Genomic DNA, 72,089 nt, shown 5'->3' on the forward strand with positions numbered 1-72,089 from the left:
TTATGCTCCACAAATAAGTGAAACCATATGATAATTGACTCTCTCTGCTTAACTTATTTCACTCAGCATAATCTTTTCCAGTCCCGTCCATGTTGCTACAAAAGTTGGGTATTCGTCCTTTCTGATGGAGGCATAATACTCCATAGTGTATATGGACCACATCTTCCTTATCCATTCATCCACTGAAGGACATCTTGGTTCTTTCCACAGTTTGGCGACCGTGGCCATTGCTGCTATAAACATTGGGGTACAGATGGCCCTTCTTTTCACTACATCTGTATCCTTGGGGTAAAGACCATTCCATGCTCTTGGATTGAAAGAATAAACATTGTTAAAATGTCTATACTGCCTAGAGCAATCTATACTTTTAATGCTATTCCGATCAAAATTCCACTGGTATTCTTCAAAGAGCTGGAGCAAATAATCCTAAAATTTGTATGGAATCAGAAGAGGCCCCGAATCGCTAAGGAAATGTTGAAGAACAAAAATAAAACTGGAGGCATCACGTTACCTGATTTCAAGCTTTACTACAAAGCTGTGATCACCAAGACAGCCTGGTACTTGCATAAAAACAGACACATAGACCAGTGGAACAGAGTAGAGAGCCCAGATATGGACCATCAACTCTATGGTCAATTAATCTTCAACAAAACAGGAAACAATATACAGTGTAAAAAAAGACAGTCTCTTCAATAAATGGTGCTGGGAAAACTGGGCAGCTATATGTAGAAGAATGAAACTCAGCCATTCTCTTACACCATACACAAAGATAAACTCAAAATGGATAAAAGACCTCAATGTGAGACAGGAATCCATCAGAATCCTAGAGGAGAACATAGGCAGTAATCTCTTCGATATCAGCCACAGCAACTTCTTTCAAGATATGTCTCCAAAGGCAAAGGAAACAAAGGCGAAGATGAACTTTTGGGACTTCATCAAAATCAAAAGCTTCTTCATAGCAAAGGAAACAGTCAAGAAAACAAAGAGGCAACCCACGGAACCCAAAGAGAATATATTTGCAAATGACAGTCCAGACAAAAGATTGATATCCAGTCTATAATGAACTCCTCAAACTCAACACACACAAAACAGACAATCATATCAAAAAATGGGCAGAAGATATGGACAGACACTTCTCCAATGAAGACATACAAATGGCTATCAGACACATGAAAAAATGTTCATCATCACTAGCCATCAGGGAGATTCAAATTAAAACTACATTGAGATATCACCTTACACCAGCTAGAATGGCCAAAATTAGCAAGACAGGAAACAACATGTGTTGGAGAGGATGTGGAGAAAGGGGAACCCTCTTCCATTGTTGGTGGGAATGCAAGTTGGTGCAGCCTCTTTGGAGAACAGTGTGGAGATTCCTCAAGAAATTAAAAATAGAACTTCCCTATGACCCTGCCATTGAAGAATCTTTTTCTGTTATATTTCATTTTCTATGAGTATTCTTTTTTTTGCACTAAGCAATAATATCTAAGTCACAGTTCTGCTTTCCAAATTTCACTGGAGAGGATGTTTTCAGAAAAGCTCTGACACTGGTACACTGGAAAATGGGACATAGAGATAAATCACGTTCCTTTCCTACTTGAATCTGTGCCTAACGGAAATCCTGGGCAGCACATATCTTGAATTACGAGGATATGATCTCTCTCAAGAAACTCCCTCTGCTTTTATTTTCTGAGACAGGACTTAAGAAAATTAGTATCAATTCTTCCTTAAATGTTCGGTAAAACTCATCAGGGACTTTACCTGGCCCTGATGTTTTCTTTTTTAGGAGGTTATTACTTACTGATTCAATTGCTTTAAAAAAATATAGTCCTATTCATATTTTCTACTTATCATTGTGTAAATTTTGGCAGTTTTTGTCCTTCAAAGAATTGGTCCTTTTAATTTAAGGTATCTAGTTTGTGAACATGGAGTGTCCATGATATCCCTTTTTTTTTTAATCTTTCTAGTGTCCACTGAATCTGTAGTAACAGCCTCTCTTTCATTTCTGATATCGGCAATTTGTGTCTTAGCCTTCTACTTGGAAAACCTGGTGGAAGTTCAAATTTCCTCACATATGATAGTCTGCTGACTCCAATCTTAGACCCTTGAGGGCAAAGATTTAGAAATATATTTTTGTAGAAATGTTTTGGAGGGCGCCTGGGTGGCTCAGTGGGTTAAGCCGCTGCCTTCGGCTCAGGTCATGATCTCAGGGTCCTGGGATCGAGTCCCGCATCGGGCTCTCTGCTCAGCAGGGAGCCCGCTTCCCTCTCTCTCTCTCTTTCTGCCTGCCTCTCCGACTACTTGTGATTTCTCTCTGTCAAATAAATAAATAAAATCTTAAAAAAAATGTTTTGGAATTATATGGTTTAAATGAAGTATAAATATTAGTACTTAACACATTTTCTGTCCCTTCCTTTTCCTCCCTTTCTTTTCTACTCATTATTTTCCCAGCTCCTTATAATTAGTCTTATTTATGCCTCCTCACTGAAGACACAATTCATTCAATTTCCTAAGATATTCATGGCTGACAATGCTTGTGCTCAAGCTCCTCTAGACCCTCCATTCAGTGGGGTTGGGAATTAGTCACGCTTTCAGAGACTGGTTTTCTTGCCTCCTGTCAGACTTCTTTTGTCATGAAATAATAAAATGTGTTCTGCTATTTTAATATCAATTCCAAGCATCACTGTAAGCAGCAATTTCAATAGCTCAAATACTTTCAAGAGCCTAGTCCACGGTTACCTTTTATGAGTTCAACAAAGGAGAAATAAGTACTTTTAGTGGGGTTTTATATTTATTCATCAATAGTGGGAGTGTAGAGGGGATTATGCTTCCTTTGCTTGTCTATGTGATTTAACCAAAGTCAAGCCACCTACTAGAATTCATGAGTCCCTTCAGGCCCGGGTAATGTGGGCATTATAGGGACAGTGGACTCACTTCTGCAATTTAAACTTAACACAATACCTTTCATTTTACCCATTCTATTTGGCATCTTGTAAATACAGAATTTTTGTTCTTTTGTTTTGTTTTAGGATTTTTCCTCCCCTTCTTTCCAAATTCACACCTGTGTTAAGAGGGAAAATTTCCAGCCTCCACTGCAAAGAGAAAGGCTTTAGATCCATGTATCTGTCCTTTTCCTGTTCTAATGGTCTTTGGTAATTTCTGTAACAAAGTATATTAAATGCTAGTCCCCCTGCCAGCTTTAACTGGCTAGCTCTTGCTCAGAGGCACTGCTGGTCTTCTGTGATACAGTCACAATGTCTATTGTATTTATGGCTTAGGTCATCCCTTCCCTACATTTTCAGTCACTTTACCCATTCCTGCCATTTCAATGGCAGGTGCACTGACTCTCTCTGTCTCCTAGAGGGAGCATACAGGAAAAGCTCTAATCTAAATTATAGGGGCTTAGAAAATAGTGGGCATAATCCCCGGTGGCACATGTCTCTGTTGTGTCTGCTCCAGATTAATGTAAAAACACACTAAAAACCAGTCTTCTCACAGAATCCAAAAGGACAATTGGGGAAATATCTACTGTTCTATTTCATTCAGGCAGCCATAGCAAAATATCATAGGTTGTGTGTCTAAAGTAACAATGTATTTCCTCACCATTCTGAGGCTGGATGTCCAAGATCAGGGTATCAGCAAGGTTGATTTCTCCTGAAGCCTCTTTCCTTAACTTATAAATCGTCTCCCTTTTGCTGCCTCTAGATTGTTGTAGATGGGTTTTCCCCTGTGTAAATGCTTTCTGTGTGTCCAAATTTTCTCTCCTTATAAAGTCACCAGTGAGATTGGTGTCACCCTAATGATCTCATTTTAATTTATATGTCTCTTTAAAGGTCTCCTGTTCAGATAAGTCACATACTGAAGTACTGATTAAGACTTGTATATGAACTTGGGGGAACACAATGTAGTGCTTAACATCTATGTATGCATGTATCTACCTATCTATCATCTACCTATACCTCCATCCATCTATCATCTATCTAATCAATTCTATTCTATCCCAACTACAGGTGTTTTTATCTAAAAAGCAATTTTTCCTTTCCCCTACCCCCATTCTTTTCCTTGTCTTACTCTAAGACACTAGATTTTTAAAAATCCCCATTTTCCTCTTCTTCATTTCCTGTGTCATACAGCCTCCTCTTTCTAGTCACTAGATAGAAGAATTTAAAATATATACTGACAATATTATTGTACTTATGTATCTCTTCTTGCAAATAAAAGACCATATATATTAAAACATATACATTATACTTATATATAATAGTCCTTGTATTTATAAAATATTTCTGATACTTTTTGAAATGATATAAATAGTGGAAAACAAATATATTAGCAATCTACAAAACATAGTAAACTGCAGATATAAATCATAAGTAAGCAAGAAAGTGGTATTTTAAAACTTTTTGGTGCTTTTAACCTTTTTAAAACCCCAACAATTCTTTGCTTTATAATATGAAAAAACACCATAGATTATATCAAATAATTCTTCAAATCTCAAGAGGAATTACACATTTTCCCGTTGAGTAGATAAATGTTCATCTTAATCTCCTGGGTATGGTTTCCTATCGTAATCTCCACTTTTCCTACATCTCAATGGTATCTTTAAACATAGTTTAAAGTTTTTAATATACTGTGAATTTCATTAATTGAGTTTGCCTCAAACACTGAATTACATTATGTGAGAGTATGTACAAGGAGGATTAAAAATAACAAAGAGGATTTTAAATACATAAAGCTATCAGATCAACTCTACCTCAGAATTTTCATCTTTATTGTTAAGTTTTTAATATTGTGCAAATGCCTTAAACTGAGTGTAGCTTAATAAGAAAAATATTCTCATCCTGTTAAGAATAAAATTAATTCAGCTTAAATGATAGCAGATTCATTTAAATAAGAATAATTTTTACTATAAACTTAGAGAAAATACAGTTTCAAAATGGGTAAGGTTTTGAATTCAGACTAATAGTAAAACAAATAAAAAAGACTTCACCCAAGAAGACAGATTGAAGACACAGCAATCATCCAAATTGCAGTAATAATTTCTATGCAAAACATTTTTAATATCATATTATCAAACATTCCTAGAATTTACATAACAATTTAAATGTACCTAAACCAGAAAAGATGCAAAATCATACAGATTACTTATTCTTTACCCATTTCTAAAATACAGAGTTGTCATAATTGGGTAGTGGGACTCAAATAAGTCGATCACAGTAGGTAGTTTAACAAAAGATAAGAGTTTTCAGCATCTTATTAATGACCAACAAGGAATCCTTTGTGATAAGGTGTGCTATATGCAACTCTTATTGCAGCAGATATTTATATCAATAGATAGATAAATAAATAGGTAGATAATGGATAAGTAGGTAAGTAGGAAGGTAAAACATAGGTAGGTAACAAATGGTTAGATAGATAAATATGTAAGAAAAAACTGAAGAAATATATTCTTTGAAGATGTCTTAGGAATCAGTATTTTAAAATCCTAAATATTTAAATGTGTGAAAGGGATAAGGGGAAATAGCCAGGTACTGATTTTTGTTCCCCCATGTTTGGAAATTAGAATAGTTTTCACTGAAAAGTAGAAAGATTAGAATGAGTATATAAAGACTAAAATTGGTCACAATAACATTTACAGAGACCTGTTTCTCAAGTCCTTAGTTCTGTTAATAATACTTTCTTTCAAGTAATTTTTTTCCGATAATGTGAAGGCTATTAATTTATATATGACCATTTTCCCCTAAATTTATCATTTCTTTTTTCACTGAACTACTAGTAGTTTCCTTAATCACATAGCACTTTTTTTTACTAGTGAAATAAATGGGTTTTTATATTTTCTGATGGAATAGCTAGCATCCATAAAAAAGGCAAGGAAAGAATGTCTGTCTACCTTTCCTTTGGTGCAAATACATAGATTGTCGCTAGCAAACATGTGCTCTCCAGGCTTCCTGAAATATTGATTGCAGTAATGGGTTTTTAACCGATGTGTCATTTTTCCAGAAGACAAATTAAAGATCTCAAGAACAAGACTGACTAATCTCTGTATAGGTGTTCTGCAGACTACTGTTGGGAGGTGTCTTATGGCAAGAAGAAAACTTCAGAGGAGTATAGAGGTCTTCCAAATCTTATTAAAGCAGGGACTTTGTAAATCAGTTGTACTTCTCAACACCATATCCTGGGAAATTCCCTAGTTGCTGCCTCCTCTACTTTCAAGCTAAATCCATCAATTCATACTCCTCTTTATCTCTTTCCCAACCTGCATTTATTTATATAGCCTACATGCCCAGCATGAGGTTTTTTTCCCCCTCCCCTTCATCTCTTAAAACTACTTTCCATGTTCTCTTAAATACGTGATTTTTTAAAATGTGTTGTTATATTAAGAATTTATTTTATTCAGAGAAGTTTTAGGTTCCCCCAAATTGAGGAGAATGTACAGAGGTTTCCCATACAATCCCTGCCCCACACATGTACAGCCTCTCCCATTATCAATATCCCTCACGCGTGGCACATTTGTTATAACTGGTGAACCTACATTGACATATCATAATCACCCAAAGCTCTTGTTTACATTTTGATTCACTCTTGGTGTTGTATATGCTAGCTAGGGCTTTGGGTAAGTGTATAATACCATGTATCCATTATTATGATATGAAACAGCATTTTCACTGACCTAAAATCCTCTCTGCTCCACCTATTCATCCTTCTCTTCCTTCTGCCCGCCTGCAACCTCTCATCTTTTTTATTTTCTCCATTGTATTTGCCTTTTCCAGAATTTCAGAGTTGGAATCATGCAGTATATAGGCTTTTCAGATGGTCTTCTTTCACTTGTTATATTATTCTAAGGTTTCTCCATGTTTTTTCATGTCTGATAGCTCATTTCTTTTCAGCACTCTATAATAGTCCATTGTCAGATGTAATAATTTATTTATCCATTCACTTAGGACAGTAACCAGGAGGACATATTGGTTACTTCCAAGTTTTGGTAGCTATTAATAAAGCTGTTATACGGATCCATGTGCAGGCTTTTGTGTGGACACAGTAAATTTTCTAATCTTGCAGGTGAATGCCAGGGGGTGTGATTACTGGATCACGTAGTTAAGAGTAAACCTCCAAACCATCTTTCCAAGTAGCTGCACAACTTTGCATTGCCACTAGCAATGAATTAGAGTTCATGTTGCTCCATGTTCTCACCAGTATTTGGTGTTCAGTGTTCTGCATTTTGTCATCTAATAGGTTTGTAGTGGTATCTCATTTTAATTTTCATTTCCTTGATGACTTTATATGGATCATCTTTCCTAAGCTCTCTTGCCATCTGCATACATTTTTAGGGAGTATATGTTAAACCCTTTGACCTATTTTATAATGAGGTTGTCTGTTGAATTACTGTTGAGTGTTCTTTGTGTGTTTGGGGTAATAGTCTTTTATCAGATGGTTTTTAAAAACATTTGCTCCCATTCTACAGCTTTGTCTTCTTGTTCTCTTGACATGATCTCTTACAGAGCAGAAGTTTGTTAAGTTTAATGATGTACAGTTTATCAGTTACGTTTTTCACGGATTAAGCCACATCTAAAAAGTTATCAACATACCCAAGGTAAACTAACTTTTCTCTTATGTTATCCTATACTTAGATATGTGATGTGTTTTGAGTTAATTTTTGTGAAGGGTATAAGGTCTGTTTCTAGATTCTCTCTCTCTCTCCTTTTTTTTTTTTTTTTTTTTTTTTTTTTTTTTTTTGCATATGGATGTCCGGTTGTTCCAGTGCCATTTGTTGAAGAGATGATGTTTGCTCCATAGAAATGCCTTTGTTCTTTTATAAAAAATCAATCAACTATATTATGTGGGTCTCCTTCTGTGCTCTCTATTTTATTCCAATGATCAATTTCCTGTTCTTTTTTCCCACCAATTTCATGCTTCTTTAAGTACTGCAGATTATAGAAAGCCTTGAAGTCAGATAGTGTCATTCTTTAACTTTGTTCTTCAATATGTTATTGGCTATTCTGAGTCTTTGACTCCCCATATGAACTTTAGAATTAGTTTGTCCATATCCACAAAATTACTGCTGAGATTTTTGACTGGGATTGAATTGAAACTATAGATCATGACGGGAAGAGTGAACATACTGACAATATGGAGTCTTCCTGTACAAAACATGAACCATCTCTGCATTTATTTAGTTTTTCTTATATATTGTTCACCAGCGCTTTATAGTTTTCCTCATATAGATCTTATACAAATTCTGTTAGACTTATAGCTACTTCATTTTTTGAATGAAAATGTAAATGGCATTGTGTTTTTATTTTCAAATTATACTCATTCAACTACCTGTTCTAACTGGTAGTTAAACAACTGATAGATAGGAAAGTAATTGCCTTTTGTATAGTAAGGTATACTCTCCAACATTATTATAATCACTTCTTAGTTTTAGGAATTTTTTGCCAATTATTTCAGCTTTTTTTTACCAGATTACATGTACTCTACAAAAATAATCTCATTTTTTCCTTTCTAATCTATATATCCTGTATTTCCTTTTCCTGTTTTACTGAATTAGCTAAAACTTCCAGAATAAGATTTTAAAAGAAAGGTGAAAGGAGACCTCCTTACCTTGTTCTGACCTTAGTGGTACGTTTTTGAATTTCTCATTAAGTATGATGTTAGCTGCAGTGTTTTGTTTTGTTTTTTTTTTAAGATTTTATTTACTTATTTGTCAGAGATATAGAGGGAGTACAGGCAGGCAGAGTGGCAGGCAGAGGCAGAAGGAGAAGCAGGCTCCCTGTGGAGCAAGGATCCCGATGTGGGATTCCATCTCAGGATCCTGGGATCATGACCTGAGCTGAAGGCAGCTGCTTAACGGACCCAGGCATCCCAGCTGCAGTGTTTTTGTAGATACTCCTTAATAAGCTGAGGATGTTTGGCTCTATTTCTAGTTTACTGATTTTTTTTTGTTGTTGTTATTGTTGTTTTGTTTTGTTTTTAAATAAATGGTGGTTGAATTTTAGCAAATACTTCTTCTGCGTCTATTGATACAATCATGTGATTTTGCTTTTTTGGCTCACTGACGGATTGAATTAATTGGCTTTTGAATTTGTAAATCTGCCTTGCATACCTAGGATAAATCCCACTTGGTTGTGGTATATAATTATTTTTATACATTGTTAGATCCAACTTGCTAATATTTTGTTGAGGTGTCTTGATCATAAGAGATATTGGTCTGTAGTTCTCTTGTAGTAACTTTGTTGGGTTTTGTTATAGGTGATGCTGGTCACAAAGAAGGATTTAGGAAGTATTCCTTTTACTTCCATCCTCCAAAAAACATTGTATAGAATTGATATGACTTGTTCCTTAAGTTTATTTTAAAGATTTTATTTATTTATTTGAGACACAGAGAGCACAAGCAAAGGAAGCAGCAGGCAGAGGAAGAGGGAGAAACAGGCTGCCTGCTGAGCAGGGAGCCCAGTGTAGGCCTTGATCCCAGGACCCTGGGATCATGACTTGAGTTTCAGGCTCACGTTTAACCTACTGAGTCACACAGATGCCCCACTCCTTGAGTTTTTGGTGTAATTCATCAGTGAAACCATGTGGGCCTGGTGCATCCATTTTAGAAGGTGGTTAAATATTAATTCAATTTCTTCAATAGATATAGGGGTATTCAGATCATCTATTTTTCTTGTGTGAATTTTGGAAAATTATATCTCTTTAATGGGATTGGCCAAAGGTGCCTGTATGGCTGAGTTAGTTAATTTTCTGCCTCCGGCTCAGATCATGATCCTGGAGTCCCAGGACCAAGTCCCACATGAGGCTCTTTACTCAGGGGGGAGTCTGTTTCTCCCTCTGACCCTCTCCCCTGTCATGATCACTATCTTTCTCAAATAAATAAATAAAATCTTTAAAAAAAAATAAAGACATTGGCTCATTCATCTAGGTTACCAAACTTCTAGATGTAGTGTTGTTCATAGTATCCCTTTATTATACTTTAAATGTTTATGGGGTCTGTAGTGATGTCCCTTCTTTCTTTCTGATATTTACAATTTGTGTGCTTCCTTTTTCTTTTAGCCTGGCTAAAGACTTATCAATTTATTTTATTTTTCAAAGAAACAGTTTTTGGGTTTGTTAATTTAATCTACTGATTTCCTGTTTTAAATTCTATTAATTTCTTCTCTAATTATTAGCATTTATTTTCTTCTTCCCTATACACACTGCTGTAGCTGCATCCCACAAGCTAAATAAGTAAAGCTGATAAATTCTTTATTCATTTTCATTTAAAAAAAATAAACTTTTTAAAATTTTGCTTGAGATTTCTTCTTTGAGCTATATATTAAAGGGACACTTGGCTGATATTGCAGGTTCAGTTCCAGATCACTGCAATAAAGCAAATCTCACAACAAAGTGAGTCAAATGAAGTTTTTAGTTTCCCAGTGCATATAAAAGCTGTGTTTATGCCATATTATAATCTATTAATTGTGCAATAACAGTATATCTTAAAAAGTACATACGTTAATTAAAAATTTTTTTGCTAAAAAGTGCTAACTCTCTGAGCATTCAATGAGTCATAATCACTGATAACAGATCATCATAACAAATATAATAATAATGAAAATGTTTAAAATACTGTAAAAATTATGAAAATTGGATAGAGAGACATGTAGTAAGCAAATGGTGTTGTAAAAATAACACCCATAGACTTGCTTGATGGAGAGTTGTCACACACCTTCATTTTGTAAAAAAATGCATTATCTATGAAGTTCAATAAAATAAAGCAGAATAAAATGATGTATGTCTATATTTAGAAGTGTGCTAGTTAGTCTCCACATTTTGTGGGATTTTCCTGTTATCTATTATTGGTTTCTATTTTAATTCCATTTGATCTGAGAGTAGATGTGGTAGGATTTATTTTCTTTTAAATTTTAAATTTGTGTTTTATGGACAAAAATGTAGTTGACACTGATCAATGTGAAGCTTGAAAAGAATGTTTATAATGATGTTGTAGGATTTAGTCTATAGATGTCAATTACAATCAGCTGATTAATGGTACTGTGATCAACTATGCCCTTACTAATATTCTAGGTGCTGGATCTGTCCCTTTCTGAGAGAGGGTTCTGGAAGTCTCCAGCTATAATAGTGGATTCATCTATTTTTCTTTGTAGTTCTATTAGTTTTTGCTTCCCACAGTTTGATGCTCTCTTGTTAGACATATACACATTAAGAATTGTTATGTCTTCTTGGGGAATTGACCTCTTTTTAATTACATAATGTCCTTTAACTGTAACAAATTTATCTTTGAAATCTGCTGTCTGAAATTAATGTACCTACTTCGGCTTTCTTTTGCTATGTATTAGCATAGTATATTTTCTCCATCCACTTACTTTTAATTTATATGCCTCTTTATATTTAAAATATTTTTCTTTTTGGCATAATGCAATTGGGTTCTTTTTTTTTATTATTATTCACTCTAAGAATCTTTCCCATTTAAATGGTGGATTTGGACTATTGTTTTGCAGTGATTATTGATATATTTGGGCTCATATCTACCATACTTGTTATCGTTTTTTTATTTGATGCTCATATTGTTTCTATTATTATCTTCCACTCTTTTTCTCCCTTTTGTAGTTTTAAATAAGCATTTTATAGAATTACGTTTTTTCTCATTTCTTGGAATATAGCACATATTTTTTGTGTTTGCCTGAGGATTTGCAATAAATAATTTACAGTTAATTTAAGTCCACTTTCAAATGACAGTATACCACTTCACCAGTAGTGTGAGTATGCTATTATAAAATAAACCTAATTCTTTCTTCTTGTTCTTTGGATCATTGCTATCATTCTTTTCACTTATAAAAAAGCATATAAAGCACATATGGCATATATATAAGCATACACACTGGAATACATTATTGGTGTTATTATTTTGAAAAATTTATCTGTTGAATCAATTAAGCATAAGAAAAATGTTTTTATTTTATTCTCATTCATTCCTTTTTGGATGCTCTTCCTTTATGTAGATCTGGGTTTCTGACCTATATTATTTTCATTGTCTCTAAAAAATATTTTTAGAGTCAATACCTCTCCACATTGTTCAGATTCTGAATTATCTTTCCATAATTAAGTTAATTTATGTACACTGGCTTGTATTTCACAGAAAAGAATCTATCTTTAGGTTACATATAGGAATGGATATAATTTGAAAATGTTACGAAGATAGTTCTAAATCTCAGCTAACCTCTCCCACAAATTGCAAATACTCACTTACTCTTCAATGAAAATAAAGACCAAAACCAAATGTTTAGGCCTATCACTGTTTGAGATTCTGGTAGCTAAGTAATCCCTGAAAGAGCAGTAAGCCATGATTATTGGAAAGCTCAGAACACTAGCCAGCCTTAACTGCAAAACATTTAATAGAGGGCCACAAATTTTGTTTTCCTAAGAAGATATAGAATTTATAGGTATCATTTGGTAATGCATTGAAATGGCATTACCTAGTATGAGTGTTGCACAGAAACTCAAGGTCACCTCTTCCTGAGCCATTATTTTGCATAAGCTTTCACTATCATAGCATGGTCCTGCTCTCCAGTTTTATAGGCAGTCACTAAGGAATACTAGCCTCTTTCCTTCTGTAATCTGTTGGCATGTCCATGACCATCCTGCAGCCAGTGTCTCCAAATAGGTATTTCAGGGACAGCCATACACCCCAATTGTTAAACTTCTTTAAAGTAGGCAATCCAATCTTGTTTTTTCTAACCATGTATTTTTGTGCAAACACATTAGAATCCATGGCTTTCAAGTTAGCCAAAATCTGACCTGAGAAAACTTGCAGAAATTCAAAAGCATCAATATCAGTTAATCCTGCCTTCTCTAGAACGTCTGGAATAGCATATATTGTTTGAATAAAAGTTGATCTTTTAGATCCTGAGATACTTACACAAAATCCCTAAAAAATGACCTCCATTTATAACCCATGGCCAGAGCTTTTTCATCTGCCATAATCAACACTGCTGATTCACCATCGGTCAGGAAAAAAGAGTTTGCAGCTGTCGTTATACCACAGGGCTTGATGAATACAGGTTTTTGTTTGGCCATCTGCTCCAGGCAGAAAGGATGAGCATAATTATCTTCGGTAACTATATATTTTCTTGGTACTTTTTAGAATACAACATGGGAAAGGAGTCCTTCGCCCTGTGTTTTTAGGGTCAGGCTGTGGAAACAAAGTACATACTTAGAAAAAGCCAAGGCAGTGACCAGTTGGTATGCAGAGTGCCCATCGTCTCACCAGAGGGTGCTCAAGTGGTGAGAAATTCAATCTGAATTTAGAGGTTAAAGACAGTGACTGACCCAGAGTCTTGGCCTTACTGAGATCAAGAATCATTTTCCTCACCTTGCTTGAATGAGGAATAGAGATGTCCAACTCTACACTACCTCCCACAACTGCATCACACTGGCCAGAAACAATCAAGCCAACATCTATGGCCCTGGCTTGGTTGACAGAGATGCAAACTAATATGAGCAGGAGTCTTGTCAGAGAAGCCAGCTCCGAGGGCAGCCTCTCTACCACATTGCTTGTTTTCACTTCTTGTATAATTGTGCCAATATAATCAACAACTTGGTTTGGAACACTGGTATGATGCATCAAACCCAAAAGTGCTCTTCTAGCCTAATCATGCCTGGTAGCAAAGGAGTGCAAACAAAATCCACCACCATGGTATTCTTTATACGTATTGGGGTTTGACTAAAGTTGTCTTGGATGTGGATGCCTGGGGCAGCTCACAGCTGGGAAGAACAGCTCAGAGTTCCTGAAGAAAATGTTACGGCTTTTTTTTTTAAAGTAGGAAAAATTTTAAATGGGTAAGTCAAGATGGAAGTAATATTGAAATCCTCTCATGTTAGTTTCCGCCATCCAGGCTCCTGCTGGGATAAAGGTCCAGAGCCCAGTGACAGGACTCAAAAGGACCAAGAGCCTATTGGCCTAAAAAGGACACCTCCCACCCGCCAGAGTCTTCTAGGGTTCCGGGTCCTTGAGGGCTGCCCTTTGACTGCCTGTCTAAAAACTTCAGCATCCCTCCACAGGCTTCCTTCCTTCCACTGGAGAAAGAGTCCTTTAGGCCGCCTTACACAGAAAGGAGGAGCAGGATGAAGAGGTCCGCGACCACTTGGCATCAGGGGTTTTAGTCAGGAAGTGCTCCAGAGCCTGGCTGTACTGTGCGCCCGGAGAAAAACCCTCTCTGGGCAGCCTCAACTTGAGGCGTTTGAACTTCCGTGCTCTTTGGGTGGAACTAGTCAGCTTCTTCAGTGTCTCAAGGATGGTCCTCTGCTCTGGAGAGGGCGGCTGAGGGCACCCCAGAGTCCTGGGTAGAAGGCCTGTGGAGACCCAGGGGGCCCCCAAACCATGCCCCTTGTGTAAATAACTGGTTAACGTTTCTTGCCAGACCAATCTCCTGGCCACTATTGCTGTCAGCTTTTGTTTGTGTGAGCAAGTGTTTATTTCTCCTTCACCTTTGAAGGATAATTCCATAGGGTACAGAATTCTAGCTTGGTAGGTGTTTTTTTGTTTGTTTTGTTTTGTTTTTTTCCTCCTTTAAACATTTAAAAATTTCACTCTATTCTGTTCTTGCATGGTTTTTGAGAGGTTGGATGTAATTTCCATCTTTGTTCCCCTTTAGGTGAGGTGCTTTTTTGTTTTCTAGGACTTCATTCAGAATTTTCTGTAGTTTGAAAATGATGTGCCTGGGTATAGGTGTTTTGTTTGTCCGTTTTTGTTTTTGGCATTTATCCTAATTGATTTTCTCTGAGACTCTAGATCTGTGGGTTGGTATCCAACATTAATATGGGGAGATTCTCAGTCATTCCTGTTTCTTCTTTTCTTTTTTTCCTAAAGTTTTAGTTAGCAAGTTTCCTGGAGTATTTAAAAATGGTTCCTGCCTTCCTCTATTCCCCCCAAAGGAGACCCAGATAATTTTTCTCTGGTATTTACTGTGAAAGCCTGATAGACTTCACTGAAGTGAACCTTGACAGAGGTGTGGAGGCCCTTCTCATGACTGGGTTCCCAGGGAGCTTTGAACTCTCAGACTTGTGCACACCGAGTCTCCAGAAATTCTTCAGTTATAGTTCCAGTTTCCTACCTCTCCCTTCCCACTGAGGTTCTAATGGTAGTTTCATCTGAGTATCCTAAGATTCCTTGTGTTCTGTCTGGGGGACCGTGGTTTACCCTATGCCCTCCCCTCTTTTAGGGATTAAAGAACAGTTTATTTTTCAGTTTGTTTATCCTTTTAGTTCATAGAACAGCATGACAACTTTTAAGATTGTTATTTACAGAACAAGAAACTGGACCTAAATATGTCAGTTTAACATATAATCACTTGCTCATGATTTAATACCTATATAACAAGATCTGCATCCCTTCCTTGCGAGAGATATTGTGGCGCTGCACCAATATTTCCTAAGCCAGAAGTCTAAAGTCATTCTGGACACTCAGTCCTCCTATTTCCTGTCTCATAAGAGAACAGAAAGCACTAGAAGAAACTGGTTTATAGGGTTTTTCTTTATCTGCTTCCAGCTGTGAAACAATGACCTTTACCCTTTTCTCCATTTTTATGGTCTGCTTAGAAACTGAGTATATAAATATCTCTTGTTCTCAGAAGCTCACTGGTGAATAGCTTAACGTGTGTGTGTGTGTGTGTGTGTGTGTGTGTGTGTGTGTGTGTATGGAGTGGAGAGGGGCATAGAGCAGGAAGGTTAAGTTATTCTTGTATTATAAATCTTTACATTTGTATAATAAATCTTTACACTTGATTCTCAGCTCTCGACCCCTTGCTACTCCTAAAATTATGGATCAGATTAATAACAATTATTTTCTTCTCTTATCTTTAAATAGCTTAGAAGACTTTTTAAATAATGAAAGGTTGAACTGCTTTTTCATTGGGGGCAAGACAAAGGAGAGAAGAGAGAAATTCTGAGCACGTTTGTTTAGTCATACTTAATGTTTCCGTGATTTCACAAAGGTCAAAACCTATAGTCTCCATGAAACCATGCCTCAAAATATTATAACCAAGCCTGTCATAGTCTGCTATTTTGTTGTCTCAAAGTGTACTAGAAAGTAGTTAGGATCAGGTACCAATTACTAAAGAAAGTTTGTTTGTTAAAGAAAAGGTAAATAGTTTAGTCTATTTACAAAAATGTCATGATGGTGGTGAATAAGTATAACATCACTATATATAGCTAGAACAATCATTTAATTTTGGTGTTGTAGAATATATTTCTTGTTTTCTTTGTGAAAGTTTAATTTTTTTTAAAGATTTTATTTATTTATTTGACAGAGAGAGATCACAAGTAGGCAGAGACGCAGGCAGAGAGAGAGAGAGAGAGAGAGAGGAGGAAGCAGGCTCCCTGCTGAGCAGAGAGCCCGATGCGGGACTCGATCCCAGGACCCTGAGATCATGACCTGAGCCGAAGGCAGCGGCTTAACCCACTGAGCCACCCAGGCACCCGAAAGTTTAATTTTTAACACAATTTTTTTACATACCTTTTTGTCTCTTCTAGAAAAATTAAACATTATTGTTTCTGCCTTATTGATTTGCAAAAAGTAGTCCTAGGCAATAGCTCTGCACACTCACCAGTGTCCTATTATTTGCTGGAATTCAGGGATCATTTTATGCATTTATCACCTTGTAGTGTTATTCAGCAAAATGCTATGACAATATTTGTATAGCATACAGAGACCTAAAGATCCCTAGGTGGTGTTTTTCACTCTGATTGAATTGGGGTATATATTGGCTCTTCAATGGATAAAAAACAAGAAAGTAATTTTGCTAACCAAATAGCTTAGTGATCACTATATTTCTTTATAGGAAAAAAAAGGAGGTTCAGGGGATTTTTCAGTGATATCTATTCACTTAATCCTTTACCAAATAAGCTTCTAAAAATCAAGGAACTGATTCTTCCACCTCCCAGTACACACATTTTATTTAAACACATGTCAATAAGTTACTCTAACAGAAAAAAACAATGTGAACCCAAGTATAGAAAGATGTGTATATATGTGATCCTTGTCTAGATGCATAGGATCATAATTTAGAAAATAGAAACGATACTGCATATTGAAGTTATACATTATAACTTCACTGAGCTAAATACCAGAAACATTTTCACATTTCCATTAAAATGCCTGCTACCATACAGCGTTACTATGAAGCTGTTTTAAAATTTATTAAGTTAAGTTATTGTTGAACTATATGCTATTTCTAAATTCTCATAATCACAACAATGTTTCAGTGAATGTCATTTTATTTAATTACTAACTTCTTAGGAATAAAGTTATAGAAGAGAGATTTTTGCCAATGAGTCATTTTATATTTTTTGGCATAGTCACCAGTCTTGTTATTAACATTATATTTGATAATTACTTTTTCAAAGGACAAATATAACAACGATGTTTTCATTTGAATTATTTTTATTAAATTCAAAGAAAATTAATTTAGTATGGTTAGATGTTATATTTTTATCCATTTAAGTTTTGTATATTTGGGCACCTAGTTGGCTCAGTGGATTAAGCCTCTGCCTTTACCTCAGGTCATGATCTCAGGTTCTGGGATGGAGGCTTCTGTCAAGCTCTCTGCTTGACCAGGAGCTTGCTTCCCACTCTCTCTCTGCCTGACTCTCTGCCTACTTGTGATCTCTCTCCCTCTCTGTCAAATAAATAAATAAAATCTTCCAAAAAATATTTATATATTCATTACCTTTCCCCAGTTTCAACTAGAACATTCATTACCTTGTTTTGTTTTGGTTTTTAACATTTTTATTTATCTATTTATTTGACAGAGAGAGAGAGGGAGGGAGAGCTAATGGGGGGAGCGGCAGCCAGAGGAGAGAGAGAAGCAGGCTCCCCACTGAGAAGGGAGCTTGATCCAGGGCTCAATTCCAGGACCCGGAGATCATGACCCGAGCTAAAGGCAGCTGCTTCACCAACTGAGCCACCCAGGCACCCCTCATTCATTGTTTTTATATAACTTCAATTATTTTTATAATCTGCTAGATATGAGGCAAGTAGTATCCTTCATATTCCTTTTGCTTTTTATTCTTCTGTTAAATTTTATTTCACACTGAAAACTTAACATATTGATTTCTATCAACTATTTTTAATAGTACACTTTTATTAACATTTAATTTGATAGCCCCTTTCTGTCCCAAGACCGAGTACATGCATATTGTAATTTATATTTTCTGTTGTTTGCCTTTAGAGTTATTTCTTTTATTTTTAAATTTTGCCCATTTAAAATGTTTGAAATGTACACTGCTGTATAATGTAAGGTAGAGCATATTTTGAAAGTTCATTTGTCTTTTTTTTTCTAGTAATTTCAAAGACTCCCTTGATTAATCTTTAATTATAAATATATATTTACTTTTTTCTACCAAATTAATGCTTTCAAATTATTTTATAAAATCTCATTGCATTTTTAATGGAATATTATTAAATATTTACATTTTTATGGTAATTATTATCTTTGTCTTTTTTTATATTGTCAAATATTTTATATTTCAGTAAAATTTATATAAGAATTCTCTAGCTTTTTTGTTTTTTAAAGTTGTATTATAAACTTTATATTTTTATATCCAGGGTAGATCTGTATTTTCCATTTGTTTGATTATGCCATATTATTTTCCACTTATTTTGATATAGAATATTATTTTTCCTCATTTGTCATTGATGTCATTAATTATATAAAGTTACTTTTGAATTGTTAACTAACCTTGTTTTCCTGTAATAAACTAAACTTGATTACATTTAATAAGATATATGATATGGATTTAATTCTTTATAAGATTTCTACTTGGATTTTAATAAATTTGTGTAAGTTGTAGATTTCATATTATGATAATATTTTCCAGGTTTAATATCAATTTTGAACATAATATGAAAAGCTTTTTGTTTTTTCTAAGTTGTGCTTATGAAATGTTAATTAAATGTTTCTTCAAGGGGAGCCTGGGTGGCTAAGTCTGCTAAGTGTCTGCCTTTGGTTCAGGTCATGATCCTAGGGTCCTGGGATTGGGCCTTACATTGGGTTCATTGCTCAGTGGGGAGCCTATTTCTCCCTCTCTCTGCTTGCTGCTCCCTCTGCCTGTGCTCATTCTGTCTCTCCGTCAAATAAATGAATAAAATATTTTAAAAATGAGTAAATAAATAGATAGATAAATGTTTCTTCAGATGTTGAAATAGTATGCTTTGGGGTACAGTACCTGGGGGGCTCATTGGTTAAATAGCTGCTTCAGCTCAAGTCATGATCCCGTGGTCCTGAGACGATGTCCCACATCAGGCTCCCTGCTCCCCAGGGAGTCTGCTTCTGCTTTTCCCTCTCCATCTGTCCCTCCCCACTTGTGCTCTCTCTCCCATTCATTCTCTCTTAAATAAATAAATAAAATCTTAAAAAGAATGTTGAAGTAGTATGTTTTTAAAATTGGCTGGTAATCACCTTTAATTTTAATAATATTTCTATAAACTTACTCCTAATTTTATTTTTTATTCTATTTTTTTAAGCTCTCCTTGAGACAATATAATTTATTGATTTCCATCTTATATAAAACAACCCACTCTTTTCAGCATTTATTAGTATATAATTATGAAGAAAACTTATTCTTAATTGAAACTACTTATGATTCTGTCAGGCCCATTTGGATTCTAGAAACAACATATTCACACATAGTAATACTGCTTCAGTCCATATAGCAGGTGAGGAGGAAGACAACTAACTTTGAGTGGAATCATGAGCAGGAAAGTGTTATTTTCTTTATTATGCTACATAAAGGTTTGTACATTTTACTGCCCTGAAATTTCAAACAAACAGAAATTAATATTTTAAGATTATACTTATATGTCAGAAAGAGAGAGAGAGAATGTACAAGCGGGTGGAGCAGTAGGCAGAGAGAGAAGCAAGCTCCCCTCTGAGCAAGTAGGCCAACGCAGGACCAAATAGAACTTAACTTTTAAAATGAATTCTATAGCTCATCTCTCTCTTTTTTAAAAATTAATTTTGCTCTCATTTATTATTATTTTCATTTGTTTTCATTAAATTCATTAATTAGTTTTCTAACTTACTGAGTCTAATATCCATTTTTAATATTTTATATAGTAATAGAATATTTTATGTTAATTTCTCTCTGCTTACAAAGTATGTTGTAATATGTTTTGCAATATGTTTTGAATGCAATATGTTTTGAAATTAGTGTTGAAATTAGTATGAAATTTTGAAATTAGTATGAAATTAGTATGCAATATGTTTTGAAATTAGTGTTCATATTAATATTTTCAAGAGTCCTTTTCTTTGACCCAAGTATTTCAAGAAAGTGTTTTTGATAAGTGTTTTATTAATTTAAATCTTCAAACAAAATTCTTCTTAAATTGATTTAATTAAATATAGATTTAATGTGATCATAAATTTAAATAGGAGCTGTTTTCATTTTTAATATAAGTAAGTTGACTTTATAATGCTTAGTCTTCCAAGGTCAGCTTCTTCAAAGAAGAAGACACAAACATAGGTTTTGGTCTGCAAGAGATTTATTGAGGGAAAGTCCTTTTTTAAAAGTTTATTTTTAAGTAATTTCTGCACTCAAACTTACAACCCCAAATCAAGAATCACATGCTCTACTGACTGATCCAGCCAGGCCTCCAGGAGGGAAATGTCTTTAAACGTTGAAGGGGAACAAGCTCGTGACATTGGGGAGATGTAGATCTGACATTATAAAGGAAGGTGAGATAAAAAAAAAAAAAAAAGTGAGAAAGAAGAAACTCAGAATGTAACATAGCTCTGTGAACATTTTGGGCAAAATGAGGAGTCCTCAAACCACAGTTATCCCCCATTGGAAGAATGCTACATCTTGCAGGAATGGGCCTTCATTGCTTCCATTACCATGCTCAGTCATCATTCACCGAATGCTGGCTAAGAAAGTGTGGCCTCAGCGAATATATGATTTCAACACCCAAAAAGTGGCTGCTGGAACCTTTTCATGGCCACCACAGCCCATCATGCTTTTAGTTGCACAAATCTACTCTTTTATGTAGATTTATGCAGCAGCTCCTTGATTTCCATGACCTTTCTTTCTAAAAAGAAACTTAGAAGAGGGAGCTAGCCAAACATACTATATCCTTTTTTGCTACGGTTAATTTCTCTGTTGCAACTGGTATTTTTTCTCTTCCTCCTACACTATTTATCCAAAATTCGTCTCATCTTCAGACATGACTTTACTGGATTTTGGTAGCTCGCTTGGTACTGTGACCCAAATATTCATTTGTGATGTCTGAGCCCTTGGTAATCATGTCTTTTTTCAGACCAAGTTCGTTGTCTTTGTCCATTTACAGTTACAATGGGTAAGTGAGTACAGGGAATACCAGAATGGATCACCTGGGTTCCATACATGTTGCTTCCTGCTGTCATTGTGTTAAGGCACCAAAATAATGGTGATTTTTCTTCTCATCTATTGGATACAAAAGTGTTCATGGACACAAAAAGTCTAGAGACCTTTGCATTGTAAGAGTGTGCCCTTTTTAGGGACCAAGACCTCCAATCCTATAGGCCCATAATTGTGGGAACAGAAGCACAATTTCCCTCAATTGGTAATTAGGAATGACAGTAAGTAGGGCCTCCTCTGCTTCTACCCCTTGTTTTCTTAATCCATACATCATTGTTTTTAAAGATAAAACACTATATAAATGTCTTTAACCCATATATTGCACTGTAAAAAATAGCATCCTATTCTTCAGACTGCTCATTCTAAGATGAACTTCAGTTGTGCCTTTAGAAGCTTCTTCTATTAAGCTGGCTGCTTTTGGATGATGCAGTATGTACGATGTAGTTGACACTTCAGACATAGGTCCACTCCCACAAATTCTTTGATATGAAGTGAATCACTTGATCATATTCTACATTTTATGGGATTTTATCCAGTAGAGGTAGATGAGGCATTCCACAAGACCTTGGATAATCCCTTTAATGGAGACTTTACTGAAAAGAAAGGTAAATGTTTAATCCAGAAGAGGAATCTATACTTCTGAAGACAAACCACAGAGACTTTCAGGATGAAAAGAAATCAAAGTGGTCACCTTACCATAAAGAGGCCATTGGTCTCCTTGAGGAATAGTGCTATATTGGAGCCTTGGCATTGATCTCTATTTCTTACAAGTTGGACATTCAAAGGTACAAGTGGCTAGATTCACACTGATAACTGAGAGTTCATGCTGTTGGTCCCATATGTCACAGTGTCTCTGTGTACACTCCACCAGTTTAATAGAGAACAGCAAGAAAGACTGGTTATCAGCAACTGTCTTAAGTAATTTTGTCTACTTTGGGGCACCTGGGTTGCTCAGTCATTGGGCATCTGCCTTTGGCTCAGGTCATGATCCCAGGGTCCTGGAATCAAGTCCTGCATTGGGGTCTCTGCTTGGTGGGAGCCTGCTTCTCCCTCTCCTTTAACCATTCATCCTGCTTGTGCTCTCCCTCTATCTCTCTCTCTGTCAAATACATAAATAAAATTTTTTTAAAAGTAATTTTGTCTACTTAGTTGTTCAGTGCCTCTTTTCTAGTGAGCATTAACCTATAATACAAAAATTTTCATTCTGTGTGCCCACTCCTGTATGTTCAGCCATGTTACTCTTATCCAGACTTATATATGTGTGTACATATGTGTGTGTGTGTGTATATATATATATATATATATATATATATATATATTCTTAACTCAAGTCACTTTTCTTTTCTTATGAAATATGTAAACAGATGCATTGCTTGCAGCTCTGAAACACTGATTACTTTCCCCCTTTACTGTCATTTAACATCTTGCTGAAGTGGGACTGAAGTAGACCTGAGAGCAATTTTCATCTTTTACACATGTTCTGAGATGGATAACCAATAAAACCAAGTTTGGCTCTTCTCCTCCTCCTTCAACTGATTGAACAGAACCTCCTGATTTTCAATACAGCCAAAAGCACAAACTCAGGGTCATTGATGTAATTGTGCTGGATGACAGAAGAGTCATCTCAAAATTTATGTACAATAAGCTGGAAATGATTAAATATTATGCTTGCTGGAGCACAGTTACTTGAATGATCATAGGTCCCTTTGAAGGAGGGACTAGTCAGACACCTTTTTTTCTAGGCTTCTAAAGACCACTCTGGTGGAGAGTTTTCCCCATTCACAGGTATACCTGCCAAATGTCCCAAAGAAGTGTGAGTACTCCCCCAAATCAATGAATTCTTGCTTAATCCAGTCTTACATTTGGCCCCTCTTTAAACAGTGTTCTCAAAATTCAATTCATTCACATTTCCCAGGTTTGATCAGGAACATGTTAGGTAATCCTTGTGGCTTTTTGGGTAAATAATGTTTATCCTGCATGATGAGACCCAGCTTGTCCTGAGCAGTCCTGTGATGGGATTTAACCCTACCTGTTGGTTGGCAGTTAGGAGAAGAGGTAAGGAATCTTTAGGAAGTAACCTGTTGACTAAACAGAGAGAGATTTTCCAGTGTCTACCAATACTGGATGTGTTCTAGCTCTTACTAAACAAGAATGCATCACCTTTGCAAGTTCTGAGGCTCAGAGGGAATCTTAAAAACAAAACATCCTTTAGACCATCCTTCCAGATTTCTTCATTTCATGTTTCAGGATACCGGTAATTCCCAACCACAGCCCTAATCACAGCATGACTGATGTGCTTTAGATGAACATTTAAATTCCATGTGTGAATGTCTCTGGAATCCCATGTCTCTAACTTTCAGGTACTCAGTCTTTTGGTCTGCTCTGTGTGCTTTTACTACTGGAGTTATGAAGCTTTATATGTATGTTATAACTATTAATATACTTTAACAGGCATCAATTCAACATTAAGAATAATCAGGGAATTCCACTGTACTTGTCTCACACTACCCACCATATCTTTCAAAATGCCCCAAATATGGCATCTGAAGGAGCATCTAGGCTTTTTATCATTAAGGGTAAAAGAGAGGGAAGGGAACTGGGTAAGAAGAGATGAAGACTGCGGTTGGATGAGCCTCATGTCTCGCAGGAAGAGTCTGCATTAGGACCACAACTGTGCCTATTCATTGGTGGGGAGAAACCTTTGGAAAGGGTGACCATCATGTATGAGGGGTGACAGAAAGGCAGCAGGAGGTACCTCCAGTCAATTCTGCTCTCTGTGGCAGTAGATATGAAAAGCATATTTTCATGGTTGCCATAGATACTGCCTAATATGCAATGAAAATTTATTTAAATTAGAGTGTCTCTATTCTTCCAGAGCCTTTAATTTTCTCCAATTAAAGACATTCTGGGGAGGCCCTGCTAGGCTTTTCTCTACATACTTTCTGCTTTCTTTTGAAACAAGTTTGAGGTTTCCCTTTGTGCTCTTTTAAAACCTTGACTTACCAGGGCAAATTTCCTGGAAGCTTGGGGTAGGAAGTGCTGGCCTTTTCTGATTTTTACATTGATATAGAAACAGATTTTTTTTCTTCTTATTTTCTTTGATCATTTAGTTCTGGCTTTGGAAAGGAAGTTAGAGGGCATGCCCATGTTTTCATCTTCCTCAGAGATTCCCCTGATTCCTGTTGAATCCACCAGCTTATTCAATCTATGTGTCTCACTGGATGATGGATCTTGTTCTTGCCCACATCCATATAAATGTAAATGAATAAGGTCTTTGAACTGAGAAGTTGATTTATTTTAGGTAAAGTATCTGCTCGGCAATAAGTAAAATGGTTGAAAAATAAATGAACATATACAGTCAAAATGAACATTGTTTTTCAGAAAGATATCACAAGTGTGGATCAGTAGAATCATCCTTCTATGTTTTTCACAGTTATGTGTTTTTTAGGGTAACTTTTGAATATTTGGGCTAATTAATTAAATTTGGAGTTATCTTTTTAGAAATTTAATGTGATCAAATTAAATTCTTGAAGTATTAATTCATCTTTCAAGAAGCACATTGTTTATCCATGCATTAGAAAGACCCAAAAGAAAGACACAGAGAAGTCATTTTATACTGAAGCCACTGGAATTGAAACAATTACAAAAGTATGAATTTTTAAACAAATGGTTACACATATTTTTTGAATGATATTTAGCTTAAAGCATGTTAATATATAGTCACTGGCAAGTGTTTTCAAGTGAAACCAAGGAATTTTTATTAAAAATAGATCTATAGATTGGTGTTCTCCCCATATTTATAATCAAATGTGGTATCAGTGATTGCTATTTTTTAATTAAGTGAGGTGAGAAGTTAAGGAGAAGAAATAAAACAAAACCAAAAATTAAAAGAAATTAACTCATCATTAAATTCGATATATTTTTTTAAAGATTTTATTTATTTATTTGACAGAGAAAGAGATCACAAGTAGGCAGAGAAGCAGGCAGAGAGAGAAGAGGAAGCAAGCTCCCTGCTGAGAAGAGAGCCCGATGTGGGCCTCGATCCCAGGACCCTGAGACCATGACCAGAGCTAATGGCAGAGGCTTAACCCACTGAGCCACCCAGGTGCCCTGGTACATATTTTTTAAAAATTTTATCATTTCCTCCAATATTTTAGAGTTTTATTAACCATAGTTAATTTAACAACATTTTATCTTTATATTATTTTTAAAAAATATTTTATTAATTTATTTGTCAAAGATAGAGTAAGCAAAAGCAAGAGGAGCAGCAGGCACAAAAAGAAACAGACTCCCCGCCAAGAAGAGAGACCGACACCAGGACTCAGTCCCAGGACTCTGGGATCATAATCTGAGCTGAAGGCAGACACTTAATAGACTGAGCCACCCAGGTGCTCCTTTCATGTTCATTTTAGAGTTATCTTAGTCATAAACACTGAAGCTTTGGTGCATTTGAAAAATTATTTTCATGAATATATAAATCCATAAAAAGCTTGAAATTAAAGTTCTAATTATTAAAATACATGTGTTGTTTCACATGGGGGTACTAAGCAGAATTATAATTACAAGTATTTGTGGAAACCAAAGTAGTTATTTGGATAAATTTAACAAATATACATGATATTTATAAATAATTTAAAGTTCAAATGTCACTGAAACAGTTCTTTAAGAATTCATAAGCATTTATTTCATAAAGGAAAAACACACGGGAAACTTGCTTTTCCATGTTTGAGAAAATAAACTTCTCAGGGGTGCCTGGGTGTTTCAGTTGATTGAATGTCTAGCTCTTAGTTTCAGCTCAGGTAATGATCTCCTGGGTCTTGAGACTGAGCCCCATATCAGGCTCCATGCTCAAGGTGGAGTTTGCTGGAGATTTTCTCCCTCTGACCTCCTGCTACTTGCACTTTCATGTTCTCTCTCAAATAAATAATCTTTAAACAAACAAAAAACATCTCACTTATTCAAGTTATTGCAGAAAGTCCAAGGAGAAAATCTCCCTAAACAAACAAACAAACAAACTTGAAATCAAGAATTTGATTATGCAGTTCTGATTGTTTAGAAAGGAACAAAAATTATTTCCATTCAATAAGATAGCCTATTTTCTAGTTATTCAGATTATTATGATAAAGCTGTTAATATTGAGAGATTTGAACTGGAGCGATGATAATAGACATGTTTGACCATGGAAGGAGCTGAAACTAAACAGGAAAATAAAAGGGATAAACAGGACAGTATTCTTAACTAATGCAAAACCAATTTTTAAATAGCATATGCAAAATTCAAGTACAGTGGACCCTTGAAAAATGCAGTTAACACATATTTTATTATATCTATTATATACAGTATTCTTACAATAAAGTAGCTAGAGAAAAGAAAACATTATTAAGAAAATCATAACAAAGAAAATATATTTACAGTACTGTAATTGTATTTACTGAAAAAAATCCATGCATAAGTAGATCATGCAGTTCAAACCCATTCAAGGATCAACTGTACTCTCTAATGTTTTATGTTAATTTTTAAATTTATTTCCTAGGCAGATAATTATTGCTATTAACTAATGAGATACATTAAATTCCTAAATCAATTACTAAATGTATATGAATTTTTTCTGAGAGTATCTCTTTCTTTCATCTATGTTTCTTCATATCTTTGTCATTAAGAGTAATTATGTAACCATTAAGTACAATCATATAGCTGAAGGTGCCTAACAAACTGTATTTAATGGCTACATAATTTCACTGTCAAATATACAGAAATTAAATCACTTATTTCTTTAAGTGTTTCTAGACACTACTATACATTTTTTCCTTGTGGAGAATGTTGATGTAGCACATCATCATATTGCTTATAAGTAAGCCATAAAAATAAATCCCTGAAAATGTAAAAATTGCATGTTCAATAGAAGTTCCCCTAATCAACTAATTAAGCAACTTGCTGGATTCTGACCTATTTCCTTCATTCTCTCTATGATATTTGCTAATAGGCATGTCTTTGGAACACTAATAACTATTAAGTTACTTACTTAGAGATCTTGGCACTTGTAGTTACAATGAGTTGGGTGCCTACCAAGAGTCCACAGAAGTCATTCTCAACTAACTCATGCCAGTTAAAACTGTGAAAGGTATTAGCTAATTTAATTAAATGCTATATAATTTGCTGATATCTATGTGCCAAAGAAAATCTGTGTGTGTGTGTGTGTGTGTGTGTGTGTGTGTGTGTGTTTACATGAAAAGTATGTCTAATGCTTTAGAAAGACTCAGTAAAAGGAAATTGATTTTAAAATCCTGTTAAGGAGGTCTGGGTGGCTCAGTCAGTTAAGTGTCTGCTTCTCCCTCTCCCTCTGTCTCTCCCCTCAGCTTGTGCACTCTCTTTCTCAAATAACTAAATCAACATCTTTAAAAAAATGAACAGGAAAACAAACTAGTAAGTAAAATAGTAAATAAACTTCATTATCTACTTTTATCACAACTTTGTTGTCTTTATAGCTACTATGTCAGTTCGAAGATGAGGATGCTCAGTACACTGGGCATAAGCAAAACTAGTAAAATTATTCCATGTGATATCAGAGTGTGCTTTTTTGGACCTCTGCTACTGATCTTCCAAGAATTTTAGATTAGCTGCTTCAATTTTATTACTATGTTATTGGAGATGTTTCACCTGTGCCCCTCACTTTCTTCTTGCACTACCTTTTTTGTAAACTAACAAGCCATTAAAAGTGGGGATAGAAAGCTGTGTTCATCTTATGAAATTATTTCCAAACTAGGTTTTCTTTTCGTTTCTTTTCTTTTTAAGATTTTATTTATTTATTTACAAACAGAGATCACAAATGGGCAGAGAGGCAAGCGGGGTAGATGGGGGAGAAGCAGGCTCCCTACTGAGCAAAGATCCCAAGACCCTGAGATCATGACCTGAGCCAAAGGCAGAGGCTTAACCCACTGAGCCATTCAGGTGCCCCAAAACTAGGTTTTCAAAAATCCTAAAAGCATACTTGGCTTTCTATAGAATATTGGTTTCTTTCTTCTCTTCTTTTCTTTCTCCCTCCTTTCCTTCTTTCTGTTCCTTTCCTCTCCTTTCTTCTCTTTCTTTCCCTCTCCTTCTTTCTCCTTCCCTCATTCTCCTTCCTTCCTCTTTCTTTTTCTTTCTTTCTTCCTTTCTTTTTCTCTCTCTCTCTTTTTTGTAATACCATATTACTGAATACCTCTTTTCTTTAAGGTACAAAAATTTAACACCTGCAACTCATATATAGGATGCAGTAAAAATTTAACATTTCAAAACTATGGCTCTGAACATGGTGTTTTATGACTTTGAGGTACTACTTCCTGGCTACTGAGTTCAGACTCCTTTCACAGGAAAAGGCAAGAAATCCCATAGAGAAACCCTGTAGAGAGAGTAATTATGTCCTCTATAAATAACATCCAAAAGCTATTTTCTTAGAATATTTTCTGGGTGAAATGAATAATTTTTTACAATGCAGCAGGTTAGTTGTTCACTCAGATATGAAAAGCAGATTTTACAGACTTTTCCAAGTCTAAGTACGAACAAGTATTCTGTTAAGAGAATAAATGACCACCAAGTATTAAATGTGGGATAAAAATCTTATACATGTAGCTGAGGACAAGATTAAGTGATCAACCAATGCCCAAAATAGGTGTTTTCAGTACACCCTTGCAGTCAACCATTGTGAACCTACTGTCTACAACATGCTTTAGAGACTAACATCTTACCTTCCCCTGGCCATTGTTCTTTCCAACATGAATAAACTGCAGGGGCCAAGAAGACACACTTACCTAGAACCTATTGTTCCCCACCCCCCTCTTTCACTGTGGAACTTAGACCTGGAATCAGCTCTAGTACCTCCATAGTCCTTTCCCTCAAGGCTACACAAGGGTGATTTACTTCTATTATGCTCAACACCCCAAATCCTTGGCTTTTGCTGTTGACTAAGGCGTTGTGAATGGAGCTTGGACTTGAGGGCTAAGATGTTCTTCTTAGTGAGAGAAGGAGAAAGAGAATGTGGTACATTGGGTGCCTACATTTGTACTTTTGATTTGGCTCTGCAAATACTGATATCATAGGTGGGTTAATTTTGTTAACTTCTTGAAGTTAACAAAACAAAAAAACAAACAAAACAAAATCCTTAATTATCTTTATATCCCAAGGCCTAGTTTTTTTGTTAATGTTCTAAAGGTAGGCTTACTACAATCTGAAAAACTAGCAAACTTACCATTCTTAGGCAAGATCTGTCCTGTAGACTTTTTATGTTAGGTCTGCATAGTATTTAAATTTTATTTTGAATAAATATTTACTCTTTGGGAAATTATACACTATAATCTGGCTTCTTAGAGAAAAAAGTCTGAAACCACTGGGCCCAGCCACATTTCCACGTGGTATCTACAAAGAACAGTGTTTTGTTTTGTTTTTTTCTCATTCCCAATGGATCTTGTGTTGTTTATTCAGTTTGCCATGTTTCAGAGAATCCTGTGTTTTCTCTTAACAAAAATTTTAATCTTGTAGTCACCTACCTGGCCCCTATAGGAATTTGAATATATCTATATTCAAATCTATATTCACATCCGTATTTACATCTATATCACATATTCACATCTATAGTAAACATGCACGAAAATAATGAGTAATCAAAGTATATAGGATAATATTAAGTCAGTATCAAAATTACTATAATTTAATAAATTATTTAATGTAATTTAAATTCATAGGCCAGTATTAAAATTCTGACCATCTCAAAATTGCTATTAAAACTCTCCTGTGAAAAAGGGATTGATTTTCACAAATGAACTTGCAGTAACTCTATCTGTGAAGTTTAATCTAATTCTTAAATTTTGTGACAAATTGTCCATAAGCTCATTAGTCTTAAACAACTCCTGAATGTTAAATATTCCTCTTTGAGGCTCCTAATCAGATAATTTTGGAAAGAGAAACCTTTGAAAATGTGTGCTTTGTATCTGAAATCAATTCCCTCTAGTTTGAATTTCCTAGTTCTCTAAAAAAGAACTTTATGAAATGATGTCATAAATATGCTTTTCCTTTTCAAAATATCACTTTACCCCATTGAACTACAAATTTTATTGTTAATATATTTCTTATCAGCCCCAAATGCTAGGTAATTTATGATGGAACCATACACTAGATACTTTGTTATACATATCTTTATATTTAATATTTCAGTTATCAAGTTACCTTTGGATGCATTATTTGATATCCCTTATTACAAATGAAATAGTGTACTTTTATATTACATCATTTATTTGAAGAAATAGTTTTCTAATAATGCTATGAAATATGTAATCATTCATTAAGCATGGCATTTGTATTATAGCTGTGACTATGGATAGGAAAGGAAGTAATGCAAAGGGGAGATATTTCAAAATAAATAATAAAGTCATTTTGTTCTCTGTGTGGTAAGATGAAATCAAAGAGGATGCCTAGTTTTTACAGCTGGAGTTAAACCACTTTTCCCTTATGAACTCCTTCTTTAAATTCCCTTCCCAATGCTATCAAATAAGTATTACAAATATACTACTGATTTCAGAGAAAAAAAGAACATTATATTCTAGTTGAATTATGATCAGAGGAGATAAGCTAAATACAATTAGGGCCTATATCTAAATGTAGACTTTATTCAGATATTTTGTAAAACCTCCGCTATGCATCGTCAGTGGCTGGATTCTGCAGTATTAGATTTGAAAACTATTTATTGGTTATATATGGTAATATTTCATGCAACTCTCTACTGTACTCTAGGTACAGAAAATTTGCTTAATGTGGAGAATCCTAAAAATCTTCTTGCCCTTCCCACCTTTATGTATTTCCCTTGTCTAACGGTAGCATTACCCTCCTGCTTGGACAGCTATAGCACAGATTGGTGCTAACAGCCTGTTTTCTGGGTTGGGAGCTTCATGCTGCATTGAAGCCACAGTCTGTCAGCGGGTCTCCCAAAAGATTCAAGGATGTTATTGATCTGGTTTGCCTTCATGTTATCTTTCAGTTCTTGATTTGACTTGACTTTTAGTGAATCAGTTAAAAGCTTACTGCTGAGGCATGAGAATTCGGTGACAGCTTTCAGTGCTGTACCCCTTATGAAGAGATTTGGCTGCATGTAAGATACGGTTTAGTTGTCAGTCCTTAGCATGCAACTGACACCTTAAAATGATCCATAATCTGTTGCAGGATTACTCCTGTGAGAGCTGCTACGTGGACTGTACAGCCTGTTGGGATGTCAGTGTCAATACTGCACTCTGTACATAGGTATCTAACAATAAGTGGCCTTGTGATTTAGGAGACAAGGGCCAGAAAAATGACACATCTGGAGAGCAAAAGTACTGTAAAAATCAGCCTAAAACTAATGACATAACCATCGGCAGGTTTGCCTTTTCCAAAGAGATAGTGTATGAACATATTATGTAGAAGACTTGGTGAAATACTTAATTAGTTACCATTGTAAATTAAATTTGGAATATAGAGAAATATGTAATCTAATTACAGTTTGGGGGTATGATAAAGATGTGCTGCTATAAATGTATGGTGGGATATACGAAACTTATTTTTGTGTTGTTTCCTAGGAATAATTCTAGAAGATATAAAATATTTTCAGAGATTCCAATGGCTAGCTATTTAAGCCCAACATAATATTATTGTGAATTAGTTCAGTTGGTGGAAGAATTGAAATTAATATTATGTAGCTTGGGAGACTTTGGGATTTAGTATGAGCAATGCACAGTCTTTGGTATTATCAAGATGGTATCCAGGGCTGCTACTAAGTCTCCTCGGTGGCTGAGGGTCCAGCAAAATTTTTGAATGTCTCTATCTATATATAAACAACTAGATTTAAAAACTGTTTTTGCAAAATTCATAGGACTATGTGAACTATTGTGATCTGTTAGTGAGGATTTAGAAGAATGGTAGGAGAAGACAAAAAAATGGTAGAAGACTTTCTTTGCTTTTTTTTTTTTTTTTTACAATTTATTTATTGTATTTTAGAGAGAGAGCGCATGAACAGAAGAGGCAGAGAGAGAAACTCAAGCTGACTCTGTGCTGAGCTATATTAAGTGTGGAGTCCGGTGTGGCACTCAATCTCATGACCCTGAGAACATGACCTAAGTCAAAACAAAGAGTCAGATGTTCAACCAACTTCACCACTTATTTGGCCAATAGAAGTGGTTCTAATGTATTTATCACCCAGCTAGTACACATGAAGAGTCTTCTTAATGCCTGTGCACCATCTTTTCTCTATTGTCAGCTGTGCCATATCTGGTTAATTTCATATCTCTCAGCAAGAAATAAAGGCAACAGTGTTGTTATCAATCATTTCATCATGATTCTTCAGGACCTGTAGTATTTAAACCGTAGATTTGCTAATGTTAATTATGTCATCACTTTTTTTTTGTTTGTTTCCCCAGAAGATATACTCAAGTCCTAATCCCTAATAAATGTGACCATATTCAGAAGTAGTCTTAGTAAATATCCAAGTTAGGTTGAGGTCATACTGGATTAAGGTGAACCCTAATTAATGACAGAGGGAGATTTGGCCAAACACTCAGAAGATGCAGGGGAGAAAATATCATGTGAAAATGAAAGCAAATATTTGAGTGGTATGTCTACACACCCAGGAATGCCAAGTAGCCAGCAACAACCAGAAGCTATGAGAGAAGTTTGGAACTAATTCACCCTCTGAGGCTCCAGAGGGAATCAGCCTTGTTAATACCTAAATTTGGAACTTCTGTCATCCAGAAGGATGAGAAAATAAAATCCTATTGTTTTTTTTTAATTTTTTATTTTTTATAAACATATATTTTTATCCCCAGTGGTACAGGTCTGTGAATCACCAGGTTTACACACTTCACAGCACTCACCCAAGCACATACCCTCCCCAATGTCCATAATCCCACCCCTTTCTCCCAAACCCCCTCCCCCCAGCAACCCTCAGTTTCTTTTGTGAGATTAAGAGTCACTTATGGTATGTCTCCCTCCCAATCCCATCTTGTTTCATTTATTCTTCTCCTACCCACTTAATCCCCCATGTTGCATCACCACTTCCTCATATCAGGGAGATCATATGATAGTTGTCTTTCTCTGCTTGGCTTATTTCGCTAAGCATGACATGCTCTAGTTCCATCCATGTTGTCGCAAATGGCAAGATTTCATTTCTTTTGATGGCTGCATAGTATTCCATTGTGTATATATACCACATCTTCTTGATCCATTCATCTGTTAATGGACATCTAGGTTCTTTCCATAGTTTGGCTATTGTGGACATTGCTGCTATAAACATTCGGGTGCACGTGCCCCTTTGGATCACTACGTTTGTATCTTTAGGGTAAATGCCCAATAGTGCAATTGCTGGGTCATAGGGCAGTTCTATTTTCAACATTTTGGGGAACATCCATGCTGTTTTCCAGAGTGGCTGCACCAGCTTGCATTCCCACCAACAGTGTAGGAGGGTTCCCCTTTCTCCGCATCCTCGCCAGCATCTGTCATTTCCTGACTTGTTGATTTTAGCCATTTTGACTGGTGTGAGGTGATATCTCATTGTGGTTTTGATTTGTATTTCCCTGATGCCTAGTGATATGGAGCACTTTTTCATGTGTCTGTTGGCCATCTGGATGTCTTCTTTGCAGAAATGTCTGTTCATGTCCTCTGCCCATTTCTTGATTGGATTATTTGTTCTTTGGGTGTTGAGTTTGCTAAGTTCTTTATAGATTCTGGACACTAGTCCTTTATCTGATATGTCGTTTGCAAATATCTTCTCCCATTCTGTCAGTTGTCTTTTGATTTTGTTAACTGTTTCCTTTGCTGTGCAAAAGCTTTTGATCTTGATGAAATCCCAAGAGCCACATGCAGAAAAATGAATTTGGACCATTTCCTTACACCACACACAAAAATAGACTCAAAATGGATGAAGGACCTCAATGTGCGAAAGGAATCCATCAAAATCCTTGAGGAGAACACAGGCAGCAACCTCTTCGACCTCTGCCGCAGCAACATCTTCCTAGGAACAACGCCAAAGGCAAGGGAAGCAAGGGAAATCCTATTTTTTAAAGCCACACACTTTGTGGTAATTTGTTATGGCATAACTAGGAAATTAATATACTTGTGAACTACATCGTCTAACATGTCATCTGTGAATACTGGCTTTCAATGATCCTCTTAAGGATTGATACTGTGATTTGTTAATGATGACTACAAATGTGAGTCTTACCCAGAGTATCCAGGAAACAGTAAATAACTTATTTTTTATCATGTTAAATTTACTGTTTGCAATTTTATAGCATAGATATAGAACAGCACATCTTCCAACCATGTCTTCTTTTGAACTTATAATTATTGCATCCCTAAAAGATGATCTCTCTCAATATTGATGGCACCCCTGGCTTTCATCAGTGAGGAGGATAGGCAAAAGACCTGTGAGTGATATATGAATTGAAGTCCAAATAGCAAAAGGAATGCATTCTCTTTTTGAGCATGACTTAAGACTAACCCAGGACGACATAGCACCACCACATTAATTGGAGGGAATTGAGGCTATCAGCTGGAAGGACCTTTTAGTGGTGTGGAGTAACAATTGCAAAAGCCCTTGCAGAAGATACTGAAAAATATAAGACACAGAATCTGTAGAAGAATGGGGTGAATTTTCCAAGCGCCTACAATAAGGGTGGCAAAAGATAAAAGATGTGTTTATCCACAGGTGCTGTTAACTGAAATTGGCCCATGTCTGGTAAATAACAAGAGCCTTACACCTTCCAACCTAAGGGAAGTACTGAAAGTATCTTTTGGGAAATGGTTGTTGTGAATATTACCTAGCATTCATTTATTTTCTTCTTCACCCTAACAGATAGCATTCAGTTCAATGTCTAAGTGGAGACTATATTTTCAGCTACAGGGTTGTAGGTTTTGGTCTTAGGATAACCAACCCCAAGAAATTGGTTCTGTCAGGCAATACAATGTAATTTTAGCCATTTGTATTTTCTTGCTAAATGTAAATAAGGCCATGGTTGTTACTGGCAGCCATCCTAGAACCTTAAAGAAAAACTACTTTATGAAAAAATTGACAATATGGGAAGCATAAGAAAAAGAGAACTTGAATTTTAAATGGTGAAATTGGACTTTTTTTTTTTTTAAGATTTTATTTATTTTATTTGACAGAGAGAGAGATCACAAGTAGGCAGAGAGGCAGGCAGAGACAGAGGGGGAAGCAGGCTCCCTGCTGAGCAGAGGGCCCGATGCAGGGCTCGATCCCAGGACCCTGAGATCATGACCTGAGCTGAAGGCAGGGGCTTAATCCCCTGAGCCACCCAGGCGCAGGCGCCCCTGAAATTGGACTTCTAAATGAATTACTATAAAGCCAGCACTAGCTCTGTATTTCAATGTTCCTATTTATTCCAAGTATGGTTTGGGTAGTACAAATTTATCTGATTGACAATCCTATGAAGGGAAGTTGAAGAAGGGTATCATTCAGGGAATGGTTATCACTTAAAATATTATTACTGTTATTTGGGTTAGGGTTTGGACCATATAATAGAAACTGTGGTATTGGAGAAATCAATTCAAGCAATGTATTACAAAAACTTGATATTTTATTTTTATTTATTTTTTAAAAATTTAATTTAATTTAATTTTGTTTGTTTGTTTTTAAGTTTTATTTTATTTTATTTTTTGCAGTGTTCCAAAATTCATTGTTTATGAACCACACCCAGTGCTCCATGCAATCCATGCCTTCCTTAATATCCACCATCAGGCTCACCCAATCCCTCACCCCCTCCCCTCCAAAACCCTCAGTTTGTTTCTCACAGTTCACAGTCTCTTATGGTTTGTCTCCTCCTCCAATTTCCCCAACTCACTTCTCCTCTCCATCTCCCCATATCCTCCGTGTTATTCCTTATGCTCCACAAGTAAGTGAAACCATATGATAATTAACTCTCTGTGCTTGACTTATTTCACACAGAATAATCTCTTTCAGTCCTGTCCATGTTGATACAAAAGTTGGGTATTCGTCCTTTCTGATGGAAGCATAATACTCCATTGCATATATGGACCATATCTTCTTTATCCATTTGTCATCGAAGGGCATCTTGGTTCTTCCCACAGTTTGGTGACTGTGGCCATTGCTTCTGTGAACATTGGGGTATAGATAGCCCTTCCTTTCACTAAATCTGTATCTTTGTGGTAAATACCCGGTAGTGCAATTGCAGAATCATAGGGTAGCTCTATTTTTAATTTCTTTAGGAATCTCCACACTGTTTTCCAAAATGGCTGCAGCAACTTGCACTCCCACGAAGAGTGTAAGAGGGTTCCCCTTTCTCCACATTCTCTCCAACACTTGTTTTTGTTGTCTTGTTAATTTTGGCCATTCTAACTGGTATAAGGTCATATCTCAATGTGGTTTTGATTTGAATCTCCCTGATGGCTAATGATAATGAACATTTTTTCATGTGTCTGTTAGACATTTGTATGTCTTCTTTGGAGAAGTTTCTTTTCATGTCTTCTGACCAATTTTTGAGATGATTAACTGTTTAATGTGTATTGAGTTTGAAGGGTTATTTATAGATCTTGGATTTTCTCATGTGTTGAGTTTGAAGAGTTATTTATAGGTCTTGGATATCAGCCCTTTGTCTGTAGTGTCATTTGTGAATATCTTCTCCCATTCCATGGGTTGCCTCTTTGTTTTGTTGACTGTTTCCTTTGCTGTGCAGAAGCTTTTGATCTTGATGAAGTCTCAAAAGTCCATTGTTGCTTTTGTTTCCTTTGCCTTTGGAGACATGTCTTGAAAGAAGTTGCTGTGGGTGATGTCAAAGAGGTTACTGCCTATTCTTCTCTAGGAATTTGATAGATTCCTGCCTCATGTAATAGTGGGGGATCTTAACATGCCACTCTCAGTAGTAGATCATACAAGCAGAAAATCAATAAAGAAACAAGAGCATTGAATGACATATTGGACCGGATGTACCTCATAGACATATACAGAACATTCCACCCTAAAACAACATGAGCGCACATGGAATACTCTCTAGAATAGACCACCTACTGGGTCACAAATCAGGATTGAACTGATACCAAAAGACAAATTATTCCCTGCATATTCTCAGACCACAATGCTTTGAAACTGGAGTTCAACCACAAGAGAAAGTTTGGAAAGAATTCAAACACTTGGAAGCTAAAGGCAACCCTGCTTAAGAATGTTTGGATCAACCACAAAAACAAAGAAGGACTTAAACAATTCATGGAAACCAAAGAGAATGAAGACATTCATTCCCAAACCTATGGGATATGGCAAAGGTGATCCTCAGGGGGAAACACATAGTCATCCAAACCTCCCTCAAAAAAACTGAAAAATCCAGAATACACCAGCTCCCTTTACACCTTAAAGAACTGGAGAGCCAACAAAGATTAAGCCATACCCACATGCAAGAAGGGAAATCATCAAGATTAGAACAAAGATCAATGAGATAGAAACTAGAGATACAGTAGAACACATCAATGAAACTAGAAGCTGTTTTTTTTTTTTTTTGAAAGAATCAATAAGATCACTAAATTATTGGCCAAACTAATCCAAAAGAAAAGAGAGAGACCCAAATTAATAAAATTATGAAGGGAAAAGGAGAGATCACTACTAACACCAAAGGAATAGAAACAATCATCAGAAATTATTATCAATAGTTATATACCAATAAGTAAAGCAAACTAGGTGCAATGGATGCATTCCTGATAACTATAAACTTCCAAAACTGAATCAGAAAGAAATTGTCAGCCTGAATAGACTGATATCTAGTAATGAGATTGAAGCAATGATCAAAAACCTCCCAAGAAACAAGACCCCAGGATCTGACAGATTCCCTGGAGAATTCTACCAAACATTCAAAGAAGAAATAATACCCATTCTCCTGAAACTGTTTCAAAAAGTAAAAACAGAAGGAAAACTCCCAAATTCTTTTTATGAAGCCAGCATTACCCTGATCCCCAAACCAGGCAAAGACCCCACCAAAAAGGAGAATTTCAGACCAACATCCATGATGAATATGGATGCGAAGATTCTCAACAAGATCTTAGCTAATAGGATCTAATAGTACATTAAAAAATTATCCACCCTGACCAGGTGGCATTTATTCATGGAATGCAAGGATGGTTCAACATTTGAAAATCAATCAATGTGATAGAACAAATAAATAAGGGAAGAGAGAAGAATCATTTGGTCTTCTCAATTGGTTCAGAAAAAATCATTTGAAAAAATACAGCACCCTTTCCAATTAAAACTCTTCAGAGTATAGGGACAGAGAGAACATTTCTCAACTTCATAAAATCCATCTAAAAAACCCAGAGTGAATATCATTCTCAATGGGGAAAAGCTGACAGCCTTCCCTTTGAGATCAGGAACAGGACAAGGATGTTTACTCTCACCACTGTTGTTCAACATAGTACTAGATGTTTTAGCAACAGCAATCAGACAAGAAAAAGAAATAAAAATATTAAAATTGACAAAGAAGAAGTCAAACTCTCTCTCTTTGCAGATGACATGATGGTTTATATGGAAAACCCAAAAGACTCCACCCCCAAACTACTAGAACTCATATAACAATTCAGTAATGTGGTGGGATACAAAATCAATGTACAGAAATCAGTTGCTTTCTTATACACTTTCTTATACAGAATAAGAATGCTTCCCTTATAAAGAAAGTGAAATGAGAAAATTGATTCCATTTACTATAGCACCAGGAACCATAAGATACCTGGGAATAAACCTATCCAAAGAGCGCACATATGAAAGAAATTGAAGAAGACACAAAAAGATGGAAGAGCATTCCATGCTCATGGATCAGAAGAATAAACATTGTTAAAATGTCTATACTGCCTAGAGCCATCTATACTTTCAATGCCATCCTGATCAAAATTCCACTGCATTTTTCAAAAACCTGGAACAAACAATCCTAAAATTTGTATGGAACCAGAAGAGACCCCAAACTGCTAAGATTATGTTTAAAAAGAAAAACAAAACTGGGGCCATCATATTGCTTGATTTCAAGCTTTACTACAAAGCTGTGATCACCAAGACAGCATCTTACTGGAACAAAAACAGACACACAGACCAGACACAATAGGAACAAATATCCAGTGGAAAAAAAGACAAGTCTCTTCAATAAATGGTGCTGGGAAAATTGGACAGCTACGTGTAGAAGAATGAAACTCGACCATTCTCTTATACCATACACAAAGATGAAAACTTGATAGTTTAAAATGATTCTTAATCTGTTACAGGATTATTCATGTGAAAGCTCCTACATGGTAACTATACAGCCTGTTGATATGTCCATGTTAATATTGTACACTGTACATAGGTATCTAAGAATAAATTTATTGTGATTTAGAGAACAAGGTCTAAAAAATGACATTTTCAGAGTGCAAAACGATGATAAAAAATTAGACTAAACAAATGGTAGTACCATCTGCCAAAAAAACAATAGTGCCTACATCTGCTGTGTCAGTCACTGAGTAAGACACTTCCATTATTTTATCTTAATTATTCCTCTCTGAAATACTACCCGGGAAGACATTTTACAGATGAATAATCTAAGACACACTGAGTTTAAGCAAGTTGAAGAAATCATACACCTAATAACTGAGAGAGCTCAAATTTGATCCCAAATCTATTTGGTTTCTAAAGATAATGTTCTTTCCATCATGGAATGTTTTGAAGAAATGAAAAGAGTAGCTTTGAAAATATGGCTAATCATATCAAGCATTATATTTTGTGTTTTAATTATTATATTTTTTATCACCAATCTCAAATCTGCAGTGCATGTATACTGAGCACCAGGTGAGAGCAGTTAATTATTTATCCATTTGTTTCTTGATATTTCTACTGTCAAGCAAAGAGCTAATGCAAACATCTGGTACCCTTAAAATCAAGTTAAATGTTCCAGTATCATTTTTTGAAATATGGATTTGCTGAATTACACAGAGGTCCTGCAATAATTAAACTCCAAACTAACATTTTCTTCTGAATTTATGAAATGTACAAGTGTTTTGGGTCATTTTGGTAAAATGGTGCGTGTGTGTGTGTGTGTGTGTGTGTGTGTGTGTGTATGCGTGTGAGACAGGGAGACAGAGATAGAGATAGAGACAGAGATTGGCTTAACCAAAGAACTCTCTTATTCAGCAGAAAGCAGCTAGCATACTGACTATGCCATATTGGCTTCTTGATATTTTCTGGGGTTGTTAAACCACCCATATCTTCCCAGCCCTGGGGTCACTTATGGTATTTTCACTTTAACAGATGATATTGCCTCTATGTCCTGAGACATGAGACTCAAGGATTAAAGAGATGTGGTTGTTACTCTAGGACCTCGTCCACCCTCTTGAACCTCAGTTTTTCAGATTCAGAAAGTGTTTTCTTGACTGTTTTTTGTTTGTTTGTTTGTTTGTTTTTGCTGTGCAGAAGCTTTTGATTTTGATGAAGTCCCAAAAGTTTATTTTCGCTTTTTTTTTCCTTTGCCTTTGGAGACATATCTTGAAAGAAGTTGCTGTGGCTGATATCGATGAGATTACTGCCTATGTTCTCCTCTAGAATTCGGATGGATTCCTGTCTCACATTAAGGTCTTTTATCCATTTTGAGTTTATCTTTGTGTAAAGATAAAGTATAAATATAAAAGAATGGTCGAGTTTCATTCTACAGCTACATATAGCTGCCCAGTTTTCCCAGCACCATTTATTGAAGAGACTGTCTTTTTTCCACTGTATATTTTTTCCTGTTTTGTCAATGATTATTTGACCATACAGTTGAGGGTCCATATCTGGGCTCTCTACTCTGTTCTACTGGTCTTTGTGTCTGTTTTTATGCCTGTACCATGCTGTCTTGGTGATCACAGCTTTGTAGTAAAGCTTGAAATCAGGTAATGTGATGCCCCCAGTTTTATTTTTGTTTTTTAACATTTCCTTAGCGATATTCAGGGTCTCTTCTGATTCCATACACATTTTTGGATTATTTGCTCCAGCTCTTTGAAGAATATTGGTGGAATTTTGATTGGAATGGCATTAAAAGTATAGATTGCTCTAGGCAGTATAGACATTTTAACAATGTTTATTCTTCTGATCCAAGAGCATGGAATGGTCTTCCATCTTTTTGTGTCTTCTTCAATTTCTTTCATGAGTGTTATTTAGTTCCTCGAGTACAGATCCTTTACCTCTTTGGTTAAGTTTATTCCCAGGTATCTTATGGTTCTTGGTGCGATAGTAAATGGAATCGATTCTCTAATTGCCCTTTCTGTATTTTCATTGTTAGTGTATAAGAAAGCCACTGACTTCTGTACATTGACTTTGTATCTGGCCACATTACTGAATTGCTGTATGAGTTCTAGTAGTTTGGGGGTGGAGTCTTTTGGGTTTTCCATATAAACCATCATGTCATCTGCGAAGAGAGAGCATTTGACTTCTTCATTGCCAATTTGGATACCTTTTATTTCTTTGTTGTCTGATTGCTATTGCTAGGACTTCTAATACTATGTTGAACAAGAATGGTGAAAGTGGGCATCCTTGTCATGTTCCTGATCTCAACGGGAAGGCTGCAAGATTTTTCCCACTGGGGATGATATTTGCTGTGGATCTTTCATAGATAGATTTGATTGATTTCTTCTCTGTGAACTGTCTTCATATAACACATAAATTTCTATAGAAATTCACTCCTTCTAGTGAACACCCTGTTTTCTGCTCTTTGTCTAGAGCAGGGGCTTGTAAACTCTTTTTCTAAAGAGCCAGATGCTAGATATATTAGGCTTTATTGGCCAGATGTTCACTGTCATGACTATTCAACTATGCCATTGTAGTGTGAAAGGAGCCATAGAAAATATGAATAGATGTGGTTGTATTCTAATAAAACTTTATTTACAAAAGCAGGTGGTCAAAGAAGTTGGGCCCATGAGTTATATAGTTTTAGAGTATCACTATATTTTTTGTCTTTTTTTTAAACTGTAAGTATATTCATCTTTGACTTACCTTGAAATAAAATTTCAGGATTACAAAAACCAAAGAAATCAAACTGTCTTGACATAAAATATTCAAGAAAAAATATTCAGAAATATATATATTCTTCTTCTATTGACTAGTTATTCAACTGACTTTCAAACACTATCCTCATCATATTCCTTTTACCCCTACTCTGTTTACACAGAGAGTAACACACACACACACACATGCACCCCAATCTGGTATGAATTGCTGTCTCAGTTTGATTCACAACCATCCCTGCAATGGTATAATATTATGCCATTGTGTCTTTTTCTACCATTTTTGCTTCCTTAAATGTCCATCAAGACTTTACATACATAAATGCTGTTCATACTTCAACAATTAAATGTGTAGAATTAGAATGATCGTGACTATTGTTTTCCTAAGTACTGCAGTTCTTGGCGATATTTATCTTAATATGGTATTTATTTTCTGTGACAAATAATTTATGGTGTGTGTGTATGTTTCTGTTTAATGCTGGTCTAGGATGTGAGGATTCAAGAATGATAAGTCCCAAATTTCTGCCCATGTAAAGTTTATAGTATGGTAGAGGAGACAGTCATTTGAGTACTTTTTTTTCCCTCATGTCTTCTTACTTTTATTAAACAGTATTGTATGGTATAACATTCCTTCTCTTTAAGATTATAATGTACATAAGATAGAAACCTGTTCTGTTTTACACACATCTCACAATAACTACAGTTAACACTCAAAAACAAAATGATGAGTAAAATTAAAAGGTTATTTTTTTTAATTAACTTTATTTAATTTTTTCTTTTTTTATTATGTTCAGTTAACCAGCATATAGTAACATCCCAAGTTTTTGTTGTCGTGTTCAATGATTCATTAGTTGCATATAACACCCAGTGTTTATCCCAACACATGCCCTCCTTAATACACATCACCCAGTTACCCCATCCCCTTACCCCCCTCCTTTCTGTAATCTTCAGTTTGTTTCCCAGAGTCCAGAGTTTCTCATAGCTTGTCTCCCTCTCTGATTTCTTCCCATTCAGTTTTCACTCCCTTCACCATGGTCCTCCACTCTATTCCTTATATTCCGCGTATGAGCGATCATATGATAATTGTCTTTTACTGCTCAATTTATTTAACTTAGCATAATCTCCAGTTCTATCCATGTCGATGCAAATGGTGAGTATTCATCTTTTCTTATGGCTGAGTAATATTCCATTGTATTTATGTACCACAACTTATTTTTTTTTTTTTGACCAAACTCAGAGAAACATTTTATTTAGTAGATGACCAGTTAGTTAGGAAAGGATGTTAACTCAGGAACAGCCAGATGAAAGAGATGTGCAGAGCAAGGGAGGGGAAAGGGCTCAGAGCCCCAGACCTTATTTATTGATTTGTCAGCTGAAAGGCAACTTAGATCCTTCCACAGTTTGGCTATTGTTGACATTGCTTCTATGACCATTGGGGGGCATGTGTCCCTTATTTTCACTACATCTATATCTTTGTGGTAAATAGCCAGTAGTGCAATTGCTGGGTCATAGGGTAGCTCTATTTTTAACATCTTGAGGAACCTCCATACTGTTTTCCAGAGTGACTGCACCAGTTTGAATTCCCACCAACAGTATAAGAGGGTTCCCCTTTCTCCACAACCTCGTTATTCTAATTTGCCACATTTCCCCAATTGCTTTGTTTGTAAGATACTGTGAGTCTTAACAACTGCAAGTTACTCCTTTAGTTTCCTCAAAAGTTAGAGTTTCAATTAAGAGTGAACCACATTGACCCTGATGTAAGGGAGCAGTGGTGCAGGTTGAGTGAAGGGTCAGTAAGCTAAGAAAAACGTGTGGGCTGACTGAAAAGAGACTCTCTTTTAACTTGCTGGTTTTCTGATAGTTAGGGGGAAAACAAGCCTTTCTGTGATAAAACCATTGCTAAATCAGACCGAGAGAGAGAGAGAAATTGATTGATGCAAACTTTTTTTTCTTGATTTCTTTCCTCTATACATGTGACATGAATATTCAGAGAAAATATGCAGCCATAGACCTAATGTGGGTCACTTACAAAAGGATTCACCACTCCTTCTCTTTAAACCTTAGTGTCTAATTGTGAAATTAGATTTTTAATTTCTAAATCAAGTGAAAAAATGTGTCAAAATTATATGCAGGTTGGAAAGAGCTTAATTCTTAATTACATGAATATTTTTATGAAGGTGTACTTCTCACTTTGTCTTATGATTATTTTGACATAAGTCTACTGCCTAATTTGCTTTCAGCATAATGATGATGGCATGAGCCCAGTGTTTAATTAAGACCTATCTTCTGATAACTAATGGTTGAATTTGACACCTTTTTGCTATATCCTAACATGGTTGAGATTTTGTCAAGGTTTTGGCTCAGATCCAGTTATCACAGCTGTTTTTGTATGATCACTGCTTTGAGAAAACTGTTTTTCCCACCTCTAAATACCTATTTTTAAATGTAATTTTGCTGAGAGAACTTCTTTTATCCTTTCCTATGTATAAATACTTTCCCTTTGGGGAAATTCTTAACTTTGGCTACTAAATGCTATTCATAATTATTACTCATCTGTGATATCATTAGTAAGTAAATCACCAAAAACTCTGAATGGAAGTATTACAGTAAAGGTAGTATTGTTAGATTAAAGTAGAGAAGCTTCTAAACCAAGGAGCAGCACATATCATGAACATATGATAATATGATAAGTTGGTATAAACATTAAATTCATGTCTTCATACCATTTTATTCTTTTACTCTTATAGACAAGATATAAACTTCATATTGAAATAGGAAGGCAAGTCTACATTATCCTGAATGTGTGTTTTCTTTTTAAAATGAATAGTTAGCATTTATTTATATGTTAAAAAGGAAATGCTCCCTCTTCTCCATAGTGTCCTTAAGTTATGCTTTCTAATTTTAGATACTGGGTTTATACAGAAGTAGGACATATAGAATGTGATTTTAAGGTCCTAGAGTGGAAGCATGAACAAAATGGGTTTTTGTTGGAGTAGCACGTAAGGGTAATGGAATAAATCCAGGGTTTAAGTGTGACATTGCACAACTAATTTAAATATAGTTTTCCATTGGAACATAAGTAGTTTTACATTAGATTAAACATACTTATGGGCCTCTGGGTGGCTCAGTCAGTTAAATATCTGCCTTTGGCTCAGGTCATGATCCCAGGGTTTTGGGATGGAGCCTCCTCCACCCCCAGAACCAATGTAGTTCAGAGCAAGGAGCCTACTTACCTCTCTCTCTCTGTCCCATCCCTGTTCTTGCACATAGTCCCTCTGTCTTTCTCTCTCTGTCAAATAAATAAATAAAATCTTTAAATATACTTATGTAATTACTGTGATCACTACTTATGGGATTGTGATGATGTAAACTCTATAAACTCCAAGATCTGGGTTCTGAATTGTATGCAGTTGAATTTTGTATTCTGACCTTGCTAAACTCACCTCTATATTATGTGCCGCAGTGTTCATAGAAGCGATGCTGTAACAGAATTGTGAATATGACAGTAGCACCAACATTTCTCATTTGATCCATTATGTCTCATTTTACCTTTTATTACTCCAGTTTTGAGTCTTAATTAACTCTGTCTCCTCTTCTGCTTAGACAGTCTTAGTTGGAATACCGATTCTTTTTTGCAGTTCTTTCAACTTTCAACTTTGTCCCCTCCAATTTTAATGATATCTGATTTTACCAATCCTGGGTGTCCACTGGGTGTTAAAACCATTAGCTATCACAGAAATCTGTGTCAAAGTCCATGTTTGTAGTTTTGAGGTATAGTATTATTAACCTTTGCAGAGAGCTAATAGTAATATACAATTAACTGTGAACTTGGAGGGGGTATATATATATATATATATATATATATATATTTTTTTTTTTTTAAGAAGTGTGTCCTAAGTGGCAATGTCACCCTATCTTGGGTTCCCAATAATCTTTTTTCTTTCCTGATGATTCGATTAATATACTTTCCTAAAACAAACTTGTATCCCAATTTTGATCCCTTTTATAGCCAGTTTTCTAAAAGTGATGCTATATCTAGGAATGTTAAAGAATACTTTTTTTCCCTTATTGGTTATTAAAAGTCTAAATATAAAGGATTTCAAACATAAAGGGCTGACTTTGTAGGTGTGAGGCTCATGCAGTTGCACATGGCCCCACACTGACAGGTAACCACATGTGGGATAATGCTCTTCTGTCTTTGTCTTGAAGTTCTTAACAATTTTTAAAGCAATTTCTTTTTTCACTGGGCTTGACAAATTATGTAGCCAGCTTGCTTTTGAAGTTTGGCAGAGACAGTAAGAAATCTTCTCATAGGTGATTTGGGATATTAATTAAGGAGAGAAAAACTCTCAGGATAAAGGGAAAGCTTTAATTCAATACATACTAAGTGCATACTTTTTGGCAGATACTATTCTCAGAACTGCAGATAGGGTAGTCAGGCAGACAAGCAAAATCCTTGTGTTATGGAGCTTGTGTACTAGATAACAGATAATAAGCAAATAAAGAGACTAATACATAGTATGGAAAGCAGTAAGAACCAGGAAAAAAAAAAGTATAAAAGGAATGAAGAGGGGTGCCTGGGTGGCTCAGTGGGTTAAAGCCTCTGCCTTCGGCTGAGGTCATGATCCCAGGGTCCTGGGATCGAGCCAGCATCGGGCTCTCTGCTCAGTAGGGAGCCTGCTTCCTCCTCTCTGCCTGCTTCTCTGCCTACTTGTGATCTCTGTCTGTCAAATATAAATAAAATCTTTAAAAAAAAAAAAATGAACGAAGAGAGAGAGGAGGGAAAGATCACCCAGCAGAACAAGATGGGATAGAATTGTAGCATCAGCCACCCTGTCTGCTAAAATTATTTCTGCTTTAGGCCAAACATACTCTCCTCTGTAACCCTTTCATATGGAAGGAGATGATTAGTCCATCATTTAGGTGAGAAAATGGAATTGGTGGGAGGTTTCTCTGTGAATTTATTGAAATCAAATGTGTAGTTTATTAAAATTGGTCTTTAGCTCAGAATAATTTTTTTACTTCAGCAAATTATGGAGGTGGGGGTGCCTATCGCCTATTTCTGCCAACTTAATTGTTTTTGTCCTAAGAGAAGCACATCCAGAGAGGTTATGGGTCTTGGTATTTTTAACAGATACATGATAACTTTGCAAATATATTTGAAGATTTAGAAGAACATCTGAGTCAAAAATAAAGGATGATCAATTTTCCAAGCCATTTATCACTTTTAAAAGATGAAGTGCTGAAGACTAATCTTATGATATTATATATTTTTAAAATATTATATCACTTAGGAATATATGCTATTTTTATTGTGCAGATAAAATTTATTTATATGTGCCAAGTTAATGTACAGGTAATGAAATTAGGTCGTGAAGGGACGAGAACAGCTGTCATTGCAACATTCTATCCATATCACCTAATTATAGAATCTTCACTAAAATTAACTAAACTCTTTCCAAGATAAAATAAATGGTATTTCACACATTCTCACAATTTAGGCAAGTATATTATCAACATGCTTTAAGAGCTCACCATTACAGACACAGGAAGTGGAATTAACTTTGGTAAGGTTATTTAGTAAGTAGGTAAGCTGGTAAATGTGTAGATGTTCAAAAGATTTAACTGGGACACCTGGGTGGCTCCGGTGGTTAAGCAGCTGCCTTCGGCTCAGGTCATGATCAGAGCGTCCTGGGATCAAGTCCCACATCAGGCTCCTTACTCGGCAGGTAGCCTGCTTCTCCCTCTGCCTCTGTCTGCCATTCTGTCTGCCTGTGCTCGCTCTCTCTCCCTCTCTCTCTCTGACAAATAAAATCTTAAAAAAAAAAAAAAAAAAGATTTAACTGCCTTATTCACATCAAAAACCTGTGTTTATCCAACCTTGGCATCCTTAAAGTTTATATACAGAACTCAATTTAATTGAATTGTCCATCACCAATCAATGGTTGAATTGTGTGAAGTTATAAATCTGTTAATACTAACTACAGTATCATCAAAAGTAGTCATCATTACTTAAAAACAGGCTTCATTAAACACTATTGCTTTTGGCTGGACTTTGTGCCACTGCCATAGTTATTAAATAGATACAGTCACCTCCGTGTATTACCATAGTTGTTGTTATATGGATTAGATACCCTTCTATCTGTCTTTAATTTTCTCTATTTTTTAGGTCCTTTTGCATTTCTTTTTTGCCTTGTATTTTTTTAAAAAAAGTAATCTGTATTTTCAAATTTCTACTACTTTTTAAATTTTCTTAAAAGATTTATTTAATTATTTTTAGAGTTAGCAGGATGGGGGAAGAGGGGCAGAGAAAGAGAGAATCTCAAGCAGACTGCCTGCTAAGCACAGAGACTGACCTAGGACTCTATCTCATAACCCTGAGATCATAACCTGAGGCGAAACCAAGAGTTGAAAAGATGCTTAACCAACTGCACCACACAGGCACCCCTACTTTTTAAATTTTTAAACCTCTTTTCAGTAGGATTTGAAGCATAGTATATTAATTTGCATTTATTTTATTTTATTTTATTTCTTTTCAGTGTTCTAAAATTCATTGTTTATGTGCCATACCATGCAATACATGCCCTCCATAATATCCACCACCAAGCTCATTCGACCCTTCCCTGCCTCCCCTTCAAAACCCTGCTTATAAATTTTTTTTTATTTATTTATTCTGGTTAGGTTTATGTTGTTCACATTGCAGTCAAGCATCTCAACCACCTAAACTAATAAAAATGTTGGATAGTTTTATTATTACATTTTATATAAAATTAATTGCCATAATTACCATATTATCATTAAATGTAAAATATGTGTTGTTTAACATCAGAAGCATTTAGCTAAAAATGATCGTTATAAAGTAATACAATAAGGTTTGAAATTAATAGGATTTAGTAACACCAATTTGAAGCTAGAAATATGAAAATTTAAATGTTTACATTTTTCTTTGTTTTTAGCCTATTTTAAATTTTAAAACTACTTTGGCAAACAAAAAACCTAACAGTTCAGATAAGTGGGGGATATGATAAAATATTACTTGCAACATATATAAAATCATTGAAAATATAACTTTTCCTAGGTTGCCTGGGTGACTCAGTTGCTTTTGTCTCAGGCCATGATCTCATGGGCTATGGGAGCATGAGGCTCTGTCCTTAGTGGGGAGTCTGCTTGAAGATTTTCTCCCTCTGTATCTCCCACCACTCATCTCTCTCTCTCAAATAAATGGATGAGTCTTAAAAAAAAAGAAAAGAAAACAAAGGAAAATGTAACTTTTCCTGTCCAGGTATACCATAACTACATACTTCACTCATATTTGTAACAATGGTTAAAAACAGTGGTTCATGGTGGTAACTTTGTTCCAGTTGTTTCAGGTTTTTATTTAAATTCGTTAGTTAACATATAGTGTAATGTTAGTTTCAGGTGTAGAATTTAGTGATTCATCACTTACATGTAACACCCAGTGCACATCATTATAAGTGCCCTCCTTAATACCCATCACCCATAGAGCCCATCCATCACCCACCTCCCCCCCGAGTAACCCTCAGTTTGTTCCCTTTAGTTAAAGTCTGTTTCTTGTTTTGCCTTTTATTTCCTATCCCCAAGTTTTATTTCTTAAATTCTATATATGAGTGAAATTATATTGTATTTGTCTTTCTCTAACTTATTTTTCTTAGCATAATATACTCTAGATCCACCCACAAGATTGCAAATGACAAAATTTCATTCTTGGTGTAAAAATTCATTGTGTATATAGACCACAGATTCTTTATCCATTCATCAGTTGATGGACATTTGGGCTTTTTCCATAATTTGGTTATTGTTGATAATGTTGCTACATAAACATCAGAGGCATGATTGTACTTCTTCAGATCAGTAATTTTGTATCCTTTGGGTAAATACCTAGTAGTGCAATTGCTCAGTCATAGGGTAGTTCTATTTTTAACTCTTTGAGGCACATCCATACTGTTTTCCAGAGTTACTGCACCAGTTTTCATTCATCAGGTGGTAACCAGCCTTTCGTTGGGAATAGCTTTCATTGGGAAAGTGAGTCTTCTACCATAAAGAGAGCCGTGGCTACTGCTTGAGACTCTGATCTTTAAAAAAATTTAAAAAAATGTATTTATTCATCAAGACACAGAGATTTTTCAGTACATGTTTGTAATAAGTTGTGTACCTGCTCTTCCTTGAGTCCCTTTCATATCCTATGTGCATATTGGAAAATTCATCAGTCTGCCATAAAACAGACAAGCAAACATCACAGTAACAACAAGAAGAGAAACTTTTATGGCTAGAAAGTCCAGGACAGAGTAACTGATAACAAATATAAGTGTTTCTGTCTAGTCTATACAACATGCCTACTCAATGCCAAACCCTGCCTTGGAGATAGGGATAAAATTGTGACACAGATATGTCTTCCCCATCCCTAACATACTAATCACACAGAGTGGACATACATATTCCTGTTCTCCCCTCTAGTAGGAGCACATTTAAAAATTTAGATGAGGAAAACATGGGACTATCAAGGGACTGAAATAAATTCACTGATAGTTGCTGGATTATAGAAGGTAAAGGATACTAGTTTAATAGGCAAGGTTAGAGAGATAAGAAGGGACCAGGCCATGACGGCACTCGTAAATCAGGTTTAGAAGTGTAGACTTACTCCTAAAAGGAAATGGAAGACTTTGAAAAGTTACAGAGAAGGGTCACACTCAAATGAATGCCTCTCCTGATAAGCAACTGGGTAGACATAAACTACCATATTACAATAAAAAGAGATCACTGGAGAAAAGGTAACTTTGAGAGATGATGAGTTTAGATGTGCAGATCTTGAATATGATGTTTCTTTTTTTTCTTATTTATGTATTTAATAACATATAATGTACTATTAGCCCCAAGAGTACAGGTCTGTGAATTGCCAGATTTACATAATTCACAGCACTCACCATAGTACATACCTTCCCCAATGTCCATAACCCAACCACCCTCTCCCTAACACCCTACCCCTGGCAAACCTTTGTTTTGTGAGATTAAGTGTCTCTTATGGTTTGTCTCCCTCCCGATCCCATCTTGTTTCATTAATTCCTTCCCTACCCTCCCAAATCCTCCATGCTGCCTCTCAATTTCCTCATATCAGGGAGATCATATGATAATTATCTTTCTCTAATTGACTTATTTTGCTAAACATAATACCCCTTAGTTCCATCCACATCATCGTAAATGGCAAGATTTCATTTCTTTTTATGACTGAATAGTATTCCATTTTATATATATACCACCTCTTCTTCATCCATTCCTCTGTTGATGGACATCTAGGTTCTTTCCATAGTATGGCTATTGTGTCCACAATAGCTATAAACATTCGGGTGCATGTGCCCCTTCAGAGCACTACATTTGTATCTTTAGGGTAAATACCCAGTAGTGCAATTGCTGGGTCATAGGGTAGCTCTATTGTCAACTTTTTGAAACCACCATGCTGTTTTCCAGAGTGGTTGTACCAGCTTCCATTCCCACCAAGAGTGTAGGAGGGTTCCCCTTTCTCTGCATCCTCACCAACATCTGTCATTTCCTGACTTGTTAATTTTAACTATTCTGACTGGTGTGAGATGGTATCTCATTGTGGTTTTGATTTGTATTTCCCAGATGCGGAGTGATGTGGAGCACTTTTTCATGTCCATTGGCCACCTAGATGTCTTCTTTGCAGAAATGTCTGTTCATATCCTGTGCCCATTTCTTAATTGGATTATTTGTTCTTTGGGTGTTGAGTTTGATAAGTTCTTTTTAGATTTTGGATACTACCACTTTATCTGATATGTCATTTGCAAATATCTTCTCCCATTCTGTCAGTTGTCTTTAGGTTTTGTTAACTGTTTCCTTTGCTGTGCAAAAGCTTTTGATCTTGATGAAATCCCAGTAGTTCATTTTTGTCCTTGCTTCCCTTGCCTTTGGCGATGTTCCTAGGAAGAAATTGTTGTGGCTGAGGTTGAGAAGGTTGCTGCCTGTGTTCTCTTCAAGGATTTGGGTGGATTCCTATCTCACATTGAGGTCCTTCATCCATTTTGAGTCTATTTTTGTGTATGGTGTAAGGAAATGGTCCAGTTTCATTTTTCTGCATGTGGCTGCTAATTTTCCCAACACCATTTGTTGAAGAGGCTGTCTTTTTTCAATTGGGCATTCTTTCCTACTTTGTCAAGGATTAGTTGACCATAGAGTTGAGGGTCTATTTCTGGGCTTTCTATTCTGTTCCATTGATCTATGTGTTTGTTTTTGTGCCAGTACCATACTGTCTTCATGATGACAGCTTTGTTATAGAGTTGAGGTCTGGAATTGTGTTGCCACCAACTTTGGTTTTTGTTTTCAACATTTCTGTGGCTATACGGGTCTTTTCTGGTTTCATATAAATTTTAGGATTATTTGTTCCATTTCTTTGGAAAAAAAGATGGTATTTTGATAGGAATTGCATTAAATGCGTAGATTGCTTTAGGTAGCATAGATGTATTCACAATATTTGTTCTTTCAATCCATGAGCATGGAACACTTTTCCATTTCTTTATGTCTTTTTCAATTTCTTTCATGAGTACTTTATAGTTTTCTGAGTACAGATTCTTTGCCTCTTTGGTTAGGTTGATTCCTAGGTATCTTAAGGTTTGGGGTACAATTGTAAATGGGATTGACTCCTTAATTTATCTTTCTTCTGTCTTGTTGTTGGTGTAGAGAAATGCAACTGATTTCTGTGCATTGATTTTATATCCTGACACTTTACTGAATTCCTGTACAAGTTCCAGCAGTTTTGGAGTGGAGTCTTTTGGGTTTTCCACATATAATATCATATCATCTGCAAAGAGTGATAGTTTAACTTCTTTGCCAATTTGGATACCTTTAATTTCCTTTTGTTGTCTGATTGCTGAGGCTAGGACTTCTAGTACTATGTTAAATAGCATGGTGATAATGGACATCCCTACCATGTTCCTGACCTTATCAGAAAAGTTCTCAGTTTTTCTTCATTGAGAATGATATTTGCTGTGTGTTTTTCGTAGGTGGCTTTGATGATATTAAGGTATGTACCCTCTATCCCTACACTTTGAAGAGTTTTGATCAGGAAGGGATGCTGTACTTTGTCAAATGCTTTTTCAGCATATACTGAGAGAATCATATGGTTCTTGATTTTTCTTTTATTAATGTATTGTATCACATTGATTGATTTGTAGATGTTGAACCAACCTTGCAGCCCTGGAATAAATTCCACTTGGTTGTGGTGAATAATCCCTTTAATGTACTGTTGGAACCTATTGGCTAGTATTTTGATGAGAATTTTTGCATCTGTGTTCATCAAGGATATTGGTCTCTAATTCTCTTTTTTGATGGGATCTTTGTCTGGTTTTGGGATCAAGGTGATGCTGGCCTCATAAAATGAGTTTGAAAGTTTCCCTTCCATTTCTATTTTTTGGAACAGTTTTAGGAGAGTAGGAATTAATTCTTCTTTAAATGTTTGGTAGAATTCCCCTGCGAAGCCACCTGGCCCTGGACTTTCATTTGTTTGGAGATTTTTGATAACTGTTCCAATCTCCTTTCTGGTTATGGGTCTGTTCAGGTTTTCTATTTCTTCCTGGTTCAGTTGTGGTAGTTTATATGTCTCTAGGAATGCATCCATTTCTCAGGATTGTCAAATTTGCTGCTGTATATTTACTCATAATATGTTCTTACAATTGTTTGTATTTCTTTGGTGTTAGTTGTGATCTCTCCTCTTTCATTTATGATTTATTTGGGTCCTTACTCTTTTCTTTTTGATAAGTCAGGCCAGGGGGTTTTCAATCTTATTAATTCTTTCAAAGAACCGGCTCCTGGTTTTGTTGTTTGATTCTATTGTTTTTGTTTTTGTTTTTTTTTTTGGTTTTTATTTCATCGATTTCTGCTCTGATCTTTATTATTTCTCTTCTCCTGCTGGGTTTAGACTTTCTTTGTTGTTCTATTTCTAGCTCCTTTAGGTGTAGAGTTAGGTTGTATATTTGAGATCTTTCTTGTTTCATGAGAAAGGCTTGTATTGCTATATATTTTCCTCTCAGGACTGCCTTTGCTGTGTCCCACAGATTTTGAACCATTGTGTTTTCATTATCATTTGTTTCCATGAATTTTTTCAATTCTTCTTTAATTTCCGGGTTGACCCATTCATTCTTTTGAAGGATGCTTTTTAGCCTCCATGTATTTGGGTTCTTTCCAAATTTCCTCTTGTGATTGAGATCTAGCTTCAGAGCATTGTGGTCTGAAAATATGCAGGGCATGATCCCAATCTCTTGGTACCAGTTGAGACCTGATTTAGGACCGAGGATGGGATCTATCCTGGAGAATGTTCCATATGCACTAGAGAGGAATGTGTATTCTGTTGCTTTTATATGGAATGTTCTGAATATAACTGTGATGTCCATCTGGCCCAGTGTGTCATTTAAGGCTTTTATTTCCTTGTTGATCTTTTGCTTGGATGATCTGACCATTTTGTTGAGGGGGTGTTAAAGTTCACAATAATCATTTTATTATGGTTGATGTGTTTCTTTGATTTTGTTATTAATTGGTTTATATAGTTGCCTGCTCCCATGTTATGGGCATAGATATTGAAAATTTTTAGATCTTCTTGTTGGACAGACCTTTTGAGTATGATATAGTGTCCTTCCTCATCTCTTTAGTCTTTGGCTTAAAATCTAATTGACCTGATATAAGGATTGCCACCCCAGCTTTCTTCTGATGTCCATTAGCATGGTACATTGTTTTCCACCCCCTCACTTTAAATCTGGAGGTGTCTTTGGGTCTAAAATGAGTTTTCTTATAGACAGTGTATTGATGGGTTTTATTTTTTTTTTAATCCATTCTGATACCCTGTGTCTTTTGATTGGGGCATTTAGCCCATTAACATTCAGAATAACTATAGAGAGATATGAATTTAGTGCCATTGTATTGTCTATATGGTGATTGTTACTATATATTGTCTCTGTTCCTTTCTGGTCTATTTTAAGGCTCTTTGTGTGCTTAGAAAGCCCCTTTCAATATTTCCTGTAGAGCTGGTTTGGTGTTTACAAATCCTTTTAGTTTTTGTTTGTACTAGAAGCTTTTTATTTCTCCTTCTATTTTCAGTGATAGCTTAGCCTGATATAGTATTCTTAGCTGCATGCTTTTCATGTTTTGTGCTTTGAATATATCATACCAGTTCTTTCTGGCCTGCCAGGTCACTGTGGATAAGTCTTCTGCCAATCTAATATTTTTACCATTGTATGTTACAGACTTCTTTTCCTGGGCTCTTTTCAGGATTTTCTCTTTGACCCTAAGACTTCTAAGTTTTACTATTAGATGACGGGGTGTGGACCTATTCTTACTGATTTTGAGGGAGGTTCTCTGTGCCTCCTGAATTTTGATGCTTGTTCCCTTTGCCATATTAGGGAAATTCTCTACAATAATTCACTCTGATATACCTTCTGCTCCCCTCTCTCTTTCTTCTTGTTCTGGAATCCCAAGTATTCTAATGTTTCATCTTATGGTATTACTTATCTCTCAAATTCTCCCCTCATGATCCAGTACTGGTTTATCTCTCTTTTATTCAGCTTCTTTATTCTTTATTCAGTCATTTGGTCTTCTATATCACTAATTCTCTTCTGCCTCATGTATCCTAGCTGTAAGAACCTCCATTTTTTATTGCACCTCATTAATAGCTTTTTTGATTTCAGCTTGGTTAGATTTTAGTTCTTTCATTTCTCCAGAAAGGGCTTTTATTTCTCCAGACAGGATTTCTCTTATATCTTCCATGCCTTTTTCAAGCCCAGCTAGCACCTTGAGAATCATCATTCTGAACTCTAGATCTGACATATTACCAATGTCCATATTGATTAGGTCCCTATCCTTTGGTACTGCCTCTTGTTCTTTTTCTTGTGGTGAGTTTTTCCGCCTTTTCATTCTATCCAGATAAGAATATATTAAGGAGAGAATAAAATACTAAAAGGGTGGCAAAGACCCCAGAAAAATGTGTGTTAATCAAATCAGAAAGGACCCCAAATCATGGAGAGAAGAAAGGGGGTAAAAAGAAGAGTAAAAATAATGAAGGGATGGAATATGACTATAAAGATGAAAATTTTAAAAATAATTCTAAAAAATAGTTGATAAGTTGGTTGGGAAAAGAAAGAAAAAGAAAGTGTAGAGAATTTGTTCAGGCAGGAGACTAAAACAAAGCCCTATGCTAGATTAGGGTATATTTTGATCTATTAAAAGTAGTTGTATCCCAAAATTTTTTAGAAGAGAAAATCCCATGTGTATATAAAAAATAAAGTTATGTATAATGAAGGATAAAATAATAATAATGGAGTTTCAAAAAGATTTTTTATGAAAGGTATTGTTAATATAAACTACTTTAAAAATGTTAAAAGCAGAAAGAGTAAATGTTAAAAAAATTAGAATAAGAAAAAAAAATAAAAAAAAATTAATTAACTTTGCAAGACTAAAGAATCATGGGGAGAAAGCCATGAATTCCATGCTTTGCTTTCTCCTCCTCTGGAATTCCTCTGTTCTCTTGATAAGTGAGCTTGGTATTGGCTGGATTTCTTGCTGATCTTCTGGGGGAGGGGCCTATTGTAATGATTCTCAAGTGTCTTTGTCCAATGAGAATTTCACCACCCTTGCCAGGGGCCAGGCTAAGTAATCTGCTCAAGTCTGCTCTTGGAAACTTTTGTTCCCTGAATGCTTTCCATAGATCTCTGAAGTGTGGTAATGAAAATGGCAGCCTCCCAATCTCCAGCCCAGAGGAGCTGAGAGCATGGGGCCCCACTCTTCAGTGCACCTTCTGAGAAAAGCGCTCAATCACTTCTGCATCCCTGGCCTCTGCCTACGCTCTGAGCTCACCCAGCCTGTGACCAAGCATCTCTGTCTCCGGCACACAGCCCCACTTGGAGTCTCCAAACCCAACAGATCCCTGCCACTCTTCCAGGGGTGTTTACCTAGATCTGCTACTTGTGGGGTCCCTGCTCAAAGAGCAGTGGTTTGAACGTGCCATGGATCACAGTTTAAGGTAACCCCGAGTTGAGAGCTTACTCCTCACTTCTGTCTTTGTAGCCAGCTTCCCTGTTCTAATACCTGTGGGCTCTGTGATACTCATACACCCCCAATCCTTCTGTGAGCCTGTGGGACCTGAGACCATGCTATCCTTGCAAGGCCTCCTCCTCTGCTTAGCCTCTGGAGCAATGTCCCTCAGTGGAGGAGACTCTTAAAAGTTCTGATTCTGTGTTCTATTGCTCCACCACTTGCTGGGCACTGGTCCTTCCCGCTGTAGTCTATCTTCCCACTACCTTGGATTCACTTCTCTGCCAGTCCTACCTTTTAGAAAGTGGTTTATTTTCTCTTCCTAGAATTGCTCTTCTCTTTGATCTCCTGTTGGATTTGTAGGTGTTCAGAATGGTTTGATAAACTATCTGATCTCCTGCTACTTGATGTTTTCTCAGCCTGCTATTCCTCCGTGATCTTGACCATGATGTTTCTGAAAGACACTCATACATACATGTATAGTAGGCAGCTGAATATACACCTTTAGCAAATGAGAGTGACTCAATTTGAGATAGCTTTGTAGTTTCATAGAAAATAAAAAGAGTGATAAAAAAAAGTGACTTAAACATCACCTATAGGTAAATAAAAAAGGAAAATACCTTCAGAGAATTGGGTTAAACAAGTGATTTGGAGCCCATATTCAGTGAAATTATAGGGGCAGAAAACTAATAGCAATCACATGAAGAAGAAAAGGAGGCAAGTGAGTTTAATAAGTTATTTCAAGAAACAACTTTATTCTGGAAAAGAGAAAGAAACAACTATATGATGATTGGGTTAATGGAAGACTTCTTTAAGAAAAAAATTTTACTACTTGAATAATGATGAAAAATAACCAGAAGGAAGGGGATATTTTTTTCCCTTTCATTTCTTCTTTGTCTAAATGCAACAATCTTGAGGATACCCATAAAGATTACGTAGGTTTTCTCCACATATGTGTTAGAAAAATAGTTAGGCTTTTGTTCTGATCTTGTTTAGTCTGAAAAAAAGATATATCCTGATCAGATCCAAATATATTTCCTAAAGAAATGTGAAGAATGATCTTAATTTCAGTATACATTAGGGAAGAAGTAAAGGAGAGCTAACTGTACCTTGAGACTCTTAATGAGAGGATATCCTGGCTTCCAGCAATTTCTTGCCTCTGACCTGCTGGAATCCTCCTTTACATATTATTTATATTCTCCCTGAATTCTCATTCTCTGCCAGGGCTGTGTAGTAAAGGCATCTCTAATAATCTGTCCTTGCTAGTTCTTCTCTGTTTCTCTAAAAGGTAAAACTTGTGGCTCTCAGAAATGCTCTTCCTGCCAAAGTTGGGCCAGAAAGAAAGAAAACGAAAGGGAGAGGATCAGAGAAGGGATACATACTGTTATTCCAAGTCAGAAATTGAATTTTTTAAGTCCCATGATACGACTATTTATGTTCACTCTCCCCTTTAAAAAAAAAAAAAAAAACTAGATAAGAAAATATTTTTTAAAATTAGGTATGAAGAAAATTCACATAAAGTGTAAATATGTTTTAACTTAAAAGAAGGATCAAAGGGGCACCTGGATGTCTCAGTGGGTTAAGCCTCTGCCTTCAGCTCAGGTCTTGATCTCAGGGTCCTGGGTTCAAGTTCCCACATCAGGCCCTCTGCTCAGCAGAGAGTCTTCTTTCCCCTCTCTCTCTGCCTGCCTCTCTACCTACTTGTGATTTCTCTTACTGTGTGTCAAATAAATAAAGTCTTTAAAAAAAAGATAAAATAAACTTAGTTCATTCTTTTCTCAAGGAAATTTATTATCTAATCCATTTAAATAAGAAGTATTGGCAAAAATATTTAAATATGTGTAACCAGTTCAATTCAAAGCCATCAAGACTTCTGTTACAACTCCAAAAAACTATAGTTTTTTGTTAGTTATAGGCCATAGTTTAGCCTATAAACTATTAAAAATGCTTTGGAAATGTAAATTAAAGATGACAACATGGAACTGTACTGTTGAAACAACTCTTTTTGAATTATAAAACTAAGCAAGACCATACAAAATTTAAGAACTTTATGAAATATATTAAAAATTTGCTAAGGAATAGAACTTTGAATGAGTTTATGTCCAACAGAGGTTGATAAACATAGGGAAAAAAACAGAGTATAAAAATAGTGTAGTCTTTATAGGTGTCCATTGTAACTACTCAATTATGTCATGGTAGCTTAAATACAGACATATACAAAAGGTTGGGGTGGATATGTTCTGATAAAACTACTTATAAAACAAGCTGAAGACTGGGTTTGCCCCAAGGGCTATAGGTTGTGACTCCTATACTAATGCTAAAAGATGCTAAAAACATATAGATGATGAATATTGTACCTAAATAAAAGTTATTATATAGCAGTATTTTGCACATATATATGTCAGCGGCACTCTTGGTATCTCCAGCCATCAAAAAATCATTATGAGACAAATACGAAGAAAATTTAATAAACACATTTTCCTTCTTTTTTATTCAGGCAAATTTTGGTGCTTTCTTGAGATATTTCTTCTCTATATACAAAAATTAGGGTTTTTATTTTATTGGATGAAAGCAAGGCAGACTGGATTTCCAACTGCAGTTAAACAGATTTTCAATCAGATTGGAAGCTAGCTGAGTCTTCTCTTGAGCACAGACTTTTAGAAATCTGGTTTCAGTCAATTATTTAAAAATGCTTAAATTTTTATTGTTTGTTAACAACCATGTTAGGAGTGAGGATTCATAATAAGACAGAATCTTCATTACCAATTGCTCATAGATAAATAAAGTCTTCTATTGTGATATGAGAAGAGCTACAATAAAGAGATGTATAGGACGCTATGTTAATTTGAAAAAAGGAATCACCTCAAAATAACAAGGAAACTGCAGGATATTAATTTTCAGGTAACTACTTAGAAAGCATAAAGTTTTCATTACCAAAATAGAGTGTTCCACTATTTTCCCCTTGAATTTTTCAAAGACCATGACAAAAGGTTATAGTCAAAATGCCCAATTTCCACAACGAAACTAAAGGATTACAATGATGCGATCAGCTCACTATATCTATTACTTCTTTTTCTGGGGCGGGGAGAGGAGGAAATCAAGGTTTCATTTTATTTTTTTTTTTATTTAAATTCAGTATCTATTTCTTCTACCTGTGAATAAGTTGCTTCATAGTTCAAACCAATGGAAATTCGTGGTATTTTTCTTTAATTTTATGAATCTCGTACTTAGTTGGCTGCACACTCCACTCCATTCTTCCAAGAGGCTAATCTCATTCTTTCTTAGCTTAGGTCAGAAAAGTGTGCCAAATTCTTGGGTTCTCAAAGATGTAGCTCTTGTTAATTTGATACTTCACTCCACAAATGCAGAAAGTTTCCAGAGGAATGGGCTCAAAGGGGCTCTGGAGTTTATTAACTCATAGACTCAGAACAACTGAACTTTTCCTACCCACCAAGTATCTACTTTTAAGTATTTGTCAGCTTTTAAGTATTTGGCAGGTTTTCTTTTAGATGTCCATAAAACAAATGGTGTGATTACCTTGTGTTTTCCTAAATATAAAAATATTCACTTAAATTTGTCATTCTTAAGTAAGCTACATATTATTTTTTCAAAGTGTCCTGTTTCATTTTGCTTTAAGAAAAAGATACCCTCAATGAACCAGCACTTTCTTAGCGGAACAGAAGATAATCAAAACCTAAGTAGACCACATATGTACAAATAATCCTAGGTATGCTATTCAGCTACATGAATATTTAGCATTCATTAGAAAAAAATGCCATAAGTATATAATCTGTCCTAATATCTTCATTAAGATATTCTTTTTCTTTTAAATTGGGGGTATGACAAGACTTTTTAACTGATACTCAGAATGACAGAAGCAACTGTCTTGAATGATGTCTTAATGTGACTAATATCTTCATTATCAGAATCTAGAATGCAGCAAAGGCTACCTCCCCCTAAATCAGAAAGCTTAGCTATATTTTGCTATAGCCTAACATTTATGCTTGCTACCTTTGAAGTAATAGCCTTCATGACAGAAATGAAAAAGTAGACTTGGAACTTGGTCATACTCAAATGATGAATTTACTGATATGCTACAGTGGCTATTTGCAACAGAGTTGCACTATTATAGCCAAAATACTGGAGTCAAGCTCAAGACCCAATGTTCACATTTCATGGTTAAGACATCTTCATGTGCAGAGAGCTTCCTGCTCTCCTGCCCCCAAACTTAATCTCCACCTCAAGAGTATCCAAGGGGGAGTTGTCTAATATTAGAAGTGTGTGATGCAATTTATGTTACATTTTATCCCCTTGTTACCATCTCTTTCTCAAAGGGAAACATACAGTTTGGTAGCTGTAGAGAGAGGGGTGTCTTAGTTTAGAGACTAAATGATCTTTGGCATATGTCCATAAGATAGAATATGGGTATTATAGCTTAGGTAAAAACAAAACAAAACAAACAAACAAACAACAACAACAAAACAGTGATCAGTAAATGTGTCCTGGGGCACCTGGATGGCTCAGTTGCTTAAGCAAATGCCTTTAGCTCAGGTCATGATCCTGGAGTCCTGGGATCGGGTCCCACATCATGCTCCCAGCTCTGTAGGAAGTCTGTTTCTCCTTCTGACCCTCTCCCCTATCGTGCTCTCTCTCTCACTCTCATTCTCTCTCAAATAAATAAATAAAATCTTTAAAAATACATACATACATACACACATACATACATAGATGTGTTCTAGTTTTACCAGCTTTGGAGATGGTAATCAGAGCTACATGGTGAATAACTTTCAGAATCCTTCACTCTCTTTTCATATTATTAGCTGAAGCTGCAGGAGGATATGGTCAAGTTACAGGACTATCTTTAATGAAAGACCAAAAGCCCCAAATTTGAATGATCTAGCTCAGGGCAAGTCCCTTAAACACTTGAGAGAATTCTCAAGGGATTTGCTTGTGAATTCATTCATTCACCCTCATTGACCTGTACTCTTCTTCATAGAATGAATTCTACTTCCACCTGAAATCCCTAACTAGGTTTGGTGATTAAGCTTTCTTTACGGATGGCCCCTAAATGAAGTGTAAATGAGCTTCCCAGAATTTTGATGGAGAGCTAATAGATAAATACAATGCCTAATAGTGTATTTTCATTAGGTAATTATGCATGTACTTGGATATTTCCTCCATTCACAAGATCTAGATGTTGTTATCCTACATGAAAACATCTGGTTTTACCTTCAACCTAGAATACCTACCTCGGGAGTCTTCAAGCCACGCATCTTTTAAAGCAGCTTACACAAGTAAGGATCAAGTTTTTGCACTATGGTACTTTGTTCCCAAGTGAAAGGAATAACACACCACAGCTGGAAACTGAAGAAATAGAATGAAGGAATAATGAAATAACCACAGAAGTGCAATATGAATTCATGTAAAATATGAAAACCATAACATAAAAAATAATATGAATTCATCTAAAACGTGATACTACTGAACTAAATTTCAGTTTCATATATTCATCATCAACAGTATATTGAATACTATAAATTCAGCACTGTACAATAGGCTATCTAGGTATAGTGATAACTGTTTCATCCTTTCTTGGAGACACTTGCTTCAAGGAAAGGGAGAAAGCCCCAGAGGAGACTGCAATATTTGCTGCAACAGTATAAACACAAGAAGTTACAAGAATACCTTATTCTCCCAGGAAGGATTTACTAAAGGATGGGAGACCTTAACTTTTTAGTAATCAGATAGGACATGCCTCCTTCATTCCAAGAGAGGAAAATGTGGAAAAAAATGGCTAGGAATGCTACTTTTGCAAAAGTCTTCTAAAAGAAATGGGAAAATAAGAAAATAGATGTTCTTTTCCTATATATGTGGCTTATGATGATCAAATTAGAGTAAGCATAGAACTTTGTCTTCTGATAGCCAGATAATATAACTCCCATCACTTTTTATGTGAAAACAGAACAAAACAAAACAAACAAACAAACAAAACATGTGCAGAGGAGCAATGGGGAACATTCAAACTACTATGGAGACTGAAGACAAAAGTGGCATTGGAATGGGGCAATGAAAATAGAGCTAGAGCCTCAATAAACACCATTGCCTGGGTACTGCCGTAACTCTTATATTCAGTCCTATAAATCAATCCATTTAATTTGCTTAAGAAAATTGAGATTTTTTCTTTTTCTTTTAAATTGAGGGTATGACAAGACTTTTTAACTCATTCTAAGAATGATAAATGCAACTCTCTTGAATCATGTCTTAACTGTCGTTAAAGATTTTTATGTCAACATGTGTCAGATGTATTTGTATCAGGTTACATATTAGTGTTATATATGTGAATAAGCTCTGGATGTATGATTGCACGCTAGTCATCTCAGAAAATAAACACAATGAGACCCTGTGCCAATTTATTTCACTTCTTAGATCATTGAATTCTCTTTTCCTCACATTGAAATATTGCTTGTTTTGGTCACTGGCAAGGCAATCTGCCTAACTAGATGGGCCAGAAATTGAATCTGGTGTGACAAAGGAAAGAGACACATAATTGGCTATGTAATTCTAGGGTGAAACTGTTATCAATGTTAAGCAATTGATGTTCTCAGAATAACATTATATACTATGCAGTGATTACAACTACTCTGGGGAATCGCTGAATGTTTCTCTAATCTTTTAGTGGGTTATAAATATTAACAGAAACTTTTGGTAACTCTTATTGTACTTGAACATGATGACCATCTGAGTTTAGCTTCCTTGGTTCAAAATGCTCCTAAACAAAGCTGTTTTCATCTTATTGTGGAAGATATCCATCTTTAAACACAACATGACTGTTGTTTCCCTTTAATAATAAAGACTATTAACTTAGATCATGTCAGTCTCATGTCTGAAATGCCTGCCAGGTGGGGGTCCTTGCTTTGTTGACCTCAGCTTATATTATCTCTACTTTGTGGTCTAGTAAACCTTCAAAAACCACCAGTATTTTTTTTTTCAATTATTGTTTCTAATACACTTTTATACTCATCCTAATTTACCAGAAAACCGAACATTTCGAGGTATGGAGAAACTGAGATTATATAGCTGAAACTTTAAAGAAACTCTTAACTAGGCCATATACAGAGTTACATAGTAATCACTTCCTGGCTTGCATCTAGGGAAATGATGAAATTTAGCCCAAACTTGGAAATGTCACTCTTAGTAAGAGATTGTGTTATACTACTGTTTATTTCTGGTCTTGCATTCCTCTAGTATGTCACATGTGTCCTTCCTAAAGCTTCTCAGAAAATTGGCTCATTCTGTATGATTTGGCAGACAGAAAGACGCAAATGAGACAGTTCTTGATATGCCCATGTTCACCATGTGCTTACAATTAAACTATACTCTTCAGCATAGATGGATTTGCAGAAAACAAATTTCCACACAATATTCTGGATAACTTTGAAACTCTAACATTTAAAATATCCAAAAGGCATTAATTCTTTATGATATCTCAAAATAGAAAATAATGTTACAGCAGGACATAAAAGATTTCCATGGCTATGTAAGATTCCTAATGTAGCAGTGACCAGATAATTTGAAATACCCTAACAAAATGAGAATTCTGATACTACTACTAATAGTAAGGTATATTAACACACATTCACTTTTTATCAGGCACTGTGTTAAGTGCATCACATACAATAAATTTTAATCTTTTCAACAAAACTTGCACATTTGAGATACCATTATCCACTTTTTAAGGGTGAGGAGTTTGAGACTCATGTAAGTCATTTGCCAAAGATCACATACATGGTAAAGAATGCACTAGGGCCTCAAATCCAGTTTTGTTTCTTTTAAAACGACTGGAGGATGGCATTAAGGAGGACACATGATGGAATGAACACAACTAATGAATCATTGACCTTTACATCAAAAACTAATGATGTACTGAATGTTGGCTAATTGAATTTAAATTAAAAAAATAAAAAAACAACCAACCAAACCTAAACAAACAAAGAAAATATGCCTTTTAAATAATAGCACCAAGCACAGCTTCACAGTATTGGTTTGATTAAAAATTTTCTGTCACAAAATATGTCATGGACAAAAAGTAGCTGTCTCCTGAGAAATACTTTCTCTTGATTTAAAAAGAAATGGTGGGTATATCAGGACCCCAGAGGAGACAATATAGATACTCTGTATCTATATTATACTCTAATAACAGAAGTCGAAGTTCAGGATTGACAAAGACACTACCCACCAATTAACCAAAAGTTTTTTTTGTTTTTTTCCCAAGCAATAAACTAGAACCATGATGTATGTCATGTGTAAGATAGTTTCAGTTTTTTTCTTTTTTTTTTTAACAAAATAAATTATTAGCTATTAAAAACATTTCCTATTGTCCAGGGATTATAAATGTAATAATACTAGTTCTGTGTAATAAAAAGTAATCCCAATGGCTCAGGCTTATGTCTAGGAATTCATTTGAAAATATTCAAATAGTAGATGTATTCTGGACAGAAATTTAGTATGGATTTCAAAGGACTTCAAAATAAAATTAGCTCACCATTCTTATACATCAGAGCTTAATCAGCCTTACAAGTTAAAGAAAACTTTTACCACAGACAAAGGTTATTTTGACAAAGCCAAATTAAGGTCCAAGTAGGTCTTGATTTACAGAAAGAATGGTTGGTCCCTAGTGAGTCTCGGGATAATTAACATCTGACTTAAGGAACCATTGGGAATGACTTGGAATGCTTTAATTGGTCCACTTTACTTGCCTGCAGGCTTTTCTGTTGTGGGCATGATTTAAATCTCTTCTTACTTTCAGCTAAATCTCAGCATGTCTCAGATTTCTAAAGCTACCTTTATCATTTGAGACCCTGAGGAAAAAACGAATTGTAATTCAGCTTTTATCTTACTTCATGGAGAACTGTTAAGTGTTTCTATAATATTAAAAGGAGAGATGATTAAGAAGGCAGGATTCAATCACAAAATAAAGGCAAATAAGTAGGAATGGATCTTTGGGTGTCCACTAATAGACATTACCTACTTTCATGTAAAATGTATCAGGTGAGTATACAATTTAAAAGAGTGATAAAGGATTAGTTCACAAAATCATTGAGGAGACAAACCGATATACACCGAATCAGTATAAAGCCACGCATTTGCTCAAACTTATCAGTATTTGTCACTCCTATAGTAAAATGAGACATAAAATTACTGAATGTTAACTGTATCACTTAGATGTTTGTGTTGTTGCTTACTTTGAATGAAACCTATGGGAGGGTGGTTATGAAAAATAATGATAACCATTAAGAGTGAAGATCTAATTGAAGGCATTATCAAATGTGGTTACACTTGCAACTGGACCACCATGGAAATAGAAATAAATATGCAGATGGTCAAAACCAGTCTGCCTTTCAATAAACCATTAAGGCACATTATCCCAGCTGTCAAAATTTTTTCTATTTATGTTGAGTGTTCATCTTTGCTAAGTGGTAGATGGTAGAATTACTCTATTTTTTTTAAGACTGTATTTTTATAAATTTAGAAAGGTGAAATTTTGCTCTCTGGAAGGTTTTTGTGTTAGTTTGATCTCTTTCTTCTTTTGTTATAAATTGTACTATCCTAATTTCAGAGTATTATATTGTATAACAAAGCACATATATTACACTATTTTTAAATTTAATTTAATTTAATTTTTTTCAATGTTCCAAAATTCATTGTTTATGTGCCACACCCAGTGCTCCATGCAATACGTACCCTCCTTAATACCCACCACAGGGTAACCCGACCCCACCCCTCCTCCCCTCCAAACCCTTCAGTTTGTTTCTCACAGTCCACACTCTCTCATGGTTTGTCTCCCACTCCGATTTCCCCCAATTTACTTATCCTCTCCTCCTCCCCATATCCTCTGTGTTATTCCTTATGCTCCACAAATTAGTGAAAACATATGGTAATTGACTCCCTCTGCTTGACTTATTTCACTCAGCATAATCTCTTCTAGTCCTGGCCATGTTGATACAAAAGTTGGGTATTCATCCTTTCTGATGGAGACATAATACTCTATTGTATATATGGACCACATCTTCTTTATCTATTAGTCTGTTACACTATTATTGAATATATATGTATTCAATACTTGCTTTATTTTAACATATGCAGATGTAAATTTTAATGTAAATCCCTTTCATCTAAATGCTAAATCATTATTATGAAGAAGAGAGTTCTTAATTTGGTTTTGAGCTTTGTAGTTGTAGGTAACATGTTCAGAAAATAAATTTTTAAAAACCTCTTAGGCAGATAAAAATGAACAGCAATGCATTTTTTTCCTCTTTTTTTTTTTTGTTATTTTTACTACACACACACTTTAATAAGAGTTTCAGTAGTTCCATTATGCATAGATAGAAATGTCAGAGTGAGTAGAAAGTGGAATCCCACTGTCATTGAGAGTACTTGAATCTCTAATTCTGAATGAGTTATCTGAGAGTTGCCAGTAAGCATAAAGGAAAATTCTTGTCAATCTGGCACTTAATTGGATGCACTTCATTTTATTTGTAATCTCTGGAGAAAAGCCATCTCAAACAGGGGACCCATAACATTTATAATTAAGATAGGGTACCTCAAGCTTTGCTTTCATTTACACTAGGCAGAACTACTCTTTTAAGATTCATATAAACACATGACATTAATACAAAATATATGCAACAAAAATCTGTGTAACGTGAATATATACGATGTTGTGTTTTAGTTAAAGGTTTATCTTAAATTCTTGTTGTTCCTCAGTATTGATTTCACAAATTTTCAAAATTATTCTTTGTTGTATCATATTTTGAGTATGGTGAAGTGTTATTTTGATATTAGTAAGTATCATAAAATGTTACTATTAAAAACCTAAAGTATGATGGGAGATTGAGAACATGTTCCTAAATTGCCCACATGGAGATTCATCATCAAATAATCAAGTGGTTATGAAACAAGAAAAAGATTGACATAAGAAACCAGAAAGAAACAGTGCCACTATGCTACATGTTTAAAGACATCTCAGTCAGTAAAGTATAGATAAAAGCAGGTGAATGAAAGGGACAATACAGCACATGACCCGCCACAAATCACTTGTAAACTGATAGTGCACCTCACAATTTGAGTGTAAGGACTAGACTGTGTCAGATAAGTCAGTAGCTTTCTGGCAATGTTCCTCTGTAGTCCATGAGGCCTTGTTGAATAGATACCCCAGTGTATATGATTAGTCTAGGCTGCTGCTTAAATTTGGCATCTGGGCTAGGTAAAGTGACTGTGAACTGACTTGCTACTTTTCAGCCAGTATGTCTATGCCAGGTGATGACACAGTCCATGCTAATAATTTGATTATTATTAAATCTCTCTAACCAAATAGGTCACAGTCAAACTAAATGTTCTCCTTTATTACAACTTGAAAGAAGAGATGAAGGTTTTCCATAATCTCTGGCAGAACCTACCTCAGAGCACAATATGAAAGTTAATACTTCTTTCTGTTAAACATGAGACAAAGAAAAAAAAATTAACATAAGAAAAAATGTTGCATTTCAAAAGAAGGAAAATAATATGAAGAAACAGACAACTCCCTATGACAAAGAATTATAATGAAAGTCAAGAGGGATGCCTGGGTGGCTCAGTCAGGTGAGCATCTAACTGCTGGTTCTGCCCAGGTCATGATCTCAGGTTGTGAGATGGAGCCCTAGGTCCCACTCCACACTCAGGGGGCAGTCTGCTGGAGATTCTCTTTTGTATCCTCTCCCTTTGCCCCTCCCCTGCCTGCTCACACTCTATCCTTCTCTCTAAAATAAATAAATAAATATTTTTTTAAAGCAATGAAAGTCAAAAAAGTATATAGAAAATGTAGAATTTGGTTTATTTATATTTTTATTGTAAAATTTTATTTTTGTAGAAATTATAAATATAATATATAGTGAAATGCCAATAGAGTATTACCCCCACCTTAAAAGACCACCAGAGATGTGAGTCAAAGCCAATCAGCAAGGGTCGTTTATTGCAGGTTCGAACCTGGACCTCTGCAGCTCTCGCTGCCGATAACGCCGAGAGGTCCGGAACTGGGTCGGTGCAGGATTTTTATAGACAGATACAAACAAGTTTCAGGTGGGGCTGAGCTTATTGATTGATAGTTTGAACACAATTGGGAGTCTCCTGGTGGAATGTTACATTCCTGCTATCAAGCATCCCTGTTAATGAGATTTAGGTTTAGAAGTATTTACTTTTCCTTCTACCTCCGCCTCCTTCGGTTTTTCATGGAGGGGAGGGTGACATTAGGGCTATTGATAAGGTAACTTCTTTGTTGTAAATCTCAAGGATATTTGCAAACCAGGGGAGACTCCTACCTTGCAGGACTGTGATCTCCGCAAGTTAACTATTTATCATTTTATGGCAGTCAGGGGTGCCTGAGGAATGCTACACATATGGAGGGGAGCAGGTGAAGGGGGGGGTGCAAGGCGCCAGCTTTTGCTTTGTCCTCAGCCAGCCTCCTGCTCCTTCATTCCCCCCTGAACAACTTTGACCCTTAAATCTTTAAGGGGGTTGAAGGTGGAAGGTCTCATCTTCTATAACTTCTTCGTGCTGAATAGGGGCGTAGAGCTGTCCCTACCTACTGGGGTCAATATTGATCAGGGTAGGAATGTATAAGGGAGTTACGAAAGGTGGAGGCAGCTGAATCCAGCGCTGACAGTGAAGAGGTGTCCTCGCACGCGACAAGGATCGTCTGTCGTGGTGTAGTCATTGTAGCAATGGAATCTTGGCACCAAGTAGAGAAACATGGAACAAAGCAACATATTAAGGTTAATAAGGCGATAAGAATAAGAAGCCCGAAAAGGAGATTTGGCCATAGCCCTTCTCCAAGCCAGGAACTTAACCAATCACTAAAAGAGAGAGAGACCTTGTAGTGCCTTAATCTGGGCATTCATATCCTTTATTAGTCCTGTGACATTTTTGTGATAGTCTGGGATGTACACACAACATTCTGTCTTGATAATTGCACATGTGCCACCCTGGGCTGCTGTCAGGACATCTAAGGCCATCCTATTTTGTAGGACTGCCCTGTGTATCTGTGACACTTCGGTATTAAGTAGGGGGATGCCATTTAGTGAATCATTGAGTGTGCCTCCTGCTCCTTCAATAGTATTTTGTATAAATTTTGTATAAATTATAAATATAAATATATATTGTATAATTTTATTGTAAAATTATATTTTACTTCTAAAACATTTATTATGTGTCAGGTGCTGTTCCAAGGGTAATATAAATATTAATTTTAATCACTATAATAAATTCTGTTATCATCCTCTTTTCACAGATTTGATGCTTAGGAAAAAACAAAAACAAGTTTTATGCAAAAAATTAGAGGTGCATACGCAAAGAGAGAGGAATATGAGATTGGAAAAGAACCATGGGTCCTGAGATAATATATAACGCATAGTAGAAGCTTCCAACGAATATTTGTTGTGTGAATTTTGTTTAATTTGAAATCAGATTTCTGATTTTTAAAAAGTATATAAGATTAGATCATTCGGACAAAAAATTAGTGCCAAATAATAAAAATACCTTAAAATTTTTCCATTTAATTAAAAATAAGTGATAGAGGTAAAAGTGAAAATAACAAAATAAGCATGGGTGAAATAGTAACAGTTTATAGTAGTATTATAAATAGAATTTCAGAATGAAAAATTGAAGATAAGTGATACTGTAAAAATAAGATAAAAAAGTTGAAGAAAATTTATTTTTTAATTTAAGCATTCATGATTTACTAAGTTAAATTGATAATGATGATGGTGATCATAATGTGCATTGAGCTAATAAAAGTCACTGTTTCAAAGCGCTCTATATCCATAAACTCATTTAATGTTCACAATATTAACCCTATTCAACCCTGTTAAAAGAATACTGTTATTACCCACATTTTTGAGAGCCAGAAATTGGAGAGCAGGATGAAAGTTTGAGCCTAGCTTCAAACCCACAGAGCTTTCCCCTCTGTCCTTCACTCTGATCACCTCCATGTAGATTCTGTTGTTGAAAGGAGATCCACATCTTGGTAAAGTAAGTACAGTTAAAGAGTAAAATAACAACAAAAAAATCTTCACTTATTCACATAAAAATATAAAAAATAAACACTACCAAGAAAACCCACAACAATTCAGTCCTTAATAAGTATATACAAGCATTGTTAAAGACAAAAATAAATGCCAAAAATACTGAATCATTTCCACAGAATTATGAGTAAAACATATTGTGATTCCAATTTTTATATCTAGACATAAGAATTCTCAAAAAATTTACTTCTTGGAAAGAAAGAATAATTCAAAGACATTTGGAGTCAGATGAGATAAATCAAAATAAACTATTTAAAAATATGAAATTTGTTTAAAGAAACAATAGTTAATAGGGAAATCATAAAAACTCTTAATAGAATCATATATTGCTTAGTATATATACATATGTATATATTTGTAAATAAATATTAGACACAAGTTACACTATTAACTTACTTATTTTTAATAATACTTACCGAGAAAGCTAGGTGTTAGGTCCTAAAGATTCATTAATGACCAAAACAGATATATCCTTGTTCTTGTGTAGCTTGTTTTAAGTGAGGGTAGAATGACACACACACACAAAAATAATAA

General features: G+C 35.5%; 1 pseudogene; it reads right to left on the reverse strand.

Annotated features, from left to right (window-relative positions):
* Nucleotides 1-12,518: 12,518 nt before the first annotated feature.
* LOC131822566 (trifunctional enzyme subunit beta, mitochondrial-like) lies at nt 12,519-14,045 on the reverse strand (annotated as a pseudogene).
* Between the last annotated feature and the right edge of the window lie 58,044 nt (nt 14,046-72,089).

This window comes from Mustela lutreola, chromosome 1 (assembly GCF_030435805.1).
Source record: "Mustela lutreola isolate mMusLut2 chromosome 1, mMusLut2.pri, whole genome shotgun sequence".
Classification (NCBI taxonomy): domain Eukaryota; kingdom Metazoa; phylum Chordata; class Mammalia; order Carnivora; family Mustelidae; genus Mustela; species Mustela lutreola.